The 67,143-nt window shown below is 50.2% G+C and overlaps 5 protein-coding genes across 5 annotated transcripts in view; all 5 read left to right on the top strand.

The window, feature by feature from the left end:
- Window positions 1–32, top strand: part of LOC147648009 (serine/threonine-protein kinase PAK 3-like) — a 5,870-nt gene extending 5,838 nt beyond the window's left edge. Inside the window, exon 11 of the mRNA XM_086867996.1 lies at window positions 1–32. This exon is cut by the window's left edge and continues 369 nt beyond it. The gene's annotated coding sequence lies outside the window, so the exon portion shown is untranslated.
- A 16,593-nt stretch (window positions 33–16,625) lies between these two features.
- On the top strand, window positions 16,626–22,518 carry LOC147648008 (serine/threonine-protein kinase PAK 3-like). The gene is made up of 11 exons (XM_086868258.1): window positions 16,626–16,880; window positions 17,807–17,844; window positions 18,287–18,482; window positions 18,746–18,809; window positions 19,438–19,486; window positions 19,800–19,912; window positions 20,173–20,290; window positions 21,045–21,144; window positions 21,432–21,628; window positions 21,724–21,861; window positions 22,119–22,518. Exons 1-11 carry the CDS (start codon window positions 16,802–16,804, stop codon window positions 22,218–22,220), a joined length of 1,194 nt encoding a protein of 397 aa, XP_086724384.1. The 5' UTR covers window positions 16,626–16,801; the 3' UTR covers window positions 22,221–22,518.
- An 8,039-nt stretch (window positions 22,519–30,557) lies between these two features.
- LOC111940929 (serine/threonine-protein kinase PAK 3-like) lies at window positions 30,558–36,449 on the top strand. Its single transcript, XM_086868434.1, has 11 exons — window positions 30,558–30,807; window positions 31,734–31,771; window positions 32,214–32,409; window positions 32,673–32,736; window positions 33,365–33,413; window positions 33,727–33,839; window positions 34,100–34,217; window positions 34,972–35,071; window positions 35,359–35,555; window positions 35,651–35,788; window positions 36,046–36,449. The coding sequence occupies exons 1-11, from the start codon at window positions 30,729–30,731 to the stop codon at window positions 36,145–36,147; spliced, it is 1,194 nt and encodes a 397-aa protein (XP_086724560.1). The 5' UTR covers window positions 30,558–30,728; the 3' UTR covers window positions 36,148–36,449.
- Window positions 36,450–44,451: 8,002 nt separating this feature from the next.
- Window positions 44,452–50,340, top strand: LOC147648007 (serine/threonine-protein kinase PAK 3-like). The gene is made up of 11 exons (XM_086869758.1): window positions 44,452–44,706; window positions 45,629–45,666; window positions 46,109–46,304; window positions 46,568–46,631; window positions 47,260–47,308; window positions 47,622–47,734; window positions 47,995–48,112; window positions 48,867–48,966; window positions 49,254–49,450; window positions 49,546–49,683; window positions 49,941–50,340. The coding sequence occupies exons 1-11, from the start codon at window positions 44,628–44,630 to the stop codon at window positions 50,040–50,042; spliced, it is 1,194 nt and encodes a 397-aa protein (XP_086725884.1). The 5' UTR covers window positions 44,452–44,627; the 3' UTR covers window positions 50,043–50,340.
- An 8,028-nt stretch (window positions 50,341–58,368) lies between these two features.
- On the top strand, window positions 58,369–64,219 carry LOC147648006 (serine/threonine-protein kinase PAK 3-like). Its single transcript, XM_086869757.1, has 11 exons — window positions 58,369–58,601; window positions 59,524–59,561; window positions 60,004–60,199; window positions 60,462–60,525; window positions 61,154–61,202; window positions 61,516–61,628; window positions 61,889–62,006; window positions 62,755–62,854; window positions 63,132–63,328; window positions 63,424–63,561; window positions 63,819–64,219. The coding sequence occupies exons 1-11, from the start codon at window positions 58,523–58,525 to the stop codon at window positions 63,918–63,920; spliced, it is 1,194 nt and encodes a 397-aa protein (XP_086725883.1). The 5' UTR covers window positions 58,369–58,522; the 3' UTR covers window positions 63,921–64,219.
- The last annotated feature ends 2,924 nt before the right edge of the window (window positions 64,220–67,143 follow it).

The raw sequence follows: 67,143 nt of genomic DNA, 5'->3' as shown, positions 1-67,143 counted from the left end.
TGTTTTCCTTGGAATAAATTGTTATTAACAGAGGTATCTCTGAGCTTTCTTTTCTGGAAATGGATGTATTTTCCTAGTTCTATATAAGCTGCGAGAGGAAAAGCTGTTGTGCCGTGGAACTGGGTCATACCTGTGTCACAAGCAGTCAGCATGAAGAGGTCACTTGGAGTACAGAATGATGAAGATGTAGAATTAGAGGATACTTTGTTTCATACATTTATTTCAACCGGCCTGGCAAGAAAACTCTCGAATATGCAGAGTGTTGGGTGGCTCCCTTCCCTTCCATGGTGTAGCTGAGCTGGACAGTCCCTGTCAGCGGCCCAAAGAATAGGCTGAGGTGAACAGGTTTGCGAACCTGAACTGGGGAATGCCCATGGGCTGGTGAGAGACACTCCCAGGTAATGTACATCAGGTAATGAAGTCACATTCAGGACAACACCAGGAGGCAGATGTGCAGTCCTTCTTGGTGGCCTCTGGTTCTGAAGATGTGAGGGTGATCTGCACGAATTTCGATTTTGTTCCCACTCTCTTCTCAATATGTCACCAGTGGCATATAATGGCATTCTCCTAGTGACATCTGGCCCTTCCTCCCTGCTCCTCATTTCCTCCCTTTTCACCCCACACACACTCCAGGGACCCTCTGGGCCAACCTCATGCCCTACAGGTGTGGGCTGCCGCCAAGGCCTACAGCATGGTTCCCACTCTGCTGCATGCTTGGCCTCTTCCCACACCTTGGCCCAGCTGCTGTTGCCGCCTGTTGGATAGCACACAACGTGTCACACCTATCAGTGACCAGTTGGACGGAGGAGCTCATCAAACAGGTCCCCACTACCCACAGCTCACCCCCCAGCACTTTCCCCACCAAGCTCTCACTCCATTTGGACTCTGTGTGCTCAGACACCCACAGCCAGGGGCTGCTTATGGACTGGATGCTCCTTGAGTGGTGCCCACATGCCCAATTGCCACACCTCTCCACTCCTCTTTTAAGTTAATTTGCAAGTGTTTTTCCTCTTCACACAGTAGCAATGTATCTGTTGATCTGCATTGGCTGTCATCTTTTAAGCTTCATCACTGTCATGGGTGACTTTACCTTTAAGATAGCTCTGGGAGCTATGGAATTTGAAGCTGCTGGTGGCTGATGGAAGTCTTTTCTCCTGACCAATTATCAGTCATTTCTAAGAATTGACAGCAGTTTTGACCATTGAAAAGCGAGATCAATTTGTGAACACCACCTGAAGATTTAAAGCCAGAGCTCTCTAGTTCTCTTTGGGTTTCTGGCTTCTGACAAGGTAACGAGGCTCTGTCTCGGCCTCCTCCCCCCGTCCAGGCCGGACAAGGCCGCAGAGGGCGGGGGGGGGGGAGAAACAGAGCCGGCCAGCCTGGCTTAGTTTTCAGTTTCTGCTGCTGAACTGAAACCTCACACCATGAACACTCGCAGCTTTTCCAAGACTTTAATTCTTTTACTACCTGGATAAAATGTACAGATTACTCCTTTCTCCCGGAGCAACAGAGAGAGAGAGAGAGACAATCAACATGAAGAAGACAGTGAAGAACAGAGTTAAGTTTTAGATGGGGAAGAGAGAATAAGGAGATGCTTTGTAAGCTGAAATATTTTTATGTTAAAGTTATGGAGATGGACAATAGTGTTTTGAAAAGACTCCTTTTATTCATGAAAGACTATATGGGGAGGAATGGAGTGTTCAAAGTGTGGATTTTGAGCAAAAGGGAGAGTAATTGTAATACAGTGAGGTGCTGGAACAGAGTGAAGTGAAGATTTGAGGCCTTGAGGGCAATGAGAAAACTGTTTTCCAGAGAAGCTCACCGAGACAGATGAAGAGAACTTTTGCCTTTGAATAACTCATCCTTAAAAAATGACATCCCTAGACTCACTGACCCATACACACCTCAGAGTTATGTGAAACGGGAGGAGTGAACTGATGGCAGGATTTCCGTGCAGCTGGCATCAGAAAAAAATGGAAAACTATAAGAAAAATAGTTTTCTCGCGAGAAACTCCATAGATTAGCAGAAGAAGACTTCTGTTTCTCTACAAAGGCTTATGAAAAGACTCTAGCAGGAATTGGGACTGTTTTAAACACCAAAGTTCCAAAGTTGTTTGTCTCTATGTTATCATGTGAACAAGGGAATGGTGGGTAGTGGGGGATAAAAGGGTTTCCTGGAGGTTTATTCTGGTGTTCTTATTCTTGTAGTTTTGTTAATAAGCTTTCTTTATTCCTTTTAAGTTTTAAGCCTGTTTTGCTCTTGTTCTAGTCCATATCTCACAGCAAGAAATAAGTAAGTTTTCTAGTAATTTTTCAGTTACTTCTTTAAAACCACGACCATCAGTTGTCTATAGATCTGTAAAAAAAGGCTCTCAACCCAAGGCAAATTCACGGTATTTTGTATTTTTCCTCTTCCGGAAAGGCAGAGGGTCTTGTCATCTTCTGTCAGCTAGACTTTGATTCCCATCCTGCCTCTGGCTCACAGCAGGATAAACATAGTTGATTAACTGCTAAGAAGATCTGCTAGCAAAGGTCACAGTCAGAGCTAAGCATGAGGCTTCTCTCCCTCCCCTGAATACACAACTTGGTGTCTAGGCCTGGTGATTTCCAGGAGCACCTAAGCCACTGCCAAAGAGAAAAGTCTCACTATTGCTGGTTTGGACATGGATTTTTTGTAGGATTTTGATCTGTATAGACAGTAATTTACAGGAACTGTATCTTTGATATGAAGTGCCTTCAAGCATCATTTCTAAGCATAATGAGCAATGAAGTCCAGATGCTAATGAGTCATGGTACAGAGTTTGAACTCTGTAACATTGTGGGACAATATCACAAGACATGTTATTTTTGCGTGCTTCAGGTGTTGAAAACTTAGGCTTCTTCTTGTCCACACTTTTCTTTCTCCCCTTCAGAAAGCTGCATGTCCAAATACTAATTTCTTTCTCAGTTTGGCCATATGGCTTTACTAAGATACAAGTTTTGTACTTTATAGTCAGCCACTGAAATAAGAAAGGAACACATTGAATGAAAATTCAAGTTCTGAAGAGTAGTGTATGTTGAGGTGGGTAAAGGGAGAAGAAGAGAAATTATTTTAAAATAAATTAAATTAAGAACAGAGCCCTCATCTAATATTCCAGGATCTGCATATGAGACTAACTCTCCTCCTTTCTTTGCTCACAGCCAAAAACATAGTTTGATTCTTTCATGTTATCAGCTACCCAGAGGAATACTGGAACTTTTCAGTGAATTTGCCAAGGCTTGCTCTACTTCCTTGAGGGGCCTTGTCTTCCTAAGAATGGGATACCTTTGCTAGTATCAATCTAGCAGCTGGAAAAATACTCTTTCTTCCTTGCTTTCCCTCTAGAAATTCCGTGCAGGTTTTACAAGGCAATCTCTAAGAATCTACCTCTTTGCTTTTACATTGAACACACCCAGCCCTAGATCATAAGGTGCCTATTGTTATTATCTTGGTGCTTCGGGAGTAGTGTTTGCTTTGTATCATTCTGATCTAAAGTGGAAGCCTTGAATTGAAGAAGGAGTTAAAAGCCTTTGTGCAAAGTAGGTGACTTGAAAGTGAGTGACTCCAAGTGGGTTAGTCACCCCAAATTCCCACTTTGCAGACACTCAGGCTCAGAAGTGGTTCCTTATTACCTGGTCATATTTTATCTAGTTATAAGAATTTATCTTAGTGTAAATTTTTACAGTATAGATACAAAGTCTCTATACTGTATATATAGATACAAAATCTGCTAGAGATCCATACTGAATTTCTATTTGTGTGATGTGTTTGACCTGTGATCCTACTGTTCAATGCTGACTGGAAAAACGGCACCTTTGCTCTTACCTGTCAGTGTAGAAAATCCTTTCTCATCTGTGTCCCAAGACATGGAGAATTGAACCTTAGCTGAAACTCAGCAAATTGAAAAGTACACAAATGACTTCTGTATTCAAATCCATGGACACCCCGTAAGTCCCCGGCTGATGGCTTGAGAGCCGGCGAGACCCCCGCCTAAGAAAGGAGGACTCGAGAGACCTGGCAGGAGGGCCCCGTTGAGAGTGCCTCGGGCATGGGGGAAAAACAGGGCTTACGGAGGTGGGGGAGCCGAGAGACCAGACGCTGGGACAAACATCTAAATCACACAAAAAAAAGTATTATAGATGGTTTTGGTTTTTTTATATACATGAGAAGGACCTTTATGGATGACATTAACATTATGGACGATTATGGACGGTATGGCTTTTCCTGTGGACTTTTTTTGTCTTCTCTGAAGTTTCTCATTTGTTTTTGGTGTATACCTCCCTGTATCTTCCCGTCTCCTATGTTTCTAAGGGCAGGACAAAGGGTGAAAAATGCCAAGATGGCTCAGGGTTGCTGCCGTCTCCCCGTCACCCCGGTGTCTCTCTGCCATCCCATCCCCTGTTTTCCTGAAGGCAGGCAAGGGACGGAGAACATTCAGAGTGATGCGGGTCTGCTGCCGTCTGCCCGCCGTTCCGTGTCCTCCTTCACCCCTGTCTTTCCATATTCCCTGTTCCCTCTCCGGGAAAGTCCGTCCCGGACCACCCCCCCTTCCTAAGATGCCACTGGCCACACGGTCTGGGATCCCTTGTTTCCCACCTTGCTCCTTCTTTTCTGGCCCTGAACCTTCCCTTCCCCCAGGAACTCCTGCTGCGGTCCCACCCCCTTCATCGGCTTCTCCATCCCTGGGGGCTGTGCCTTTTCCATTGTGGGCAACACCCCCTCTGGGGAAATCAAAACTGGAACCGGAGCTGGAAAGCCAGCGTTTCACCAAGAACATCTAAAGAGGCGACACCTACACCTTTGGAACCAGAGCCGAAGCTGGAGATCTAAGAACTCTGCTCCTCATGAGAGGAGATCTAAGAGCTGCACCATTCCTGAAAGAAAATCCCGAACTGCAAGAGACTGAACTAAAAAAACATTATATTTGTATTGAATACCATCACTGTTTACTGATGTTTAAGTGTTTTTAATTTTGTTTTTTTTGTTTGTTTGCTGAATGTGTTTTGTTATTGAGTATTAGTGTCCCACAAAGCAAATCGGGTGCTCTGGGAAGGAGGTGAGATTTTAGAGTGTAAGTTTTAGAAACATTTTAAGCTTCTAATTCAAATTTGAAAAAAAAAAAGAAAAAAGGAGCAGATGTGGCCACGTGCGTCGAGGAAAATAAAGAGGTACATTGTCCCACCCCAAACCCCTTGTGGGGAGAGGCCCAGGAGTTCTGATTAGGTTTGAGTCCCTGGGGGGTTTCTCCCTTGCTGTGTTTCTAGTGGTTCCTGACCCTGAAGGGTCTCTCACCCTCAAGGGTGGAGACCCTCAAGAGTTCTGTCCCTCAAAAACCCATGCTCAGCCTCTGTTCGGGGCTCTCTGTTCTGGATCTGAGTTTGTTCCCATACATGAATATGGGAATATATGAATGCCGAATAAATGGTTTCATGAACAAAGCCCCGTCTCGTTGGTGTTCCATTCTGGTCCCCAGAACCCTGCGGCTTCCCTGGATGAGATCCTTAAGTTGTGGACTGCAGGAATCCTGCTCAGTCAGGATTACCTGGAATTTCATCTTTCTGCTTGGAGATAGCCAATGGCCCCCCTTTGGTTGTGAAACAGTGGTTACCATGTGTGGCACATAGACATTTATGTGTCTACCCATCGTGAGTTTCCTGGCTTCTTGGATCAGCATCACAGTGGCTGCAACTGCCCAAAGGCATGAAGGCCATCCGGCACTCACGTTGTCAGGTTGTTTGGAGAAGCAGCCTACCGGCCCTTTCCAGCTTCCCAAACATTGGGTCAGCACTCCCAGTGCTACGTGTAGTCTTTCATGTACAAACAGCTGAAACTCTTTGGACAAACCAGGCAACCTTAATACCAAATCCGTTGTCAATGCTTCCTTCAGTTTGAGGAAGGCCTCCTTCTCTGGTCTGCCCCAGGTAATCAGCTGTGTCTTCTGGGCTTCATACAGGGGCTCTGCAATTAGTCCATAGTCCATGATCCACAGGCAGCACCGCTCTTGTCATCCCAAGGAAGACTCGCAGCTCAGGCAGGTTCTGGGGCTCTGGAATGGCACAAATAGCTTGAATACGATTAGTACCCAGCTTACATGGCCCTTGTGGTATTTCACATCCCAGGTAAATCACAGTCTGCTGGGCAATTTGTGCCTTCTCTTTAGATACCTTATATCCTCCCATTCCCAGCTGATTTAAAATTTCAATTGTTACCTCTATGCAGGTTGTCTTTTCCTCTGTAATTTTCAGTGTATCATCAACATACTGTAACAGCAGGTATTGTTCTCTCAGAACTTGCCCTTTTTCAATCCAAATCTCCAGATCTTTAGCCAGCTGGCTTCCAAATAGTGTTGGACTGTTCTTGTATCGTTGTGGGAGTCGTGTCCAGGTGAGCTGGGTTTTCCTTCCATTTTCTGGATTTTCCTGCTCAAAGGCAAACAGTTTCCTACTTTCTTTGTCAAGGGGTATGCAGAAAAAGGCATCTTTTAAATCAAGTACAGTAAACCGTTTATATTTCCCTTTCACAGATGTTAACAATGTGTAGGGATTATCTACCACTGGGTAAATACCTTTAGTTATTCCATTTATTGCTCTCAAATCCTGTACAAGTCTGTACTCGCCATTTGGTTTCTTCACTGGAAATAACGGTGTATTAAATTCTGATTCACATTCTTCTAAAATTTGGTACTTCAGAATTTTTCAATAATCTTTACTATTCCTTGCCATGCTTCTGGCTTTATGGGATACTGTTTAACCTGTACAGCTTTTGCTCCTTCTTTTCATTCTCCATGTACTGGTTGTGCCAATTTAGATTTTCCTGGTATGTCTGTTTCCCATTGTCGTGGTTTTAAACCACTAATTAAGAAAATTACTTACTTCTTGCTGTGAGATATGGATTAGAATAAGAGCAAAACAGGCATACAACTTAAAAGGGAAAAAAAAAAAAGACATTTTATTGACAAACTACAATAATAAGAACACCAGAATAAACTTCCAGAAAAACCTTTCCATCTCTTATCTACCCACTATTCACTTGTTCACATGACAACAGAGACAAAAACTCTGGAACTCTGATGGTTAAAACAGTCCCAATTCTTGCTAGTCTTTTTACTAATCTTTATAGAGAAACAGAAGTTTCTTCCTGTTAATTTATGGAGTTTCTCACAAGAAAACTATTTTTGTTATAGTTTTCTATTGCCCTAATGTTAGCTGCTCAGAGCTGCTATTATTAGAGTTCACTCCTCCCATTTTCACATCACTCTGAAGTGTGTATGGGCCATGCGTCTAGAGATAGCATTTTTAAGGATAAGTTATTCAAAGGCAAAAAAAGTCTTCTTCATCTGTTTCTGTGAGCTTCACCAGAAAACAGTTTTCTCATGGCCTCTCAGGGCTTCAAATCTCTCAACAGTTTTTTTCATGGCCTCTCAAGGCTTTTAATCTCCCAGTACTTCACTATACTACAATTACTCTTTACTCAAATTTACACTTTGAACACTATTCCTCTCTAGATCTTATATCATGAATTAAAGGAGTTCTTTTCAAGACTTCATTGTCCATCTCCATAGTTTTAACAGGGAGATATTTCAGCTTAATTAAAGCATCTTCTTAATTCTCTACCTCTTCTGAAGCTTCTTTTCTTTCCTGTCACTGGTAGTTTATAAAGTCTCTTTTCATGTTGATCTCTCTCTCTCTCTCTCTCTGGATAAAAAGATTAATCCGCAAGTCTCATCTGGGTAATGAAAGAGTTAACATCTTGCCTAGGCTTTTGTAGATGGTTCGGAGATCTCTGCCGAACAGGAGCTGGAGCCGTCTGCGATGGAAAGTTCCTCATGGCTGTTCTGGAGCGTGTAGTCTCTGCTCCAACCCGCTGCAAGTCCAGGGCCTCCTCCTTTCTTCACTGGGCAGTTTCTAGTGAATGTAGTTACAGCAAAACCTGCAGCCGAGCCAGAGATTGGCTCGGCCCGGGCTCGAGGAAAACCTTCCCCAGGCCCCCCCATCTCCCGGCCTGGAGACGGGGCAGGCCTGGCCCCATCCCCGCCCAACCGCATGGCCTGGGCAGGGACGGGAGGCCTGGAGCTCCACCACCCTCCACAGCCAGGAAACAAAGAGAACCCAGAGAGCTCTGCTTTTACATTTTAAGGTAGGGTTCACAAGTTGATCCCACTTTTCAATGGCCTAAACTGCTGTCAATTCCCAGCAATGACCGATAATTGGTCAGGAGAAAAGGCTCCAAGCACTTCCCAGCAACTCCAACTCCCTTAAAGGTAAAGTAACTCCATGACACCCATACAGAGGGAATTACTGCATCCTCTACTTCCCAAGAGATAGCAGGGACTGGTTTTATCTTTAATATTTGTCCTGTCTTTGAATCAGGCATTTTCATTAAAAGTTCCCCGTTCTCAAAAGTTATCACTGCCATCAAGTTTTGCAATAAATCTCATCCTAAAAGTGGAATTGGAGACTCAGGCATATATAAAAATTCATGTGTTGACACTTTGTTTCCAAAACACAAATCCAGGGGTTGCAGGAATGGTCGATTCTCCTCCTTCCCTGTGGCTCCCACTATTCTTGCTGTTTTGTCTCCAATTTGCCCTTTTACATCATTTAGCACAGAATATGTAGCCCCCATATCCACCTGAAATTTTACTTCTTTATCTCCCAATTGTATAGTTACTAAAGGTTCTGGTATTGGTTGTTGCTCCGATTCGTGTCAGCTGCTGTACTCCCCCAGCACCATTAAATTTGAAGCATCCTGATTCTGATTGAACTGATTGCCCTGGTTAAACCAATTCCGGCATTCATTTTTCCAGTGCCCCTCTTGTCTACAATAAGCACATTGATTTAACCCTAATCTTGGCAAAACCCATCCCCCTCGTCCTCTGCCAAGTCCTCCCCTCCCCAGTCCTCGACCACCTCTGCCACGTTCTCTGAAACCTGGATTCTCTCTTCCTTGGATCACTGCCAAAAGATTTTGCTGCTGCTTTTTACTAACTTCCTTTGCCCTCTTATTGTATACTTTCCAAGCCACTTCAAGTAATTTATTCAAATTCCTGAAGTCCTCTCCTTCTAACTTCTGCAATTTTCTCCTAATATCATCCTGCGACTGCCCAAGAAAAATGAACACAAGCTGAACATTCACTTGTTCTGTTTCTAGTTGAAGATCTGTAGACTTTCACGCTGCCTCCTTAAGCCTTTCCAAAAATGCAGCAGGGGATTCTTTCTTTTCCTCTCTTACCTCATACAATTTAGACCAATTCACAGCCTTAGCTATAGCATTCCCAACCTCTATCTGGAGCCACTCTTGATATCTCTTCAGCCTCCGCATGTCCCCAAAGGCACTGGGATCCCACCCTGGATCCTCGATCGGAAAGTTCTCATCCAAAGTCCCTGTCACCACCCCAATTCTGAGATCTTCTCTCACCTTCTCCTTGGCTGCTCTAAGCACCATCTCTTTCTCAACAGAGTCCATTCAATTATCCCATATTACTTGTACATCTTCCCAATCTTCATTCTGAGTTTTCATAATCATTTTTACCACCCTTGCTACTTGATCAGGATTTTCTCTCTAAGTTCCAGCTGATTGTTTCCAAATTATCAAGTCTGCGGGTGAAAAAGGAACATTCACAAACACTGGCCCCTCTACTCCTACTCCTTGTCCCAAGGGGACTATCACAGTCCGCCTTTGTCTGCCCAAATCTTCTCCCCTTCTACCCAGAACCGGAGCAAGCTGTGACCGAGTCCGATGGGACACCGGTGTTGTTGATTTATTATCATCATTATTATACCGCTACTGCTATCCCCCTGCCCAGCATTTTTCACATTCCTTTGTATCACAGTTAGATTTTGATCATCTCCTGGAGAAGAAAGATCAGGTGAAGGCAGTATATTGCTGTGTAAAAACTCTCTTGCGGTGAGAGACTTCTCCAGGATCAAACTGGAGAAGTCTCCAGTTCAAGTATAAGCAATTTATTATAAGGCTAAAAAGAAGGGAGACCTGTGTCAGCCACCAGCCTCGGCGCTCACGTGGTCAGGTTGGAGGGGTAGGTGAGAGCGTGGAGAGCAGGGAGGAGAGGTTGGAAAAGGGGAGGGAGGGCGTAAGAGCAACAGAGGGAATGAGGGAAAAACCAGGGTGGCTTATGAGAGAGGGGGATAAGAGGGGAAAATCCAAGAGGGTAAGAATAAGAGAAGGAAAGAATGGAAGAGGTAAGAGATGGGGAGAGAGGAGCTGTGAGAGGGGTAAAGGGGTAAGAGAGAAGAGCCAAGAGGTATGAGAGAGGTTAAGCAAGCAAAGTTCTTGTTACAATCCAATATATCTTTTTCTATAGTGAATATTCTAATTCTCAGTAACCAATCACTACGAGATACACCCACTAGAGATTTTACATACAGTGTTGCATTTTAGGCTCTACAAGCTTTACAAGTTCTTTCCTTGCTTCATGACCTTTGGACTTTCCATCAGGAGAAGGACATTGTTTTATCAACAGGATTCTCCTCTAGCTGGCTAGGCTATTTTCTTTGGTTATATAGTAACCAGTACTCTGTATCCTATGACTCAAAGCAGGCTTTCATTTCTACTTTGATTCTAACCTTCATATTTTCAGAATCTTCTGCCAAACAATCACATTCCTAAGGTTTCCCTGTTTCCCCCTCCCCAACAGCGGTAGAGGAGGATAAAGAGGGAAAGGTGAAGTGGGGTGAGGCGAGATAGGGTTAGGTGAAAGAGGATTGGGTGAAGTGGGGGCAGACAAAACAGAATCAGGTCCTGTTGGTTCTGCTGAAACCACTTGTAAATCAACAACCATCTCTCTCCCCCGACGCAAACTTTCTTCTAGTGCCAGGTGCTCTGAACAACTTTTTCCTTTTACACAAACCTCACATTTATCACTCACACATGCCTTAACTGCCATCAATCCACACTCAGCCTTCCATTCTGGCTTGTCTCGCAAATAGAAAAGCAAATCAACCTACAGAACTTAATCCCAATTTCCCTCTGACTTACAGAACAACATCAACTGTAAAATGGTGTTACACTGCAAAAATCCATTTCTCGGCCACTTCTCCCCACTGTCCAGGTCATATCCTGGCCACCTGATATTACAATAATCAATCAACTTTACGTAAATCTTGCCCAAAGTTACCCAGTTTCCAATGTGCCAATAAGCACCCCAGAGGAGAAGTACGTGGTATAGGGCCACTGCCACCTCAAATCCCTTTAAGCTTCTCCATGTTACAGTTACAATACAGCACACACCACTGATGCTGAATCTGCAAAGCTTTCGCACTTGTCTGACAGACGGCGCCTGGGCAATACCAGGAATTCCTCCAGCCCAACCGTGCGGAGATTTCACTGTGTCTTATCGGCAGGCACCAGAGCAGACTGAAAAGCACCCTACCTCTCTCAGAGGGACGCTGTGAGCGGCAGAGACGGTCACGGCTGATGGGCTCCCCGAGAATCCCTCGGTGCCGGCTGGAGCGTGATCGGGTCGTGAACTCGCTCAGCAGCACTCACAGGGTCCCATCTGGGTCACCAAAATGTCAGCGTTCAGGAACACACATAATCATGGTTTGATTATATGCAGGTGCTTTATTGAAGTGTGTGGGAACTAGGGGTATCAGCAACCCAAATCTAGCTCCATCGTCTTTGTCCAAAGTGCACATGTTTCTACAATTTCAGCTGTAGCTGTAATCACTATAACAAGCTTATCAATATTGCTTCATTATTAAATCTTCATTAACTTTATTGATATTGTTTCATGAGAGTTAGCTCATCCTTTTACGAACATGTATGAATCTTATCTCTGGGTGGGTATCTTGGAGACCCCAAGGACCAGCTCCCATTACCATAAACATTTCAGCTTGCTACACCATCCATAATACCAAGCATTCTTGTGGCCTACTTTTCCATGATTATAAGAAATATTTTCAGAAACATTTAACCCCATTGTAACAGGATCCCCATGGTAATGACACCCCTTGTGAGTGGGGTGGGCTCATCAGGACCACCAGGCCATCAACACCTCACCCCTCTGCCTTCGGATCCCCAAAACCATGTTATCCCTCCTTGTAGGGGATACTGAGGCAGGCTGGAACCACTGGGGAAATAAACACCAGGGACTCAGTGTAAGGGTTGCAAAGAAATCAAGTGTCCGTAAGTACAAGTGTCAATTAACCAATTTTGGTTAAGTTTAAGGCAGAAATCAGAGTTTTCAGCTGATAAACAGAGCAGGCCATTCACAAGTGCCGTTAAGGAAAAGAAACTCTACCAAGATTTTGACCTTGGTTTCTTGTGACTGGATGTGTCTCTCGGTGCCCTGGCCTGGTTTTCAGGGTGGTGTTAGAGCATAAGTTTACTGCCCTGCAGGTGACACATGAGGGCCATCAGGGGTCACCGAGTGTCCCCTCCAGCCACAGCCCCGTAGGGGACAATGCTGACCACGCCTCGTTACCCTTGACTTGCCCCATATGACTCTGCCCCTTTCCATGCCGTAACCACCCCCTCGGCTTCGGCTGCGCCTCCAAACACCCCGCACATCTCCCATTGGCCGGCGGTGTCCCCTCATGCCCACCGCCACCTCTCATTGGCCGTCAGCTAGTGATGGATGGTGTTTAGGCAGAGAGTCAGCCATCCCCTGCACTTTATGAGGAGCTGAGCAACGCAGAGGAAAATTTAATGTTTTGTCCTTTTCTTAGCTTAGCCGCATTTAGTTAGGACGCGAGAGCATAGCAAGCTTCAGTAATGTTTAGCTAAGAGCAGAGTTTTGTTGTTGTAGGGAAGCTCAGGAGTAGCCTTTTAGGAGAAAAGAGAGAATTGTCATAGTAAGAATGAAGCTATCAAAGCAAAAGCTGAGACTCAGTAGAAGCGGAGCATGCACGTGCTACGAGCTAACCCTAACCCTGAACAGGCCACCCAGAGGAGAGAATGATGAAGGTGAAGATGATGAAGGAGCCAGAAGAGGCTCTGTTTCTGCCCTGGATTTCAGCAAGACTGGCAATAAAAACCCAAAAGCCTCCAGAGCCCTGCCAGCTTCCTTTCCTTGCCACACCGCACCTAAGGCAGACGGTGCCTTCGGAGCTGTGCGCTCCGGCCGAGCTGTGGCCTTCGTGGCTCTGCGCTGCTTGCCAGCGGCCCAAGGCTCTCCCCCTCACACTGGGGCCCTGCCCCAGCCCAGCCCACCTGCCCTGTAGAGATGTTGTCCCCCGTGACCTGGTGTCCCCCAGGGCCAGCTGCAGCTGATGGCGGGGCAGCAGGAGGGAGCAGTCCCTGCTTGTCCCCCGCTCCAGGCCATCACTTGGCATGGGAGAGGAAAGGAGGGCTGAAATGGCACTAAGGCTTCCTAAGGCTTCCCTCCTGTAAACCTCTGGGGCACCAAAGCGCTCTACTCAAGGGGGTCTGGGGCCCTGCACATGCTTTTCCGTGCTGAGGTGTCCTTCTTCCTTCCCTCAGCGCTACAGCCCTACAGCTGCTTGATGTGAGCTGCCTGGGTATGGGAAAACAAATGGGGGACGCAGCAGAGAGCACACTTGAGCTTCTGTTCTGGCCTTGCAGAGCTACAGCCCATGGCATAGGCACCCGTGGATGGGAAGGGAAGAGCTGGGCAAAGAACAGCATGTTCTCTATCAAGGCACAAGCTTTCAAAGTATCAAGGTGTTTAAAACCATGTGGTTTTGGAACACAAATGATTCTGTGAGTGGTGGGAAATTTGTTGCTTCGGGCTCTCACTACTTAGGGCTCTGTCGTGCTTTTAAACCAATAACTAAGAAAATTACTTATTTCTTGCTGTGAGATATGGATTAGAACAAGAGCAAAACAGGCATAAAACTTAAAAGGGAAAAAAAAAAGGTTTATTGACAAACTACAATAATAAGAACACCAGAATAAACTTCCAGAAAAACCTTTTCATCCCCTATCTACCCACTATTCCCTTGTTCACATGATAACAGAGACAAAAAACTTGGAAATTTGGTGGTTAAAACAGTCCCAATTCTTGCTACAGTCTTTTTACCAGCCTTTGTAGGGAAACAGAAGTTTCTTCCTGTTAATTTATGGAGTTTCTCACAAGAAAACTATTTTTGTTATAGTTTTCCATTGCCCTAATGTCAGCTGCCCACAGCTGCTGTTATCAGAGCCCACTCCTCCCATTTTCACATCACTCTGAGGTGTGTATGGGCCATGAGTCTAGGGATGGCATTTTAAGGATGTTATTCAAAGGCAAAAAAGACTTCTTCATCTGTTTCTGTGAGCTTCACTAGAAAACAGTTTTCTCATTGCCTCTCAAGGCTTCAAATCTCCCAGCACTTCACTATACCATAATTACTCTACTTTTTACTCAAATTTACACTTTGAACACTTTATTCCTCCCTAGATACTGTATCATGAATTAAAGGAGTTCTTTTCAGGACTTCATTGTCCACCTCCATAGTTTTAACAGAAAGATATTTCAGCTTAGTTAAAGCATCTGCTTAATTCTCTACCTCTTCTGAAGCTTCTTTTCTTTCTTGTCACTGGTAGTTTATAAAGTCTCTTTTCATGTTGATCACTCTCTCTCTCTCTCTCTGGATAAAAAGATTAATCCGCAAGTCTCATCTGGGTAATAAGAGTTAAAATCTTGCCCAGGCTTTTGTAGGTGGTTTAGTGATCTCTGCCGAACAGGAGCTGGAGCCGTCTGCGATGGAAGGTTCTTCATAGCTGCTCTGGAGAGTGTGGTCGCTGTCTCTGCTTGCTGCAGGTCCAGAGCCTCTCTCCTTATTCACTCGGCAGTTTCTAGTGAATTTAGTTACAGCAAAACCTGCAGCCGAGCCAGAGATGGGCCCAGCCCGGCCCGACCAGAGCCCGGGGAAAACCTTCCACAGGCCCCATCTCCCGGCCGTGAGGCACAGCAGAACGGGCCCAGTCCCCCGCCGGCCGCATGGCCTGGGCAAGGAACGGGAAGCCGGGAGCTCTGCCACCCTTCACAGCCAGGAAAACAAAGAGAACCAAGGGAGTTCTGGTTTTACACTTTAAGGTAGGGTTCACAAGTTGATCCCACTTTTCAATGGCCTAAACTGCTGTCAATTCTCAGCAATGACCGATAATTGGTCAGGAGAAAAGACTCCAGGCAGTTCCCAGCAACTCCAACTCCCTTAAAGGTAAAGTAACTCCATGACAGGCTCTCACTGCTTGGGGCTGCAATGGGACATCATCTGAACCTTGAAATCAAGAGATGACTTCAAGGACTTCATGAAACCACTTCAACCTCTTTTCTGCTTGCACTTCCAATCAACCTTGGACTTCTTCTTGCTTGGCCTCGCATTTCTTTTGGCCAAAGCTTCCTGCTTAGGCTACTTTTTGCTGCCCTCCTTTAGAGTCCCGTCTCTCGGTCAGCGCAGCACCTAGAAACTGGGGCCAAAGAGATGCTTTCAAATGGAGGATCCATTTCTTCTGGCGAACTACTGCAGATTTGCAGCACTAGAATTGCAGGGTAGAGCCGAGCCATTCAGCAATTGCTGAAAGTTTCAAATGCCCCCCTCAGCATGCCAAGTGTGAAGAGCCCAGTGGAAAGCTCCTCCAAGACACTGTGCTGCCCATGTGTCTGGGCAAACATCTGTGAGGGTGGGGATTTGGACCGTTCAAAAGGGGCCTTCTTTGGGCTCCACATCTGCGTGGCATTGCAGAGCGGTGGCTGCTACCCGAGCTCCAACACAACAAAACTGAGGCAGCCCGAGAATCAGCAGACAGCTCCTCTGGGTGTTCTCTGGCCTTCATTTGCCAGAGAAACGGCACGAGGGACGAGAGGAGCTTGGTGTCAGGAGATAAGCCAACACCTCCCTGCCACAAAGGGAGCTCAGGCTCCCAGCACAGTCACAGCAAAGGTCAGCAGGCACCTTCGTGCTCAAGAAGCAGCTGCCCACTGCAATACTGCTGGAAATTCATTTGCTTTACTTCTTTTGTCCCCCACGTGTCATGGAAGAAGTTCGGTGTCGATGTTGGACACAGAATGATTCCCACAAACACAGCTCAATGGGTGATAGAAAAAGAGACATTTATTCTGTGTTTCAGTATTTACAGATCCTCGACAATGACCAGGGCTTGGATAGTTAGGTTACTGCCTTCCCAACCACACTGGTCATGAGAAATATCTATTAAAAGACATATCATTAATGGAATGGATGAACATCTATGTTTATAGTTACTATCCTCAGAAAGTGGCTAAAAACTGTGAAAACAAGATCAGAGGGTTTAATTCTCAGAGCAAAAGTTCGGCTTTTGAGAAGCAACTAAGAGGCCAGCCGGAAGAAGCACACTTGCTCTTCGTCATAGCCTTGGGGCCCAGAAGTGGGGTTTGCTTTGCTTTCTTGACATCCTTCTTCCTTCCCAGGCCTCTCCTTGGGCTAGGGAGCTGCAGGATGGCTGCATTTGCTGAGCTGCCCCAGCAAGCCTGGAGCACTGCGGCACGCCCTGTAAGGATTTCTTTGGCTGCTTTATGACTGAGGGCAATTTCCCAGGCTCCTCTTTTGCCTCGGCTGGACACAAGATTGGGTTGCCGGGCACAACGACAGCAGCAAAGCCAGAGCAGCTGCTATTGTGAGGTCAAGGGAGCGCTGCCACGTCACAGTGCAGTCAGCGCGGCGTTGTCCCGGTGCGCGCAAGGCCCCGTTGTTCCAGGGCAGCTCTTGCGCTCGCTGCCTCGCTGCAGGAGGACCCTTGTGAGCAAGGAGTTCTCAGCAGACGGGCTGCACCCCGAGAGGAGTCTTGCTATTTCCCTTGGGTGCCATTGCGCATTGTGCAAACCCACACAGCACTGCTAAAATGATCGAGCAAGTCTGTGCCGTGGTTTGCAGTGTTTTCTCCGTGGCATATTCTGGCTACTTCCTGGCTCACCTGACAGGTAAGGAAAGCTCACTCCTGGAGGGAACATCTCCTTGCCTTGTGCTTCACTCTGCTCCTTATGCCCATGGAGGGAGCCAGTATAGCTGGCAACAAAATTGCCATGAAGATGCCAGCTTTCCTTTGCTAAAGCTCCTGCCAGGGGCATCAGCTGCAAAGGGGGTGTCTGTACTCGCTGCAGGGCGGAGAGTATTTGCATTGGAACCTGCTGCAGCCGTGCTCTCTCCACGGGAGAGCGCGTGGCAGCGCAGTCTGTCATTTCCTCAGCTTGCTGCTTCAAGCTGCAAATTGCAGACTCGAAGGAGAGATGCTCAGTAGGACCTGTAAAAACTCCGGGATTCTCTCCAGGGCTGAGGGAAAGCGTCTTTTGCTCCAACTCCTGCCGTGAGAAGCCTTGGCTGTGTGGCTTGAGCCTTTCTGGTGTGCCAAAGAGAGCGATTGCCTTGGCCACTAAGCGCAAACTCCAAAGCCAGTTAGGCTTTGCTGCTGAAGCCGGGAGCTGTTCCCGGGCTGCTCGAGCAGAGGGCTGCCACAGCTGAGGGGCCCTTTGGGGCCGCTTGGCTGAGCTAGTGTCTTCAGCCAATGCATGGGAATCCCTGCATGCAATTGATGTGAAAAGCTGCTTGTGCTTCTGGGCAGAACAGAAGCTCTGGCTGTTAATGAACAACTGGCATTTCCATGCCTCTCTTTCTATTTCTCCCCTGGCAAAAGACATCCAAATGTAGACAGAGCATAGTACGGTGTCCTTGTCCTTCGCTTGCTTGCTTGCTTGCTTGCTTGCTGTGGGACAGAGCTCTTGGTCCCCTCAGATGGGAGGGATGTTGGGGAAGGGAAATGCTCTCTGTTGGGACTGACTTGTCTGGTGGGAGTCGCCAGCACAGGCGCTTCTCTGAGGGCCTCTGCTTCCTTTCCCCTTGCTGGCTGCAGGTCACTTCACCCGTGGATGGAGACAAGCGTGTCCTTTGGTGAGTGAGTGGCAAAGGAGCCTCTGACCTTGCTGGCGTGTAAGAATTGTGCAGCAAGCTGTGAGCTTGGCCTGTTGCACTGGAGTGGAGAGCGGCAGGCGGGGAGGCTGAAGGAAAGCCCAGCTGCCTGTTGGCATCAGCGGGAGCAAAGGCAGCACTGGCTCTTTCCTAATTTTCCCATTAAGAGCCTTTCAAGAGAGGAAAGCCAAGTGTGGCAGCCCAAAAGGTGTCTTGCTGACTGTAGCCGGGGTGCAAGATGAAATGCATGGCAAGATGGAGGAGCACCCAATTCAGCCATCTCCATAGGCTTTGGATGGCTCAGAATGCCATTTGTATCAAAGTCTAGGATTTCCCCTTAGTCCAGGTGCTTGGGCAGCTGAAGAGCAAGCAGCTCCTGAAGGATTGGCTGCTGCCAGTGTGTCTCACTGCTGTCTGTCTGCAGGGCTCAAGGGCAGGGTCGGCACCTCCTCTGGCTCCCTCTCTTGTGGAGGAAGAGGCTGAAGAGGAGCAAGAGCACATCAAGCCCCCAGCTGCTGTCCCTCCACGGCCCCAAAAGGCTCCCGCAGCTGCCGGCACTGGGTCCGGCAGCCCCGCCCAGCCGGCCGAGACGAGAGAGGAGCAGAGGCTGATGAGACTGAGTACGTCTGCTGCATTTCTGGCGGGTTAGAGTAGAATGCTGCTGTTCTTTCAGGCAGATGGGATTGGCTTGCCTCTGCCTGAGCTGCCTTCTGCGGCAAAGACACAGGCAGCGATTGTTTCTGCTTGAGCACAAGGCTGGCACTTAGCCAGTGGCTCGGCCCCAGGGAGCTCTCAAGCTGCCGACTGGCAGTGGGGGCTGCATTTTGGATGGTCTGGGAAGCGGCGTCTCTGCAGTGCGCCTTGCACTGCTTCTGTCTTTCAGGGAGCGTTGTGAGCCCGGGTGAGCCAAGGAGCAAATACACGGCCCTTGAAGAACTTGGACGAGGGTAAGCGTGACAAGGTCTGCTCCTTGTACAACAGCGTGGGCCAGGGCTTTCGCTGCTGCCATATCCAGCGCCAAGTCCAAACACGGTCCAGCGCTGGCTTTTCCTCCTGCCACCTCTCACGACTGCTGAGTCAAGAGCAAGCAGATGGCATCATCCAAGACAACCTGGTGCTGGCAGTGTCTTGCTTGTGGCAAGGAGCAGGAGCTGGAGGATCTGCTGGCCCTGCAAGCTTGATGGGCCAGCAGAGCACCTTGCCAAACAAGAGCTGCCAGATAATAGTTCTCAAAGACAGTGTTTCCAAAGTCTGTCTTGTCCACTTTATACACCCACACACACACACAGACACACAGGCTTAAGAGCCCCACTTTCTTGTGCGTTTGCTTCGGAAGCAAGTGCGTGTGTGCCTTGGAGATTTGCAGCAGCTCTTGGTCTTCATGTTAGACCCGAGTGTTCTCTTGGACACCCTGAAGGTCCCAGGGCGGCTGGGCTGATGTGCTCTTGGCTGAAGAGACACTGCAGCCAGGCTCTTTGGAAAGAGTGCAGCAGGCAGCGTGGGGAGATCCCCTGCCTAGGCTGGCTTTCAATGCCAGGGACTAAAGGGCTTTTTCTGCTGCCCTTTTCTTTCTAGGGGCTTTGGAGCTGTTTATAGAGCCCTGGACGCCAGCACAGGCAAACAGGTAAAGGGTCAGCAGCCCCGGCGAATTGTGCAGCTCCGGAGTGCTTCCCCCGCTGCTGGAAACCGTGGCTGGAGCTTTGGCCGGCCGCTCCGTCTCTGCAGCAGAGGCTGCTCGTCAGAAGCACAGACTGGGCTCAGTGTGCAGAATGCTGCATTTGGGACGGGCTTTGGTGCTTGTCTTAAGCTCTGCTGTCTAGTAACAAGGCAGTTTGGTAGAGCTCGGCTGCGTCGTTGCACAAGCACTCGCTCCGTGTTCCTTGTGATCTGCTGCAAGGAGCAACTGGTCAAGTGAGCTGTCCTCTATTTCCTTTTAGGTGGCCATCAAGAAAATGATGTTGGAAGAGGAGGATTGCGAGGAGCTGGCTGTCAATGAAATCGTGGCCATGAGGGACAACAGGAATCCCAATATTGTCATCTACTTAGACAGGTTGGGCTGTTGGCATGTCAGCGTTCCTTCAGATAGTGCAAGGCAGAAATGAGCAAGCCCTTTGGTCAGGGGCACAAAGCAGAGCTGCTTGTGCTTTCTCTAGTCGTGTCCAGCACATGGGAGAAGGTTGCCCTTGGTGTGCAAGAATCTCTTCCGGCACATGTAGCTTGGAGAGCAGTGGCAAAAGCCTGGCTCAGGCCCTCGGGTGACTGAGCTGTGCCCGTTGCTCTCTCTCCATGCCGTGCTTTTTCTTCTTGCAGCTACCTGGTCAACGAGGAACTCTGGCTGGCGATGGAGTTCATGGACGGCGGCACGCTGTTCGATGTGCTCAGGGCAGTGTACCTGGAGGAAGGACAGATAGGCGCTGTCTGTCGGGAGGTGAGGGATGGCGCCTGTGCCGGCCCTGGCCTGCACAGGATGGTCCTTGTCAGCCGGTGGGGAAGAAGAGCAGAGGTTTCTTGCTCACACCTTTGTTTTGGTGCTGCTGTCACGACACCAGGAGAAGAGCGAGCATCTGAAGGGAACTGCCTGCCGTTGTCCCCGCACTTGTCCAGGCTCTCTTCTCACTCTCTTACGTGGCGTCTGTCCTCTGACGCTCGTGCTCGCTCACTCACTTGCTTTCACTTGTTTCCTCTTGGCACCTCTGCCTCTCTGCGTTTGCCTGGAGCGTGTCTGTCTGTCCTGAGCCCCTTGCTGCTCCAAGGCAGCGTGCTGCTGGATGAATTTCTAAAGGGATTAGAAGGGATGTGCTGAGCTTCAAAGGACAGCACTGCAGCCCAGATGGCACTGGATTCTGCAACAGGTCTATCGTGCTGCTTCCTCCTCTGCTGCCGCAGCTCTGCCAATAAAATCTTTGCCATGCCACTGGTCCAGTCAAAGATACAGCCAAAAGTCCCGTGCTTCCTACCAAAGGCAGGAGGGGCTCTTGGAAGCTCAGATGCCTTTGCTTCAGAAAACAGAAAACACTTGTAAGAGTGCTGAAGCAGCAAACTCTTCCTCTTGCTGACAGCATGATGCTGTGCTCACAAATTCCCTGAGAAAGCTGTCAATCTCCTCCAGCCCTTTCCTTTCTTGTGGCATGAAATCTGGTGGCCTGAACTTTTTCCCTTTGCCTCCCTCCTTTCTCTCTCAGTGCCTGCAAGGTCTGCATTTCCTTCATTCCCGCCGAGTCATCCACAGAGACATCAAGAGCAGCAACGTTCTTATGGGCACCGACGGATCGGTCAAATTGGGTGGGTATGGCCGGTCAGGCGCAGCGTAGCCAGCATGTGCTGTGGGGCTGCTTTTGGGGTGACTGCCAGTCGCCCAGAAGCGCTGCTTGGCCAGCAGGGGCATGCTGAGGGCAGTTCTCAAGTGAAGTTTCTCATTTCCCGGGCTGCAGACGTGTGGAAGCAGAGCACCACAGCTTTTCCAGCCCGGAAAAAGATCGAGCATGGCCTTGTCAGGCTTGGAATGGGCAATGCTTGTGGCTGGTTTGCCAGCGGTCGCTGTCTTTGACAGGCTTTGTCTTTCTCCTCAGCTGACTTTGGTCTCTGTGCTCGGCTCAGCCCTGAGTGCAGCAGCTGCCACTCCAGCGTCGGCACTCCCAGCTGGATGGCACCAGAAGTGGTGAGAGGAGAAGCCTACGGCCCCAAAGTGGACATCTGGTCCCTGGGCATCACGGGGCTGGAGATGGTGGAAGGGGAAGCTCCTTACCAGAGGGAGCCCAAGTTCAGGGTAAGCTGCAGCTTCCCAAGGGGGCTGTGTGTGGAGAGAGCTGTTGTGCGTAGGAAAGGAGCAGCTTGAGCTTTGTCCCCTTGCCTTTCTCGTAGGTTTTTGAACTGATCGAAAGGAACGGGCCCCCAAAACTGCAAAAGCCCAGGCACCACTCGGCTCTCCTGCGCGACTTTCTGCGCTGCTGCCTGCAGGCGGACCAAGACAGGCGCTGGTCTGCCCAGGAGCTCCTGCAGGTAAGCAAAAGGGAAGCGGCAAGAAGCCCTGGGAGCTGAGGACAGCCGCAGGAAGGGATGAAGGGGACTGTGGGCCACGTGGGCCTGGCTGAGCCAGGTGAGCGGCGCAGGAAGGCGCAGGGGCAGAGGCTGCTCTGGCTCCTCTTGCTGTGTCTTGCTGCTAGCCCAGGAATCGTGCTCGAGTGCCAGAGGCTGAAGAGAAATCTATCATCTTGGAAAGTAAGGCTCCCTTTCCTGTTTGTTTTCTCTCTGGGCAGCATCCATTTGTGACCTCAGGCCAGCCTGCCTCCAGCCTGGCTGCTCTGATCCTCTCAGCCAAGCAAGCGCAGGAAGACCGGAGAGGAGAGGCTTGCGCCTGAGGAAGCCTTTGTGCCGCGCCAGCCACAAGGAGTTCAAAGGGGATGGATGGTGTTTGGACAGAGAGTCAGCCATCCATTCAGTTTTTTAAGGAGGTGTTCATTTGTTTGGAAGTTTTTGTTGCATGGAATTTGTCCATTTAGCTGTTTTTAGTTCATACCTCCGTTTTTCGTTTTTTTTTTTCTCAAATGCTTAGTTTATAATTTAGGGAAAATAGGGAGCAACTTCTTAGAGCTATAGATTTTAGAAAATGGAGATAGTGGAAGATTGTTTTCCTTGGAATAAATTGTTATTAACAGAGGTATCTCTGAGCTTTCTTTTCTGGAAATGGATGTATTTTCCTAGTTGTATATAAGCTGCGAGAGGAAAAGCTGTTATGCCATGGGACTGGGTCATACCTGTGTCACAAGCAGTCCGCATGAAGAGGTCACTTGGAGTACAGAATGATGAAGATGTAGAATTAGAGGATACTTTGTTTCATACATTTATTTCAACCGGCCTGGCAAGAAAACTCTCAAATATGCAGAGTGTTGGGTGGCTCCCTTCCCTTCCATGGTGTAGTAGCTGAGCTGGACAGTCCCTGTCAGCGGCCCAAAGAATAGGCTGAGGTGAACAGGTTTGCGAACCTGAACTGGGGAATGCCCATGGGCTGGTGAGAGACACTCCCAGGTAATGTACATCAGGTAATGAAGTCACATTCAGGACAACACCAGGAGGCAGATGTGCAGTCCTTCTTGGTGGCCTCTGGTTCTGAAGATGTGAGGGTGATCTGCACGAATTACGATTTTGTTCCCACTCTCTTCTCAATATGTCACCAGTGGCATATAATGGCATTCTCCTAGTGACATCTGGCCCTTCCTCCCTGCTCCTCATTTCCTCCCTTTTCACCCCACACACACTCCAGGGACCCTCTGGGCCAACCTCATGCCCTACAGGTGTGGGCTGCCGCCAAGGCCTACAGCATGGTTCCCACTCTGCTGCATGCTTGGCCTCTTCCCACATCTTGGCCCAGCTGCTGTTGCCGCCTGTTGGATAGCACACAACGTGCCACACCTATCAGTGACCAGTTGGACGGAGGAGCTCATCAAACAGGTCCCCACTACCCACAGCTCACCCCCCAGCACTTTCCCCACCAAGCTCTCACTCCATTTGGACTCTGTGTGCTCAGACACCCACAGCCAGGGGCTGCTTATGGACTGGATGCTCCTTGAGTGGTGCCCATATGCCCAATTGCCACACCTCCCCACTCCTCTTACCTCTAAGGCTGTCTCCGCCTTCTAAACACAATTTGGCTTAGTCTAATGGCTTCTTCTGCTTCACTTCATGGAAGCAGGATATGCTTTTGATTGTCTTTATTCTAGAACTAATAAAAATAAGTTGAAGTATTCCAATATTTTGCCATTTAAAATTTGAAGCGACTGAAAAAAGTAGAGAAGCTTTCCGTGCAGCTTTGAAGTGAATCTGCAAGTCTCTTTCCTCTTCACACAGTAGAAGTGTATCTGTTGATTTGCCTTGGCTGTCATCTTTTAAGTTTCATCACTGTCATGGGTGACTTTACCTTTAAGATAGCTCTGGGAGCTATGGAAGTTGAAGCTGCTGGTGGCTGATGGAAGTCTTTTCTCCTGACCAATTATCAGTCATTTCTAAGAATTGACAGCAGTTTTGGCCATTGAAAAGTGAGATCAACTTTTGAACACCACCTGAAGATTTAAAGCCAGAGCTCTCTAGTTCTCTTTGGGTTTCTGGCTTCTGACAAGGTAACGAGGCTCTGTCTCGGCCTCCTCCCCCCGTCCAGGCCGGACAAGGCCGCAGAGGGTGGGGGGGGGAGAAACAGAGCCGGCCAGCCTGGCTTAGTTTTCAGTTTCTGCTGCTGAACTGAAACCTCACACCATGAACACTCGCAGCTTTTCCAAGACTTTAATTCTTTTACTACCTGGATAAAACGTACAGATTACTCCTTTTTGAGAGAGAGAGAGAGAGAGAGAGAGAGAGAGAGAGAGAGAGAGAGAGAGAATCAACATGAAGAAGACAATGAAGAAAAGAGTTAAGTTTTAGATGGGGAAGAGAGAATAAGGAGATGCTTTGTAAGCTGAAATATTTTTCTGTTAAAGTTATGGAGATGGACAATAGTGTTTTGAAAAGACTCCTTTAATTCATGACAGACTATATTGGGAGGAATGGAGTGTTCAAAGTGTGGATTTTGAGCAAAAGGGAGAGTAATTGTAATACAGTGAGGTGCTGGAACAGAGTGAAGTGAAGATTTGAGGCCTTGAGGGCAATGAGAAAACTGTTTTCCAGAGAAGCTCACCGAGACAGATGAAGAGAACTTTTGCCTTTGAATAACTCATCCTTAAAAAATGACATCCCTAGACTCACTGACCCATACACACCTCAGAGTGATGTGAAATGGGAAGAGTGAACTGGTGGCAGGATTTCCGTGCAGCTGGCATCAGAAAAAATGGAAAACTATAACAGAAAAATAGTTTTCTTGTGAGAAACTCCACAGATTAGCAGAAGAAGACTTCTGTTTTTCTACAAAGGCTGATGAAAAGACTCTAGCAGGAATTGGGACTGTTTTAAACACCAAAGTTCCAAAGTTGTTTGTCTCTATGTTGTCATGTGAACAAGGGAATGGTGGGTAGTGGGGGATAAAAGGGTTTTCTGGAGGTTTATTCTGGTGTTCTTATTCTTGTAGTTTTGTTAATAAACTTCCTTTATTCCTTTTAAGTTTTGAGCCTGTTTTGCTCTTGTTCTAATCCATATCTCACAGCAAGAAGTAAGTAACGCCAGCAGGAACGAGGTCAGTGTACCAAGTCAGCACAGCCAGCACACCTGCAAACAATCACTTGGCAAACATCCACCTCAAGCAGGCCAGAGCCCCTGTACCGAGTCCCTGGTGATATTCAGGGTCTTTCCTTGCGGCAGTCGTGAGACAAATGGGAGAATCTTCGGACCGTCTCTTACACAGGGCTGCGGGCGATGGCTTCCCTGTGGGGTGTGGTGGCTTCCCCAAGAACAAATGGGTGGAAGCAAGGGCAAATGTTGGCCCCCTGGCTGCTGTTCCTGCCTGCTGGGGTAGCAGAAGAATGGCTCTGGGACCCCCATGGGACCCTCTGTCCTGGGCATGCTGGGCCTGGCAGGACCTCTGGGACACTTGGGGTGGCTGTGGGACCCCCACAACCAGGATCCTGTCTTTTCCTATTTGTCTCCTGAACTTTGCAGCACCCACAGGTTTGGGACACTTGATTCCTGAGGGGAGCTTGAGCTCAGTAGGACTCCCAGAACTATGGCAACCCCCGGTTTGGGGGTCAGGCCACGGGGGACACAGGACATCAGGACACTCGGGAGCATTAACCTCCTGTCATGGAGTTACTTTACCTTTAAGGAAGTTGGAGTTGCTGGGAACTGCCTGGAGTCTTTGCTCCTGACCAATTATCGGTCATTGCTGAGAACTGACAGCAGTTTAGGCCATTGAAAAGTGAGATCAACTTGTGAACCCTACCTTAAAGTGTAAAACCAGAACTCTCTTGGTTCTCTTTGTTTTCCTGGCTGTGAAGGGTGGCAGAGCTCCAGGCCTCCCGTTCCCTGCCCAGGCCATGCGGTTGGGCGGGGACGGGAGCCGGGCCTGCTCTGTCTCCCGGCCGGGAGATGGGGAGGGCCTGGGGAAGGCTTTCCCCAAGCCCGGGCTGGGCCCATCTCTGGCTCGGCTGCAGGTTTTGCTGTAACTAAATTCACTAGAAACTGCCCAGTGAAGAAGGAGAGAGGCTCTGGACCTGCAGCAAGCAGAGACAGCCACCACACTCTGCAGAGCAGCTATGAAGAACCTTCCATCGCAGACGGCTCCAGCTCCTGTTCGGCAGAGATCACCGTACCATCTACAAAAGCCTGGGCAAGATTTTAACTCTTTTATTACTCAGATGAGACTTGCGGATTAATCTTTTTATCCAGAGAGAGAGAGAGAGAGAGATCAACATGAAAAGAGACTTTATAAACTACCAGTGACAGGAAAGAAAAGAAGCTTCAGAAGAGGTAGAGAATTAAGCAGATGCTTTAATTAAGCTGAAATATCTCTCTGTTAAAACTATGGAGATGGACAATGAAGTCCTGAAAAGAACTCCTTTAATTCATGATACAGTATCTAGGGAGGAATAAAGTGTTCAAAGTGTAAATTTTGAGTAAAAAGTAGAGTAATTATGGTATAGTGAAGTGCTGAGAGATTTGAAGCCTTGAGAGGCAATGAGAAAACTGTTTTTTCGTGAAGCTCACAGAAACAGATGAAGAAGACTTTTTTTGCCTTTGAATAACTTATCCTTAAAAATGCTATCCCTAGGCTCATGGCTCATACACACTTCAGAGTGATGTGAAAATGGGAGGAGTGGGCTCTAATAATAGCAGCTCTGGGCAGCTGACATTAGGGCAATGGAAAACTATAACAAAAATAGTTTTCTTGTGAGAAACTCCATAAATTAACAGGAAGAAACTTCTGTTTCTCTCCAGAGACTGGTGAAAAGACTGTAGCAAGAATTGGGACTGTTTTAACCATCAAAGTTCCAAAGTTTTTGTCTCTGTTATCATGTGAACAAAAAAATAGTGGGTAGATAGAAGATGAAAAGGTTTTTCTGGAAGTTCATTGTGGTGTTCTTATTATTGTAGTTTGTCAATAATTTTTTTTTTTTTTTTCCTTTTAAGTTTTATGCCTGTTTTGCTCTTCTTCTAATCCATATCTCACAGCAAGAAATAAGTAATTTTCTTAGTTTAAAACTACGACACCTCCCCAAATTCTGAGTCCCTCCTGTAGTGATTACACCCCCTCTCCATGGGATCCCCATGGTAATGACACCCCTTGTGAGTGGGGTGGGCTCATCAGGACCGCCAGGCCATCAACACCTCACCCCTCTGCCTTCGGATCCCCAAAATCATGTTATCCCTCCTTGTAGGGGATAGTGAGGCAGGCTGGAAACACAGAGGGAATAAACACCAGGGATTCAATGTAAAAAGTGCAAAGAAATCAAGTGTCCATACGCACAAGTGGCAATGAACTGATTTGGGTTAAGTTTAAGACAGAAATCAGAGTTTTCAGCTGGTAAACAGAGCAGACCCTTCACAAGCGCCTCGAAGGAAAAGTAACTCGACCAAGATTTCCGCCTGAGTTTCTTATGACTGGATGTGTCTCTCAGCACCTTGGCCTGGTTTTCAGGGTGGTGTTAGAGCATAAGTTTACTGCCCTGCAGGTGACACATGAGGGCCATCAGGGGTCACCGAGTGTCCCCTCCAGTCACAGCCCTGCGGGGGACACAACACGTGTGGAGACAACGCTCACCACGCCCCCTTCCCCTTGACTCGCCCCATGTGACTCTGCCCCTTTCCACGCCCTACCCGCCTCCTCGGCTTTGGCTCCGCCCCCAAGGTGCACATCTCTCATTGGCCGCTGGCGTCCCCTTGCGCCCACCACAACCTCTATTGGCTGGCAGCTAGGGATGGATGGTGTTTAGGCAGAGAGTCAGCCATCCGCTGCTCTTTATGAGGAGCTGAGCCACGCTCAGCTAAGGTTTTGTCCTTTTCTTACCTTAGCTGCTTTTAGTGAGGACGCTAGAGCATAGCAAGCTTCAATAATGTTTAGATAAGAGTAGAGTTTTGTTGTTGTAGGGAAGCTCAGGAGTAGCCTTTTAGGAGAAAAGAGAGAATTGTCATAGTAAGAATGAAGCTATCAAAGCAAAAGCTGGGACTCAGTAGAAGCGGAGCATGCACGTGCTACGAGCTGTCAGCCTGAACAGGCCACCCAGAGGAGAGAATGATGAAGGTGAAGATGATGAAGTAGCCAGAAGAGGCTCTGTTTCTGCCCTGGATTTCAGCAAGACTGGCAATAAAAACCCAAAAGCCTCCAGAGCTCTGCCAGCTTCCTTTCCTTGCCACACCGCACCTAAGGCAGAGAGTGCCTTCGGAGCTGTGCGTTCCGGCCGAGCTGTGGCCTTCGTGGCTCTGCGCTGCTTGCCAGCGGCCCAAGGCTCTCCCCCTCACACTGGGGCCCTGCCCCAGCCCAGCCCACCTGCCCTGTAGAGATGTTGTCCCCCGTGACCTGGTGTCCCCCAGGGCCAGCTGCAGCTGATGGCGGGGCAGCAGGAGGGAGCAGTCCCTGCTTGTCCCCAGCTCCAGGCCATCGCTTGGCATGGGAGAGGAAAGGAGGGCTGCAATGGCACTAAGGCTTCCTAAGGCTTCCCTCCTGTAAACCTCTGGGGCACCAAAGCGCTCTACTCAAGGGGGTCTGGGGCCCTGCACATGCTTTTCCGTGCTGAGGTGTCCTTCTTCCTTCCCTCAGCCCTACAGCCCTTCAGCCCTACAGCTGCTTGATGTGAGCTGCCTGGGTATGGGAAAACAAATGGGGGACGCAACAGAGAGCACACTTGAGCTTCTGTTCTGGCCTTGCAGAGCTACAGCCCATGGCATAGGCACCCGTTGATGAGAAGGGAAGAGCTGGGCAAAGAACAGCATGTTCTCTATCAAGGCACAAGCTTTCAAAGTATCAATGTGTTTAAAACCATGTGGTTTTGGAACACAAATGATTCTGTAAGGGATGGGAAATTTGTTGCTTGGGGTTCTCACTACTTAGGGCTCTCACTGCTTGGGGCTGCAATGGGACATCATCTGAACCTTGAAATCAAGAGATGACTTCAGTGACTTCAAGCACTTCAAGAAACCACTTCAACCTCTTTTCTGCTTGCACTTCCAATCAACCTCGGACTTCTTTTTGCTCGGCCTTGCATTTCCTTTAGCCAAAGCTTCCTGCTTAAGCTACTTTTAGCTGCCCTCCTTTAGAGTCCCGTCTCTCGGTCAGTGCAGCACCTAGAAACTGGGGCCAAAGAGATGCTTTCAAATGGAGGATCCGTTTCTTCTGGCGAACTACTGCAGATTTGCAGCACTAGAATTGCAGGGTAGAGCCGAGCCATTCAGCAATTGCTGAAAGTTTCAAATGCCACCCTCAGCATGCCAAGTGTGAAGAGCCCAGTGGAAAGCTCCTCCAAGACACTGTGCTGCCCCCCAGCAGCAGGGCATGTGTCTGGGCTGAGTCAGCAGGAAAGTAAGCTAAGCCTCGTATCATCATTCCACCGGGAACAGAGTTGATTTCCAGAGACTTGCATTGCATTCCCTTTTTCCCCCTCTCCCAGCCAGTCCATGCAGCTGCACCCTGCGTTTAACTCGGGCCTTTGCCAGAGAAGGGAACGACGGCATCTCCTTTGCTTTGGGCTGTGGCCATCCAAATGTCTGCAAGGAATCTTGCAGGGAGCATGGAGCCTGGGCAAACATCTGTGAGGGTGGGGATTTGGACCGTTCAAAAGGGGCCTTCTTTGGGCTCCACATCTGCGTGGCATTGCAGAGCGGTGGCTGCTACCCGAGCTCCAACACAACAAAACTGAGGCAGCCCGAGAATCAGCAGACAGCTCCTCTGGGTGTTCTCTGCCCTTCATTTGCCAGAGAAATGGCACGAGGGAGGAGAGGAGCTTGGTGTCAGGAGATAAGCCAACACCTCCCTGCCACAAAGGGAGCTCGGGCTCCCAGCGCAGTCACAGCAAAGGTCAGCAGGCACCTACATGCTCAAGAAGCAGCTGCGCACTGCAATACTGCTGGAAATTCATTTGCTTTGCTTCTTTTGTCCCCCACGTGTCATGGAAGAAGTTCGGTGTCGCTGTTGGACACAGAATGATTCCCACAAACACAGCTCAATGTGTGATAGAAAAAGAGAGAGATTTATTCCGTTGTTTCAGTATTTAGTGATCCTCGACAACGACCAGGGCTTGGATAGGTAGGTTACTGCCTTCCCAACCACACTGGTCGTGAGAAATATCTATTACAAGGCATACCTTTAATGGAATGGATGAACATCTATGTTTATAGATAATATCCTCAGAAAGTGGGTAAAAACTATGAAAACAAGATCAGAGGGTTTAATTCTCAGAGCAAAAGTTCGGCTTTTGAGAAGCAACTAAGAGGCCAGCCGGAAGAAGCACACTTGCTCTTCGTCATAGCCTTGGGGCCCAGAAGTGGGGTTTGCTTTGCTTTCTTGACATCCTTCTTCCTTCCCAGGCCTCTCCTTGGGCTAGGGAGCTGCAGGATGGCTGCATTTGCTGAGCTGCCCCAGCAAGCCTGGAGCACTGCAGCACGCCCTGTAAGGATTTCTTTGGCTGCTTTATGACTGAGGGCAATTTCCCAGGCTCCTCTTTTGCCTCGGCTGGACACAAGATTGGGTTGCTGGGCACAACGACGGCAGCAAAGCCAGAGCTGCTGCTATTGTGAGGTCAAGGGAGCGCTGCCACGTCACAGTGCCGTCAGCGCGGCGTTGTCCCGGTGCGCGCAAGGCCCCGTTGTTCCAGGGCAGCTCTTGCGCTCGCTGGCTCGCTGCAGGAGGACCCTTGTGAGCAAGGAGTTCTCAGCAGACGGGCTGCACCCCGAGAGGAGTCTTGCTATTTCCCTTGGGTGCCATTGCGCATTGTGCAAACCCGCACAGCACTGCTAAAATGATCGAGCAAGTCTGTGCCGTGGTTTGCAGTGTTTTCTCCGTGGCATATTCTGGCTACTTCCTGGCTCACCTGACAGGTAAGGAAAGCTCACTCCTGGGGGGAACATCTCCTTGCCTTGTGCTTCACTCTGCTCATTATGCCCATGGAGGGAGCCAGTATAGCTGGCAACAAAATTGCCATGAAGATGCCAGCTTTCCTTTGCTAAAGCTCCTGCCAGGGGCATCAGCTGCAAAGGGGGTGTCTGTACTCGCTGCAGGGTGGAGAGTATTTGCATTGGAACCTGCTGCGGCCGTGCTCTCTCCACGGGAGAGCGCGTGGCAGCGCAGTCTATCATTTCCTCAGCTTGCTGCTTCAAGCTGCAAATTGCAGACTCGAAGGAGAGATGCTCAGTAGGACCTGTAAAAACTCCGGGATTCTCTCCAGGGCTGAGGGAAATCGTCGTTTGCTCCAGCTCCTGCCGTGAGAAGCCTTGGCTGTGTGGCTTGAGCCTTTCTGGTGTGCCAAAGAGAGCGATTGCCTTGGCCACCAAGCGCAAACTCCAAAGCCAGTTAGGCTTTGCTGCTGAAGCCGGGAGCTGTTCCCGGGCTGCTCGAGCAGAGGGCTGCCACAGCTGAGGGGCCCTTTGGGGCCGCTTGGCTGAGCTAGTGTCTTCAGCCAATGCATGGGAATCCCTGCATGCAACTGATGTGAAAAGCTGCTTGTGCTTCTGGGCAGAACAGAAGCTCTGGCTGTTAATGAACAACTGGCATTTCCATGCCTCTCTTTCTATTTCTCCCCTGACAAAAGACATCCAAATGTAGACAGAGCATAGTACGGTGTCCTTGTCCTTCGCTTGCTTGCTTGCTTGCTTGCTTGCTGTGGGACAGAGCTCTTGGTCCCCTCAGATGGGAGGGATGTTGGGGAAGGGAAATGCTCTCTGTTGGGACTGACTTGTCTGGTGGGAGTCGCCAGCACAGGCGCTTCTCTGAGGGCCTCTGCTTCCTTTCCCCTTGCTGGCTGCAGGTCACTTCACCCGTGGATGGAGACAAGCGTGTCCTTTGGTGAGTGAGTGGCAAAGGAGCCTCTGACCTTGCTGGCGTGTAAGAATTGTGCAGCAAGCTGTGAGCTTGGCCTGTTGCACTGGAGTGGAGAGCGGCAGGCGGGGAGGCTGAAGGAAAGCCCAGCTGCCTGTTGGCATCAGCGGGAGCAAAGGCAGCACTGGCTCTTTCCTAGTTTTCCCTTTAAGAGCCTTCCAAGAGAGGAAAGCCAAGTGTGGCAGCCCAAAAGGTGTCTTGCTGATTGTAGCCGGGGTGCAAGATGAAATGCATGGCAAGATGGAGGAGCACCCAATTCAGCCATCTCCATAGGCTTTGGATGGCTCAGAATGCCATTTGTATCAAAGTCTAGGATTTCCCCTTAGTCCAGGTGCTTGGGCAGCTGAAGAGCAAGCAGCTCCTGAAGGATTGGCTGCTGCCAGTGTGTCTCACTGCTGTCTGTCTGCAGGGCTCAAGGGCAGGGTCGGCACCTCCTCTGGCTCCCTCTCTTGTGGAGGAAGAGGCTGAAGAGGAGCAAGAGCACATCAAGCCCCCAGCTGCTGTCCCTCCACGGCCCCAAAAGGCTCCCGCAGCTGCCGGCACTGGGTCCGGCAGCCCCGCCCAGCCGGCCGAGACGAGAGAGGAGCAGAGGCTGATGAGACTGAGTACGTCTGCTGCATTTCTGGCGGGTTAGAGTAGAATGCTGCTGTTCTTTCAGGCAGATGGGATTGGCTTGCCTCTGCCTGAGCTGCCTTCTGCGGCAAAGACACAGGCAGCGATTGTTTCTGCTTGAGCACAAGGCTGGCACTTAGCCAGTGGCTCGGCCCCAGGGAGCTCTCAAGCTGCCGACTGGCAGTGGGGGCTGCATTTTGGATGGTCTGGGAAGCGGCGTCTCTGCAGTGCGCCTTGCACTGCTTCTGTCTTTCAGGGAGCGTTGTGAGCCCGGGTGAGCCAAGGAGCAAATACACGGCCCTTGAAGAACTTGGACGAGGGTAAGCGTGACAAGGTCTGCTCCTTGTACAACAGCGTGGGCCAGGGCTTTCACTGCTGCCATATCCAGCGCCAAGTCCAAACACGGTCCAGCGCTGGCTTTTCCTCCTGCCACCTCTCACGACTGCCGAGTCAAGAGCAAGCAGATGGCATCATCCAAGACAACTTGGTGCTGGCAGTGTCTTGCTTGTGGCAAGGAGCAGGAGCTGGAGGATCTGCTGGCCCTGCAAGCTTGATGGGCCAGCAGAGCACCTTGCCAAACAAGAGCTGCCAGATAATAGTTCTCAAAGACAGTGTTTCCAAAGTCTGTCTTGTCCACTTTATACACGCACACACACACACAGACACACAGCCTTAAGAGCCCCACTTTCTTGTGCGTTTGCTTTGGAAGCAAGTGCGTGTGTGCCTTGGAGATTTGCAGCAGCTCTTGGTCTTCATGTTAGACCCGAGTGTTCTCTTGGACACCCTGAAGGTCCCAGGGCGGCTGGGCTGATGTGCTCTTGGCTGAAGAGACACTGCAGCCAGGCTCTTTGGAAAGAGTGCAGCAGGCAGCGTGGGGAGATCCCCTGCCTAGACTGGCTTTCAATGCCAGGGACTAAAGGGCTTTTTCTGCTGCCCTTTTCTTTCTAGGGGCTTTGGAGCTGTTTATAGAGCCCTGGACGCCAGCACAGGCAAACAGGTAAAGGGTCAGCAGCCCCGGCGGATTGTGCAGCTCCGGAGTGCTTCCCCCGCTGCTGGCAACCGTGGCTGGAGCCTTGGCCGGCCGCTCCGTCTCTGCAGCAGAGGCTGCTCATCAGAAGCACAGACTGGGCTCAGTGTGCAGAATGCTGCATTTGGGACGGGCTTTGGTGCTTGTCTTAAGCTCTGCTGTCTAGAAACAAAGCAGTTTGGCAGAGCTTGGCTGCGTCGTTGCACAAGCACTCACTCCGTGTTCCTTGTGATCTGCTGCAAGGAGCAACTGGTCAAGTGAGCTGTCCTCTATGTCCTTTTAGGTGGCCATCAAGAAAATGATGTTGGAAGAGGAGGATTGCGAGGAGCTGGCTGTCAATGAAATCGTGGCCATGAGGGACAACAGGAATCCCAATATTGTCATCTACTTAGACAGGTTGGGCTGTTGGCATGTCAGCGTTCCTTCAGATAGTGCAAGGCAGAAATGAGCAAGCCCTTTGGTCAGGGGCACAAAGCAGAGCTGCTTGTGCTTTCTCTAGTCGTGTCCAGCACATGGGAGAAGGTTGCCCTTGGTGTGCAAGAATCTCTTCTGGCACATGTAGCTTGGAGAGCAGTGGCAAAAGCCTGGCTCAGGCCCTCGGGTGACTGAGCTGTGCCCGTTGCTCTCTCTCCATGCCGTGCTTTTTCTTCTTGCAGCTACCTGGTCAACGAGGAACTCTGGCTGGCGATGGAGTTCATGGACGGCGGCACGCTGTTCGATGTGCTCAGGGCAGTGTACCTGGAGGAAGGACAGATAGGCGCTGTCTGTCGGGAGGTGAGGGATGGCGCCTGTGCCGGCCCTGGCCTGCACAGGATGGTCCTTGTCAGCCGGTGGGGAAGAAGAGCAGACGTTTCTTGCTCACACCTTTGTTTTGGTGCTGCTGTCACGACACCAGGAGAAGAGCGAGCATCTGAAGGGAACTGCCTGCCGTTGTCCCCGCACTTGTCCAGGCTCTCTTCTCACTCTCTTATGTGGCGTCTGTCCTCTGACACTCGTGCTCGCTCACTCGCTTGCTTTCACTTGTTTCCTCTTGGCACCTCTGCCTCTCTGCGTTTGCCTGGAGCGTGTCTGTCTCTCCTGAGCCCCTTGCTGCTCCAAGGCAGCGTGCTGCTGGCTGAATTTCTAAAGGGATTAGAAGGGATGTGCTGAGCTTCAAAGGATAGCACTGCAGCCCCGATGGCACTGGATTCTGCAACAGGTCTATCGTGCTGCTTCCTCCTCTGCTGCCGCAGCTCTGCCAATAAAATCTTTGCCATGCCACTGGTCCAGTCAAAGATACAGCCAAAAGTCCCGTGCTTCCTACCAAAGGCAGGAGGGGCTCTTGGAAGCTCAGATGCCTTTGCTTCAGAAGACAGAAAACACTTGTAAGAGTGCTGAAGCAGCAAACTCTTCCTCTTGCTGACAGCATGATGCTGTGCTCACAAATTCCCTGAGAAAGCTGTCAATCTCCTCCAGCCCTTTCCTTTCTTGTGGCATGAAATCGGGTGGCCTGAACTTTTTCCCTTTGCCTCCCTCCTTTCTCTCTCAGTGCCTGCAAGGTCTGCATTTCCTTCATTCCCGCCGAGTCATCCACAGAGACATCAAGAGCAGCAACGTTCTTATGGGCACCGACGGATCGGTCAAATTGGGTGGGTATGGCCGGTCAGGCGCAGCGTAGCCAGCATGTGCTGTGGGGCTGCTTTTGGGGTGACTGCCAGTCACCCAGAAGCGCTGCTTGGCCAGCAGGGGCATGCTGAGGGCAGTTCTCAAGTGAAGTTTCTCATTTCCCGGGCTGCAGACGTGCGGAAGCAGAGCACCGCAGCTTTTCCAGCCCGGAAAAAGATCGAGCATGGCCTTGTCAGGCTTGGAATGGGCAATGCTTGTGGCTGGTTTGCCAGCGGTCGCTGTCTTTGACAGGCTTTGTCTTTCTCCTCAGCTGACTTTGGTCTCTGTGCTCGGCTCAGCCCTGAGTGCAGCAGCTGCCACTCCAGCGTCGGCACTCCCAGCTGGATGGCACCAGAAGTGGTGAGAGGAGAAGCCTACGGCCCCAAAGTGGACATCTGGTCCCTGGGCATCACGGGGCTGGAGATGGTGGAAGGGGAAGCTCCTTACCAGAGGGAGCCCAAGTTCAGGGTAAGCTGCAGCTTCCCAAGGGGGCTGTGTGTGGAGAGAGCTGTTGTGCGTAGGAAAGGAGCAGCTTGAGCTTTGTCCCCTTGCCTTTCTCGTAGGTTTTTGAACTGATCGAAAGGAACGGGCCCCCAAAACTGCAAAAGCCCAGGCACCACTCGGCTCTCCTGCGCGACTTTCTGCGCTGCTGCCTGCAGGCGGACCAAGACAGGCGCTGGTCTGCCCAGGAGCTCCTGCAGGTAAGCAAAAGGGAAGCGGCAAGAAGCCCTGGGAGCTGAGGACAGCCGCAGGAAGGGATGAAGGGGACTGTGGGCCACGTGGGCCTGGCTGAGCCAGGTGAGCGGCGCAGGAAGGCGCAGGGGCAGAGGCTGCTCTGGCTCCTCTTGCTGTGTCTTGCTGCTAGCCCAGGAATGGTGCTCGAGTGCCAGAGGCTGAAGAGAAATCTGTCATCTTGGAAAGTAAGGCTCCCTTTCCTGTTTGTTTTCTCTCTGGGCAGCATCCGTTTGTGACCTCAGGCCAGCCTGCCTCCAGCCTGGCTGCTCTGATCCTCTCAGCCAAGCAAGCGCAGGAAGACCGGAGAGGAGAGGCTTGCGCCTGAGGAAGCCTTTGTGCCGCGCCAGCCACAAGGAGTTCAAAGGGGATGGATGGTGTTTGGACAGAGAGTCAGCCATCCATTCAGTTTTTTAAGGAGGTGTTCATTTGTTTGGAAGTTTTTGTTGCATGGAATTTGTCCATTTAGCTGTTTTTAGTTCATACCTCCGTTTTTCGTTTTTTTTTTTCTCAAATGCTTAGTTTATAATTTAGGGAAAATAGGGAGCAACTTCTTAGAGCTATAGATTTTAGAAAATGGAGATAGTGGAAGATTGTTTTCCTTGGAATAAATTGTTATTAACAGAGGTATCTCTGAGCTTTCTTTTCTGGAAATGGATGTATTTTCCTAGTTGTATATAAGCTGTGAGAGGAAAAGCTGTTATGCCATGGAACTGGGTCATACCTGTGTCACAAGCAGTGAGGATGAAGAGGTCACTTGGAGTACAGAATGATGAAGATGTAGAATTAGAGGATACTTTGTTTCATACATTTATTTCAACCGGCCTGGCAAGAAAACTCTCAAATATGCAGAGTGTTGGGTGGCTCCCTTCCCTTCCATGGTGTAGTAGCTGAGCTGGACAGTCCCTGTCAGAGGCCCAAAGAATAGGCTGAGGTGAACAGGTTTGCGAACCTGAACTGGGGAATGCCCATGGGCTGGTGAGAGACACTCCCAGGTAATGTACATCAGGTAATGAAGTCACATTCAGGACAACACCAGGAGGCAGATGTGCAGTCCTTCTTGGTGGCCTCTGGTTCTGAAGATGTGAGGGTGATCTGCACGAATTACGATTTTGTTCCCACTCTCTTCTCAATATGTCACCAGTGGCATATAATGGCATTCTCCTAGTGACATCTGGCCCTTCCTCCCTGCTCCTCATTTCCTCCCTTTTCACCCCACACACACTCCAGGGACCCTCTGGGCCAACCTCATGCCCTACAGGTGTGGGCTGCCGCCAAGGCCTACAGCATGGTTCCCACTCTGCTGCATGCTTGGCCTCTTTCCACACCTTGGCCCAGCTGCTGTTGCCGCCTGTTGGATAGCACACAACGTGTCACAACTATCAGCGACCAGTTGGACAGAGGAGCTCATCAAACAGGTCCCCACTACCCACAGCTCACCCCCCAGCACTTTCCCCACCAAGCTCTCACTCCATTTGGACTCTGTGTGCTCAGACACCCACAGCCAGGGGCTGCTTATGGACTGGATGCTCCTTGAGTGGTGCCCACATGCCCAATTGCCACACCTCTCCACTCCTCTTACCTCTAAGGCTGTCTCCGCCTTCTAAACACAATTTGGCTTAGTCTAATGGCTTCTTCTGCTTCACTTCATGGAAGCAGCATATGCTTTTGATTGTCTTTATTCTAGAACTAATAAAAATAAGTTGAAGTATTCCAATATTTTGCCATTTAAAATTTGAAGCAACTGAAAAAAGTAGAGAAGCTTTCCGTGCAGCTTTGAAGTGAATCTGCAAGTCTCTTTCCTCTTCACACAGTAGCAGTGTATCTGTTGATTTGCCTTGGCTGTCATCTTTTAAGTTTCATCACTGTCATGGGTGACTTTACCTTTAAGATAGCTCTGGGAGCTATGGAAGTTGAAGCTGCTGGTGGCTGATGGAAGTCTTTTCTCCTGACCAATTATCAGTCATTTCTAAGAATTGACAGCAGTTTTGGCCATTGAAAAGTGAGATCAACTTTTGAACACCACCTGAAGATTTAAAGCCAGAGCTCTCTAGTTCTCTTTGGGTTTCTGGCTTCTGACAAGGTAACGAGGCTCTGTCTCGGCCTCCTCCCCCCGTCCAGGCCGGACAAGGCCGCAGAGGGCGGGGGGGGGAGAAACAGAGCCGGCCAGCCTGGCTTAGTTTTCAGTTTCTGCTGCTGAACTGAAACCTCACACCATGAACACTCGCAGCTTTTCCAAGACTTTAATTCTTTTACTACCTGGATAAAACGTACAGATTACTCCTTTTTTCAAGAGAGAGAGAGAGAGAGAATCAACATGAAGAAGACAATGAAGAAAAGAGTTAAGTTTTAGATGGGGAAGAGAGAATAAGGAGATGCTTTGTAAGCTGAAATATTTTTCTGTTAAAGTTATGGAGATGGACAATTGTGTTTTGAAAAGACTCCTTTTATTCATGAAAGACTATATTGGGAGGAATGGAGTGTTCAAAGTGTGGATTTTGAGCAAAAGGGAGAGTAATTGTAATACAGTGAGGTGCTGGAACAGAGTGAAGTGAAGATTTGAGGCCTTGAGGGCAATGAGAAAACTGTTTTCCAGAGAAGCTCACCGAGACAGATGAAGAGAACTTTTGCCTTTGAATAACTCATCCTTAAAAAATGACATCCCTAGACTCACTGACCCATACACACCTCAGAGTGATGTGAAATGGGAAGAGTGAACTGGTGGCAGGATTTCCGTGCAGCTGGCATCAGAAAAAATGGAAAACTATAACAGAAAAATAGTTTTCTTGTGAGAAACTCCACAGATTAGCAGAAGAAGACTTCTGTTTTTCTACAAAGGCTGATGAAAAGACTCTAGCAGGAATTGGGACTGTTTTAAACACCAAAGTTCCAAAGTTGTTTGTCTCTATGTTGTCATGTGAACAAGGGAATGGTGGGTAGTGGGGGATAAAAGGGTTTTCTGGAGGTTTATTCTGGTGTTCTTATTCTTGTAGTTTTGTTAATAAACTTCCTTTATTCCTTTTAAGTTTTGAGCCTGTTTTGCTCTTGTTCTAATCCATATCTCACAGCAAGAAGTAAGTAACGCCAGCAGGAATGAGGTCAGTGTACCAAGTCAGCACAGCCAGCACACCTGCAAACAATCACTTGGCAAACATCCACCTCAAGCAGGCCAGAGCCCCTGTACCGAGTCCCTGGTGATATTCAGGGTCTTTCCTTGCGGCAGTCGTGAGACAAATGGGAGAATCTTCGGACCGTCTCTTACACAGGGCTGCGGGCGATGGCTTCCCTGTGGGGTGTGGTGGCTTCCCCAAGAACAAATGGGTGGAAGCAAGGGCAAATGTTGACCCCCTGGCTGCTGTTCCTGCCTGCTGGGGTAGCAGAAGAATGGCTCTGGGACCCCCATGGGACCCTCTGTCCTGGGCATGCTGGGCCTGGCAGGACCTCTGGGACACTTGGGGTGGCTGTGGGACCCCCACAACCAGGATCCTGTCTTTTCCTATTTGTCTCCTGAACTTTGCAGCACCCACAGGTTTGGGACACTTGATTCCTGAGGGGAGCTTGAGCTCAGTAGGACTCCCAGAACTATGGCAACCCCCGGTTTGGGGGTCAGGCCACGGGGGACACAGGACATCAGGACACTCGGGAGCATTAACCTCCTGTCATGGAGTTACTTTACCTTTAAGGAAGTTGGAGTTGCTGGGAACTGCCTGGAGTCTTTGCTCCTGACCAATTATCGGTCATTGCTGAGAACTGACAGCAGTTTAGGCCATTGAAAAGTGAGATCAACTTGTGAACCCTACCTTAAAGTGTAAAACCAGAACTCTCTTGGTTCTCTTTGTTTTCCTGGCTGTGAAGGGTGGCAGAGCTCCAGGCCTCCCGTTCCCTGCCCAGGCCATGCGGTTGGGCGGGGACGGGAGCCGGGCCTGCTCTGTCTCCCGGCCGGGAGATGGGGAGGGCCTGGGGAAGGCTTTCCCCAAGCCCGGGCTGGGCCCATCTCTGGCTCGGCTGCAGGTTTTGCTGTAACTAAATTCACTAGAAACTGCCGAGTGAAGAAGGAGAGAGGCTCTGGACCTGCAGCATGCAGAGACAGCGACCACACTCTTCAGAGCAGCTATGAAGAACCTTCCATCGCAGACGGCTCCAGCTCCTGTTCGGCAGAGATCCCCAAACCATCTACAAAAGCCTGGGCAAGATTTTAACTCTTTTATTACTCAGATGAGACTTGCGGATTAATCTTTTTATCCAGAGAGAGAGAGAGAGAGAGATCAACATGAAAAGAGACTTTATAAACTACCAGTGACAGGAAAGAAAAGAAGCTTCAGAAGAGGTAGAGAATTAAGCAGATGCTTTAATTAAGCTGAAATATCTCTCTGTTAAAACTATGGAGATGGACAATGAAGTCCTGAAAAGAACTCCTTTAATTCATGATACAGTATCTAGGGAGGAATAAAGTGTTCAAAGTGTAAATTTTGAGTAAAAAGTAGAGTAATTATGGTATAGTGAAGTGCTGGGAGATTTGAAGCCTTGAGAGGCAATGAGAAAACTGTTTTTTCGTGAAGCTCACAGAAACAGATGAAGAAGACTTTTTTTGCCTTTGAATAACTTATCCTTAAAAATGCTATCTCTAGACTCATGGCTCATACACACTTCAGAGTGAGGTGAAAATGGGAGGAGTGGGCTCTAATAATAGCAGCTCTGGGCAGCTGACATTAGGGCAATGGAAAACTATAACAAAAATAGTTTTCTTGTGAGAAACTCCATAAATTAACAGGAAGAAACTTCTGTTTCTCTCCAGAGACTGGTGAAAAGACTGTAGCAAGAATTGGGACTGTTTTAACCATCAAAGTTCCAAAGTTTTTGTCTCTGTTATCATGTGAACAAAAAAATAGTGGGTAGATAGAAGATGAAAAGGTTTTTCTGGAAGTTCATTGTGGTGTTCTTATTATTGTAGTTTGTCAATAAATTATTTTTTTTTTTTCCTTTTAAGTTTTATGCCTGTTTTGCTCTTCTTCTAATCCATATCTCACAGCAAGAAATAAGTAATTTTCTTAGTTTAAAACTACGACACCTCCCCAAATTCTGAGTCCCTCCTGTAGTGATTACACCCCCTCTCCATGGGATCCCCATGGTAATGACACCCCTTGTGAGTGGGGTGGGCTCATCAGGACCGCCAGGCCATCAACACCTCACCCCTCTGCCTTCGGATCCCCAAAATCATGTTATCCCTCCTTGTAGGGGATAGTGAGGCAGGCTGGAAACACAGAGGGAATAAACACCAGGGATTCAATGTAAAAAGTGCAAAGAAATCAAGTGTCCATACGCACAAGTGGCAATGAACTGATTTGGGTTAAGTTTAAGACAGAAATCAGAGTTTTCAGCTGGTAAACAGAGCAGACCCTTCACAAGCGCCTCGAAGGAAAAGTAACTCGACCAAGATTTCCGCCTGAGTTTCTTATGACTGGATGTGTCTCTCAGCACCTTGGCCTGGTTTTCAGGGTGGTGTTAGAGCGTAAGTTTACTGCCCTGCAGGTGACACATGAGGGCCATCAGGGGTCACCGAGTGTCCCCTCCAGTCACAGCCCTGCGGGGGACACAACACGTGTGGAGACAACGCTCACCACGCCCCCTTCCCCTTGACTCGCCCCATGTGACTCTGCCCCTTTCCACGCCCTACCCGCCTCCTCGGCTTTGGCTCCGCCCCCAAGGTGCACATCTCTCATTGGCCGCTGGCGTCCCCTTGCGCCCACCACAACCTCTATTGGCTGGCAGCTAGGGATGGATGGTGTTTAGGCAGAGAGTCAGCCATCCGCTGCTCTTTATGAGGAGCTGAGCCACGCTCAGCTAAGGTTTTGTCCGTTTCTTACCTTAGCTGCTTTTAGTGAGGACGCTAGAGCATAGCAAGCTTCAATAATGTTTAGATAAGAGTAGAGTTTTGTTGTTGTAGGGAAGCTCAGGAGTAGCCTTTTAGGAGAAAAGAGAGAATTGTCATAGTGAGAATGAAGCTATCAAAGCAAAAGCTGGGACTCAGTAGAAGCGGAGCATGCACGTGCTACGAGCTGTCAGCCTGAACAGGCCACCCAGAGGAGAGAATGATGAAGGTGAAGATGATGAAGTAGCCAGAAGAGGCTCTGTTTCTGCCCTGGATTTCAGCAAGACTGGCAATAAAAACCCAAAACCCTCCAGAGCTCTGCCAGCTTCCTTTCCTTGCCACACCGCACCTAAGGCAGACGGTGCCTTCGGAGCTGTGCGCTCCGGCCGAGCTGTGGCCTTCGTGGCTTTGTGCTGCTTGCCAGCGGCCCAAGGCTCTCCCCCTCACACTGGGGCCCTGCCCCAGCCCAGCCCACCTGCCCTGTAGAGATGTTGTCCCCCGTGACCTGGTGTCCCCCAGGGCCAGCTGCAGCTGATGGCGGGGCAGCAGGAGGGAGCAGTCCCTGCTTGTCCCCCGCTCCAGGCCATCACTTGGCATGGGAGAGGAAAGGAGGGCTGAAATGGCACTAAGGCTTCCTAAGGCTTCCCTCCTGTAAACCTCTGGGGCACCAAAGCGCTCTACTCAAGGGGGTCTGGGGCCCTGCACATGCTTTTCCGTGCTGAGGTGTCCTTCTTCCTTCCCTCAGCCCTACAGCCCTTCAGCCCTACAGCTGCTTGATGTGAGCTGCCTGGGTATGGGAAAACAAATGGGGGACGCAACAGAGAGCACACTTGAGCTTCTGTCCTGGCCTTGCAGAGCTACAGCCCATGGCATAGGCACCCGTTGATGAGAAGGGAAGAGCTGGGCAAAGAACAGCATGTTCTCTATCAAGGCACAAGCTTTCAAAGTATCAATGTGTTTAAAACCATGTGGTTTTGGAACACAAATGATTCTGTAAGGGATGGGAAATTTGTTGCTTGGGGTTCTCACTACTTAGGGCTCTCACTGCTTGGGGCTGCAATGGGACATCATCTGAACCTTGAAATCAAGAGATGACTTCAGTGACTTCAAGCACTTCAAGAAACCACTTCAACCTCTTTTCTGCTTGCACTTCCAATCAACCTCGGACTTCTTTTTGCTCGGCCTTGCATTTCCTTTAGCCAAAGCTTCCTGCTTAAGCTACTTTTAGCTGCCCTCCTTTAGAGTCCCGTCTCTCGGTCAGCGCAGCACCTAGAAACTGGGGCCAAAGAGATGCTTTCAAATGGAGGATCCATTTCTTCTGGCGAACTACTGCAGATTTGCAGCACTAGAATTGCAGGGTAGAGCCGAGCCATTCAGCAATTGCTGAAAGTTTCAAATGCCCCCCTCAGCATGCCAAGTGTGAAGAGCCCAGTGGAAAGCTCCTCCAAGACACTGTGCTGCCCCCCAGCAGCAGGGCATGTGTCTGGGCTGAGTCAGCAGGAAAGTAAGCTAAGCCTCGGATCATCATTCCACCGGGAGCAGAGTTGATTTCCAGAGACTTGCATTGCATTCCCTTTTTCCCCCTCTCCCAGCCAGTCCATGCAGCTGCACCCTGCGTTTAACTCGGGCCTTTGCCAGAGAAGGGAACGACGGCATCTCCTTTGCTTTGGGCTGTGGCCATCCAAATGTCTGCAAGGAATCTTGCAGGGAGCATGGAGCCTGGGCAAACATCTGTGAGGGTGGGGATTTGGACCGTTCAAAAGGGGCCTTCTTTGGGCTCCACATCTGCGTGGCATTGCAGAGCGGTGGCTGCTACCCGAGCTCCAACACAACAAAACTGAGGCAGCCCAAGAATCAGCCGACAGCTCCTCTGGGTGTTCTCTGCCCTTCATTTGCCAGAGAAATGGCACGAGGGAGGAGAGGAGCTTGGTGTCAGGAGATAAGCCAACACCTCCCTGCCACAAATGGAGCTCAGGCTCCCAGCGCAGTCACAGCAAAGGTCAGCAGGCACCTTCGTGCTCAAGAAGCAGCTGCGCACTGCAATACTGCTGGAAATTCATTTGCTTTGCTTCTTTTGTCCCCCACGTGTCATGGAAGAAGTTCGGTGTCGCTGTTGGACACAGAATGATTCCCACAAACACAGCTCAATGTGTGATAAAAAAAGAAAGAGATTTATTCTGTTGTTTCAGTATTTAGTGATCCTCGACAACGACCAGGGCTTGGATAGGTAGGTTACTGCCTTCCCAACCACACTGGTCGTGAGAAATATCTATTACAAGGCATATCTTTAATGGAATGGATGAACATCTATGTTTATAGATAATATCCTCAGAAAGTGGGTAAAAACTATGAAAACAAGATCAGAGGGTTTAATTCTCAGAGCAAAAGTTTGGCTTTTGAGAAGCAACTAAGAGGCCAGCCGGAAGAAGCACACTTGCTCTTCGTCATAGCCTTGGGGCCCAGAAGTGGGGTTTGCTTTGCTTTCTTGACATCCTTCTTCCTTCCCAGGCCTCTCCTTGGGCTAGGGAGCTGCAGGATGGCTGCATTTGCTGAGCTGCCCCAGCAAGCCTGGAGCACTGCAGCACGCCCTGTAAGGATTTCTTTGGCTGCTTTATGACTGAGGGCAATTTCCCAGGCTCCTCTTTTGCCTCGGCTGGACACAAGATTGGGTTGCTGGGCACAACGACGGCAGCAAAGCCAGAGCTGCTGCTATTGTGAGGTCAAGGGAGCGCTGCCACGTCACAGTGCCGTCAGCGCGGCGTTGTCCCGGTGCGCGCAAGGCCCCGTTGTTCCAGGGCAGCTCTTGCGCTCGCTGCCTCGCTGCAGGAGGACCCTTGTGAGCAAGGAGTTCTCAGCAGACGGCCTGCACCCCGAGAGGAGTCTTGCTATTTCCCTTGGGTGCCATTGCGCATTGTGCAAACTCACACAGCACTGCTAAAATGATCGAGCAAGTCTGTGCCGTGGTTTGCAGTGTTTTCTCCGTGGCATATTCTGGCTACTTCCTGGCTCACCTGACAGGTAAGGAAAGCTCACTCCTGGAGGGAACATCTCCTTGCCTTGTGCTTCACTCTGCTCCTTATGCCCATGGAGGGAGCCAGTATAGCTGGCAACAAAATTGCCATGAAGATGCCAGCTTTCCTTTGCTAAAGCTCCTGCCAGGGGCATCGGCTGCGAAGGGGGTGTCTGTACTCGCTGCAGGGTGGAGAGTATTTGCATTGGAACCTGCTGCGGCCGTGCTCTCTCCACGGGAGAGCGCGTGGCAGCGCAGTCTGTCATTTCCTCAGCTTGCTGCTTCAAGCTGCAAATTGCAAACTCGAAGGAGAAATGCTCAGTAGGACCTGTAAAAACTCCGGGATTCTCTCCAGGGCTGAGGGAAAGCGTCTTTTGCTCCAACTCCTGCCGTGAGAAGCCTTGGCTGTGTGGCTTGAGCCTTTCTGGTGTGCCAAAGAGAGCGATTGCCTTGGCCACCAAGCGCAAACTCCAAAGCCAGTTAGGCTTTGCTGCTGAAGCCGGGAGCTGTTCCCGGGCTGCTCGAGCAGAGGGCTGCCACAGCTGAGGGGCCCTTTGGGGCCGCTTGGCTGAGCTAGTGTCTTCAGCCAATGCATGGGAATCCCTGCATGCAACTGATGTGAAAAGCTGCTTGTGCTTCTGGGCAGAACAGAAGCTCTGGCTGTTAATGAACAACTGGCATTTCCATGCCTCTCTTTCTATTTCTCCCCTGACAAAAGACATCCAAATGTAGACAGAGCATAGTACGGTGTCCTTGTCCTTCGCTTGCTTGCTTGCTTGCTTGCTGTGGGACAGAGCTCTTGGTCCCCTCAGATGGGAGGGATGTTGGGGAAGGGAAATGCTCTCTGTTGGGACTGACTTGTCTGGTGGGAGTCGCCAGCACAGGCGCTTCTCTGAGGGCCTCTGCTTCCTTTCCCCTTGCTGGCTGCAGGTCACTTCACCCGTGGATGGAGACAAGCGTGTCCTTTGGTGAGTGAGTGGCAAAGGAGCCTCTGACCTTGCTGGCGTGTAAGAATTGTGCAGCAAGCTGTGAGCTTGGCCTGTTGCACTGGAGTGGAGAGCGGCAGGCGGGGAGGCTGAAGGAAAGCCCAGCTGCCTGTTGGCATCAGCGGGAGCAAAGGCAGCACTGGCTCTTTCCTAGTTTTCCCTTTAAGAGCCTTCCAAGAGAGGAAAGCCAAGTGTGGCAGCCCAAAAGGTGTCTTGCTGATTGTAGCCGGGGTGCAAGATGAAATGCATGGCAAGATGGAGGAGCACCCAATTCAGCCATCTCCATAGGCTTTGGATGGCTCAGAATGCCATTTGTATCAAAGTCTAGGATTTCCCCTTAGTCCAGGTGCTTGGGCAGCTGAAGAGCAAGCAGCTCCTGAAGGATTGGCTGCTGCCAGTGTGTCTCACTGCTGTCTGTCTGCAGGGCTCAAGGGCAGGGTCGGCACCTCCTCTGGCTCCCTCTCTTGTGGAGGAAGAGGCTGAAGAGGAGCAAGAGCACATCAAGCCCCCAGCTGCTGTCCCTCCACGGCCCCAAAAGGCTCCCGCAGCTGCCGGCACTGGGTCCGGCAGCCCCGCCCAGCCGGCCGAGACGAGAGAGGAGCAGAGGCTGATGAGACTGAGTACGTCTGCTGCATTTCTGGCGGGTTAGAGTAGAATGCTGCTGTTCTTTCAGGCAGATGGGATTGGCTTGCCTCTGCCTGAGCTGCCTTCTGCGGCAAAGACACAGGCAGCGATTGTTTCTGCTTGAGCACAAGGCTGGCACTTAGCCAGTGGCTCGGCCCCAGGGAGCTCTCAAGCTGCCGACTGGCAGTGGGGGCTGCATTTTGGATGGTCTGGGAAGCGGCGTCTCTGCAGTGCGCCTTGCACTGCTTCTGTCTTTCAGGGAGCGTTGTGAGCCCGGGTGAGCCAAGGAGCAAATACACGGCCCTTGAAGAACTTGGACGAGGGTAAGCGTGACAAGGTCTGCTCCTTGTACAACAGCGTGGGCCAGGGCTTTCGCTGCTGCCATATCCAGCGCCAAGTCCAAACACGGTCCAGCGCTGGCTTTTCCTCCTGCCACCTCTCACGACTGCTGAGTCAAGAGCAAGCAGATGGCATCATCCAAGACAACCTGGTGCTGGCAGTGTCTTGCTTGTGGCAAGGAGCAGGAGCTGGAGGATCTGCTGGCCCTGCAAGCTTGATGGGCCAGCAGAGCACCTTGCCAAACAAGAGCTGCCAGATAATAGTTCTCAAAGACAGTGTTTCCAAAGTCTGTCTTGTCCACTTTATACACCCACACACACACACAGACACACAGGCTTAAGAGCCCCACTTTCTTGTGCGTTTGCTTCGGAAGCAAGTGCGTGTGTGCCTTGGAGATTTGCAGCAGCTCTTGGTCTTCATGTTAGACCCGAGTGTTCTCTTGGACACCCTGAAGGTCCCAGGGCGGCTGGGCTGATGTGCTCTTGGCTGAAGAGACACTGCAGCCAGGCTCTTTGGAAAGAGTGCAGCAGGCAGCGTGGGGAGATCCCCTGCCTAGGCTGGCTTTCAATGCCAGGGACTAAAGGGCTTTTTCTGCTGCCCTTTTCTTTCTAGGGGCTTTGGAGCTGTTTATAGAGCCCTGGACGCCAGCACAGGCAAACAGGTAAAGGGTCAGCAGCCCCGGCGAATTGTGCAGCTCCGGAGTGCTTCCCCCGCTGCTGGAAACCGTGGCTGGAGCTTTGGCCGGCCGCTCCGTCTCTGCAGCAGAGGCTGCTCGTCAGAAGCACAGACTGGGCTCAGTGTGCAGAATGCTGCATTTGGGACGGGCTTTGGTGCTTGTCTTAAGCTCTGCTGTCTAGTAACAAGGCAGTTTGGTAGAGCTCGGCTGCGTCGTTGCACAAGCACTCGCTCCGTGTTCCTTGTGATCTGCTGCAAGGAGCAACTGGTCAAGTGAGCTGTCCTCTATTTCCTTTTAGGTGGCCATCAAGAAAATGATGTTGGAAGAGGAGGATTGCGAGGAGCTGGCTGTCAATGAAATCGTGGCCATGAGGGACAACAGGAATCCCAATATTGTCATCTACTTAGACAGGTTGGGCTGTTGGCATGTCAGCGTTCCTTCAGATAGTGCAAGGCAGAAATGAGCAAGCCCTTTGGTCAGGGGCACAAAGCAGAGCTGCTTGTGCTTTCTCTAGTCGTGTCCAGCACATGGGAGAAGGTTGCCCTTGGTGTGCAAGAATCTCTTCCGGCACATGTAGCTTGGAGAGCAGTGGCAAAAGCCTGGCTCAGGCCCTCGGGTGACTGAGCTGTGCCCGTTGCTCTCTCTCCATGCCGTGCTTTTTCTTCTTGCAGCTACCTGGTCAACGAGGAACTCTGGCTGGCGATGGAGTTCATGGACGGCGGCACGCTGTTCGATGTGCTCAGGGCAGTGTACCTGGAGGAAGGACAGATAGGCGCTGTCTGTCGGGAGGTGAGGGATGGCGCCTGTGCCGGCCCTGGCCTGCACAGGATGGTCCTTGTCAGCCGGTGGGGAAGAAGAGCAGAGGTTTCTTGCTCACACCTTTGTTTTGGTGCTGCTGTCACGACACCAGGAGAAGAGCGAGCATCTGAAGGGAACTGCCTGCCGTTGTCCCCGCACTTGTCCAGGCTCTCTTCTCACTCTCTTACGTGGCGTCTGTCCTCTGACGCTCGTGCTCGCTCACTCACTTGCTTTCACTTGTTTCCTCTTGGCACCTCTGCCTCTCTGCGTTTGCCTGGAGCGTGTCTGTCTGTCCTGAGCCCCTTGCTGCTCCAAGGCAGCGTGCTGCTGGATGAATTTCTAAAGGGATTAGAAGGGATGTGCTGAGCTTCAAAGGACAGCACTGCAGCCCAGATGGCACTGGATTCTGCAACAGGTCTATCGTGCTGCTTCCTCCTCTGCTGCCGCAGCTCTGCCAATAAAATCTTTGCCATGCCACTGGTCCAGTCAAAGATACAGCCAAAAGTCCCGTGCTTCCTACCAAAGGCAGGAGGGGCTCTTGGAAGCTCAGATGCCTTTGCTTCAGAAAACAGAAAACACTTGTAAGAGTGCTGAAGCAGCAAACTCTTCCTCTTGCTGACAGCATGATGCTGTGCTCACAAATTCCCTGAGAAAGCTGTCAATCTCCTCCAGCCCTTTCCTTTCTTGTGGCATGAAATCTGGTGGCCTGAACTTTTTCCCTTTGCCTCCCTCCTTTCTCTCTCAGTGCCTGCAAGGTCTGCATTTCCTTCATTCCCGCCGAGTCATCCACAGAGACATCAAGAGCAGCAACGTTCTTATGGGCACCGACGGATCGGTCAAATTGGGTGGGTATGGCCGGTCAGGCGCAGCGTAGCCAGCATGTGCTGTGGGGCTGCTTTTGGGGTGACTGCCAGTCGCCCAGAAGCGCTGCTTGGCCAGCAGGGGCATGCTGAGGGCAGTTCTCAAGTGAAGTTTCTCATTTCCCGGGCTGCAGACGTGTGGAAGCAGAGCACCACAGCTTTTCCAGCCCGGAAAAAGATCGAGCATGGCCTTGTCAGGCTTGGAATGGGCAATGCTTGTGGCTGGTTTGCCAGCGGTCGCTGTCTTTGACAGGCTTTGTCTTTCTCCTCAGCTGACTTTGGTCTCTGTGCTCGGCTCAGCCCTGAGTGCAGCAGCTGCCACTCCAGCGTCGGCACTCCCAGCTGGATGGCACCAGAAGTGGTGAGAGGAGAAGCCTACGGCCCCAAAGTGGACATCTGGTCCCTGGGCATCACGGGGCTGGAGATGGTGGAAGGGGAAGCTCCTTACCAGAGGGAGCCCAAGTTCAGGGTAAGCTGCAGCTTCCCAAGGGGGCTGTGTGTGGAGAGAGCTGTTGTGCGTAGGAAAGGAGCAGCTTGAGCTTTGTCCCCTTGCCTTTCTCGTAGGTTTTTGAACTGATCGAAAGGAACGGGCCCCCAAAACTGCAAAAGCCCAGGCACCACTCGGCTCTCCTGCGCGACTTTCTGCGCTGCTGCCTGCAGGCGGACCAAGACAGGCGCTGGTCTGCCCAGGAGCTCCTGCAGGTAAGCAAAAGGGAAGCGGCAAGAAGCCCTGGGAGCTGAGGACAGCCGCAGGAAGGGATGAAGGGGACTGTGGGCCACGTGGGCCTGGCTGAGCCAGGTGAGCGGCGCAGGAAGGCGCAGGGGCAGAGGCTGCTCTGGCTCCTCTTGCTGTGTCTTGCTGCTAGCCCAGGAATCGTGCTCGAGTGCCAGAGGCTGAAGAGAAATCTATCATCTTGGAAAGTAAGGCTCCCTTTCCTGTTTGTTTTCTCTCTGGGCAGCATCCATTTGTGACCTCAGGCCAGCCTGCCTCCAGCCTGGCTGCTCTGATCCTCTCAGCCAAGCAAGCGCAGGAAGACCGGAGAGGAGAGGCTTGCGCCTGAGGAAGCCTTTGTGCCGCGCCAGCCACAAGGAGTTCAAAGGGGATGGATGGTGTTTGGACAGAGAGTCAGCCATCCATTCAGTTTTTTAAGGAGGTGTTCATTTGTTTGGAAGTTTTTGTTGCATGGAATTTGTCCATTTAGCTGTTTTTAGTTCATACCTCCGTTTTTCGTTTTTTTTTTTCTCAAATGCTTAGTTTATAATTTAGGGAAAATAGGGAGCAACTTCTTAGAGCTATAGATTTTAGAAAATGGAGATAGTGGAAGATTGTTTTCCTTGGAATAAATTGTTATTAACAGAGGTATCTCTGAGCTTTCTTTTCTGGAAATGGATGTATTTTCCTAGTTGTATATAAGCTGCGAGAGGAAAAGCTGTTATGCCATGGGACTGGGTCATACCTGTGTCACAAGCAGTCCGCATGAAGAGGTCACTTGGAGTACAGAATGATGAAGATGTAGAATTAGAGGATACTTTGTTTCATACATTTATTTCAACCGGCCTGGCAAGAAAACTCTCAAATATGCAGAGTGTTGGGTGGCTCCCTTCCCTTCCATGGTGTAGTAGCTGAGCTGGACAGTCCCTGTCAGCGGCCCAAAGAATAGGCTGAGGTGAACAGGTTTGCGAACCTGAACTGGGGAATGCCCATGGGCTGGTGAGAGACACTCCCAGGTAATGTACATCAGGTAATGAAGTCACATTCAGGACAACACCAGGAGGCAGATGTGCAGTCCTTCTTGGTGGCCTCTGGTTCTGAAGATGTGAGGGTGATCTGCACGAATTACGATTTTGTTCCCACTCTCTTCTCAATATGTCACCAGTGGCATATAATGGCATTCTCCTAGTGACATCTGGCCCTTCCTCCCTGCTCCTCATTTCCTCCCTTTTCACCCCACACACACTCCAGGGACCCTCTGGGCCAACCTCATGCCCTACAGGTGTGGGCTGCCGCCAAGGCCTACAGCATGGTTCCCACTCTGCTGCATGCTTGGCCTCTTTCCACACCTTGGCCCAGCTGCTGTTGCCGCCTGTTGGATAGCACACAACGTGTCACAACTATCAGCGACCAGTTGGACAGAGGAGCTCATCAAACAGGTCCCCACTACCCACAGCTCACCCCCCAGCACTTTCCCCACCAAGCTCTCACTCCATTTGGACTCTGTGTGCTCAGACACCCACAGCCAGGGGCTGCTTATGGACTGGATGCTCCTTGAGTGGTGCCCACATGCCCAATTGCCACACCTCTCCACTCCTCTTACCTCTAAGGCTGTCTCCGCCTTCTAAACACAATTTGGCTTAGTCTAATGGCTTCTTCTGCTTCACTTCATGGAAGCAGCATATGCTTTTGATTGTCTTTATTCTAGAACTAATAAAAATAAGTTGAAGTATTCCAATATTTTGCCATTTAAAATTTGAAGCAACTGAAAAAAGTAGAGAAGCTTTCCGTGCAGCTTTGAAGTGAATCTGCAAGTCTCTTTCCTCTTCACACAGTAGCAGTGTATCTGTTGATTTGCCTTGGCTGTCATCTTTTAAGTTTCATCACTGTCATGGGTGACTTTACCTTTAAGATAGCTCTGGGAGCTATGGAAGTTGAAGCTGCTGGTGGCTGATGGAAGTCTTTTCTCCTGACCAATTATCAGTCATTTCTAAGAATTGACAGCAGTTTTGGCCATTGAAAAGTGAGATCAACTTTTGAACACCACCTGAAGATTTAAAGCCAGAGCTCTCTAGTTCTCTTTGGGTTTCTGGCTTCTGACAAGGTAACGAGGCTCTGTCTCGGCCTCCTCCCCCCGTCCAGGCCGGACAAGGCCGCAGAGGGCGGGGGGGGGAGAAACAGAGCCGGCCAGCCTGGCTTAGTTTTCAGTTTCTGCTGCTGAACTGAAACCTCACACCATGAACACTCGCAGCTTTTCCAAGACTTTAATTCTTTTACTACCTGGATAAAACGTACAGATTACTCCTTTTTTCAAGAGAGAGAGAGAGAGAGAATCAACATGAAGAAGACAATGAAGAAAAGAGTTAAGTTTTAGATGGGGAAGAGAGAATAAGGAGATGCTTTGTAAGCTGAAATATTTTTCTGTTAAAGTTATGGAGATGGACAATTGTGTTTTGAAAAGACTCCTTTTATTCATGAAAGACTATATGGGGAGGAATGGAGTGTTCAAAGTGTGGATTTTGAGCAAAAGGGAGAGTAATTGTAATACAGTGAGGTGCTGGAACAGAGTGAAGTGAAGATTTGAGGCCTTGAGGGCAATGAGAAAACTGTTTTCCAGAGAAGCTCACCGAGACAGATGAAGAGAACTTTTGCCTTTGAATAACTCATCCTTAAAAAATGACATCCCTAGACTCACTGACCCATACACACCTCAGAGTGATGTGAAATGGGAAGAGTGAACTGGTGGCAGGATTTCCGTGCAGCTGGCATCAGAAAAAATGGAAAACTATAACAGAAAAATAGTTTTCTTGTGAGAAACTCCACAGATTAGCAGAAGAAGACTTCTGTTTTTCTACAAAGGCTGATGAAAAGACTCTAGCAGGAATTGGGACTGTTTTAAACACCAAAGTTCCAAAGTTGTTTGTCTCTATGTTGTCATGTGAACAAGGGAATGGTGGGTAGTGGGGGATAAAAGGGTTTTCTGGAGGTTTATTCTGGTGTTCTTATTCTTGTAGTTTTGTTAATAAACTTCCTTTATTCCTTTTAAGTTTTGAGCCTGTTTTGCTCTTGTTCTAATCCATATCTCACAGCAAGAAGTAAGTAACGCCAGCAGGAATGAGGTCAGTGTACCAAGTCAGCACAGCCAGCACACCTGCAAACAATCACTTGGCAAACATCCACCTCAAGCAGGCCAGAGCCCCTGTACCGAGTCCCTGGTGATATTCAGGGTCTTTCCTTGCGGCAGTCGTGAGACAAATGGGAGAATCTTCGGACCGTCTCTTACACAGGGCTGCGGGCGATGGCTTCCCTGTGGGGTGTGGTGGCTTCCCCAAGAACAAATGGGTGGAAGCAAGGGCAAATGTTGACCCCCTGGCTGCTGTTCCTGCCTGCTGGGGTAGCAGAAGAATGGCTCTGGGACCCCCATGGGACCCTCTGTCCTGGGCATGCTGGGCCTGGCAGGACCTCTGGGACACTTGGGGTGGCTGTGGGACCCCCACAACCAGGATCCTGTCTTTTCCTATTTGTCTCCTGAACTTTGCAGCACCCACAGGTTTGGGACACTTGATTCCTGAGGGGAGCTTGAGCTCAGTAGGACTCCCAGAACTATGGCAACCCCCGGTTTGGGGGTCAGGCCACGGGGGACACAGGACATCAGGACACTCGGGAGCATTAACCTCCTGTCATGGAGTTACTTTACCTTTAAGGAAGTTGGAGTTGCTGGGAACTGCCTGGAGTCTTTGCTCCTGACCAATTATCGGTCATTGCTGAGAACTGACAGCAGTTTAGGCCATTGAAAAGTGAGATCAACTTGTGAACCCTACCTTAAAGTGTAAAACCAGAACTCTCTTGGTTCTCTTTGTTTTCCTGGCTGTGAAGGGTGGCAGAGCTCCAGGCCTCCCGTTCCCTGCCCAGGCCATGCGGTTGGGCGGGGACGGGAGCCGGGCCTGCTCTGTCTCCCGGCCGGGAGATGGGGAGGGCCTGGGGAAGGCTTTCCCCAAGCCCGGGCTGGGCCCATCTCTGGCTCGGCTGCAGGTTTTGCTGTAACTAAATTCACTAGAAACTGCCGAGTGAAGAAGGAGAGAGGCTCTGGACCTGCAGCATGCAGAGACAGCGACCACACTCTTCAGAGCAGCTATGAAGAACCTTCCATCGCAGACGGCTCCAGCTCCTGTTCGGCAGAGATCCCCAAACCATCTACAAAAGCCTGGGCAAGATTTTAACTCTTTTATTACTCAGATGAGACTTGCGGATTAATCTTTTTATCCAGAGAGAGAGAGAGAGAGAGATCAACATGAAAAGAGACTTTATAAACTACCAGTGACAGGAAAGAAAAGAAGCTTCAGAAGAGGTAGAGAATTAAGCAGATGCTTTAATTAAGCTGAAATATCTCTCTGTTAAAACTATGGAGATGGACAATGAAGTCCTGAAAAGAACTCCTTTAATTCATGATACAGTATCTAGGGAGGAATAAAGTGTTCAAAGTGTAAATTTTGAGTAAAAAGTAGAGTAATTATGGTATAGTGAAGTGCTGGGAGATTTGAAGCCTTGAGAGGCAATGAGAAAACTGTTTTTTCGTGAAGCTCACAGAAACAGATGAAGAAGACTTTTTTTGCCTTTGAATAACTTATCCTTAAAAATGCTATCTCTAGACTCATGGCTCATACACACTTCAGAGTGAGGTGAAAATGGGAGGAGTGGGCTCTAATAATAGCAGCTCTGGGCAGCTGACATTAGGGCAATGGAAAACTATAACAAAAATAGTTTTCTTGTGAGAAACTCCATAAATTAACAGGAAGAAACTTCTGTTTCTCTCCAGAGACTGGTGAAAAGACTGTAGCAAGAATTGGGACTGTTTTAACCATCAAAGTTCCAAAGTTTTTGTCTCTGTTATCATGTGAACAAAAAAATAGTGGGTAGATAGAAGATGAAAAGGTTTTTCTGGAAGTTCATTGTGGTGTTCTTATTATTGTAGTTTGTCAATAAATTATTTTTTTTTTTTCCTTTTAAGTTTTATGCCTGTTTTGCTCTTCTTCTAATCCATATCTCACAGCAAGAAATAAGTAATTTTCTTAGTTTAAAACTACGACACCTCCCCAAATTCTGAGTCCCTCCTGTAGTGATTACACCCCCTCTCCATGGGATCCCCATGGTAATGACACCCCTTGTGAGTGGGGTGGGCTCATCAGGACCGCCAGGCCATCAACACCTCACCCCTCTGCCTTCGGATCCCCAAAATCATGTTATCCCTCCTTGTAGGGGATAGTGAGGCAGGCTGGAAACACAGAGGGAATAAACACCAGGGATTCAATGTAAAAAGTGCAAAGAAATCAAGTGTCCATACGCACAAGTGGCAATGAACTGATTTGGGTTAAGTTTAAGACAGAAATCAGAGTTTTCAGCTGGTAAACAGAGCAGACCCTTCACAAGCGCCTCGAAGGAAAAGTAACTCGACCAAGATTTCCGCCTGAGTTTCTTATGACTGGATGTGTCTCTCAGCACCTTGGCCTGGTTTTCAGGGTGGTGTTAGAGCGTAAGTTTACTGCCCTGCAGGTGACACATGAGGGCCATCAGGGGTCACCGAGTGTCCCCTCCAGTCACAGCCCTGCGGGGGACACAACACGTGTGGAGACAACGCTCACCACGCCCCCTTCCCCTTGACTCGCCCCATGTGACTCTGCCCCTTTCCACGCCCTACCCGCCTCCTCGGCTTTGGCTCCGCCCCCAAGGTGCACATCTCTCATTGGCCGCTGGCGTCCCCTTGCGCCCACCACAACCTCTATTGGCTGGCAGCTAGGGATGGATGGTGTTTAGGCAGAGAGTCAGCCATCCGCTGCTCTTTATGAGGAGCTGAGCCACGCTCAGCTAAGGTTTTGTCCGTTTCTTACCTTAGCTGCTTTTAGTGAGGACGCTAGAGCATAGCAAGCTTCAATAATGTTTAGATAAGAGTAGAGTTTTGTTGTTGTAGGGAAGCTCAGGAGTAGCCTTTTAGGAGAAAAGAGAGAATTGTCATAGTGAGAATGAAGCTATCAAAGCAAAAGCTGGGACTCAGTAGAAGCGGAGCATGCACGTGCTACGAGCTGTCAGCCTGAACAGGCCACCCAGAGGAGAGAATGATGAAGGTGAAGATGATGAAGTAGCCAGAAGAGGCTCTGTTTCTGCCCTGGATTTCAGCAAGACTGGCAATAAAAACCCAAAACCCTCCAGAGCTCTGCCAGCTTCCTTTCCTTGCCACACCGCACCTAAGGCAGACGGTGCCTTCGGAGCTGTGCGCTCCGGCCGAGCTGTGGCCTTCGTGGCTTTGTGCTGCTTGCCAGCGGCCCAAGGCTCTCCCCCTCACACTGGGGCCCTGCCCCAGCCCAGCCCACCTGCCCTGTAGAGATGTTGTCCCCCGTGACCTGGTGTCCCCCAGGGCCAGCTGCAGCTGATGGCGGGGCAGCAGGAGGGAGCAGTCCCTGCTTGTCCCCCGCTCCAGGCCATCACTTGGCATGGGAGAGGAAAGGAGGGCTGAAATGGCACTAAGGCTTCCTAAGGCTTCCCTCCTGTAAACCTCTGGGGCACCAAAGCACTCTACTCAAGGGGGTCTGGGGCCCTGCACATGCTTTTCCGTGCTGAGGTGTCCTTCTTCCTTCCCTCAGCCCTACAGCCCTTCAGCCCTACAGCTGCTTGATGTGAGCTGCCTGGGTATGGGAAAACAAATGGGGGACGCAACAGAGAGCACACTTGAGCTTCTGTCCTGGCCTTGCAGAGCTACAGCCCATGGCATAGGCACCCGTTGATGAGAAGGGAAGAGCTGGGCAAAGAACAGCATGTTCTCTATCAAGGCACAAGCTTTCAAAGTATCAATGTGTTTAAAACCATGTGGTTTTGGAACACAAATGATTCTGTAAGGGATGGGAAATTTGTTGCTTGGGGTTCTCACTACTTAGGGCTCTCACTGCTTGGGGCTGCAATGGGACATCATCTGAACCTTGAAATCAAGAGATGACTTCAGTGACTTCAAGCACTTCAAGAAACCACTTCAACCTCTTTTCTGCTTGCACTTCCAATCAACCTCGGACTTCTTTTTGCTCGGCCTTGCATTTCCTTTAGCCAAAGCTTCCTGCTTAAGCTACTTTTAGCTGCCCTCCTTTAGAGTCCCGTCTCTCGGTCAGCGCAGCACCTAGAAACTGGGGCCAAAGAGATGCTTTCAAATGGAGGATCCATTTCTTCTGGCGAACTACTGCAGATTTGCAGCACTAGAATTGCAGGGTAGAGCCGAGCCATTCAGCAATTGCTGAAAGTTTCAAATGCCCCCCTCAGCATGCCAAGTGTGAAGAGCCCAGTGGAAAGCTCCTCCAAGACACTGTGCTGCCCCCCAGCAGCAGGGCATGTGTCTGGGCTGAGTCAGCAGGAAAGTAAGCTAAGCCTCGGATCATCATTCCACCGGGAGCAGAGTTGATTTCCAGAGACTTGCATTGCATTCCCTTTTTCCCCCTCTCCCAGCCAGTCCATGCAGCTGCACCCTGCGTTTAACTCGGGCCTTTGCCAGAGAAGGGAACGACGGCATCTCCTTTGCTTTGGGCTGTGGCCATCCAAATGTCTGCAAGGAATCTTGCAGGGAGCATGGAGCCTGGGCAAACATCTGTGAGGGTGGGGATTTGGACCGTTCAAAAGGGGCCTTCTTTGGGCTCCACATCTGCGTGGCATTGCAGAGCGGTGGCTGCTACCCGAGCTCCAACACAACAAAACTGAGGCAGCCCAAGAATCAGCCGACAGCTCCTCTGGGTGTTCTCTGCCCTTCATTTGCCAGAGAAATGGCACGAGGGAGGAGAGGAGCTTGGTGTCAGGAGATAAGCCAACAACTCCCTGCCACAAATGGAGCTCAGGCTCCCAGCGCAGTCACAGCAAAGGTCAGCAGGCACCTTCGTGCTCAAGAAGCAGCTGCGCACTGCAATACTGCTGGAAATTCATTTGCTTTGCTTCTTTTGTCCCCCACGTGTCATGGAAGAAGTTCGGTGTCGCTGTTGGACACAGAATGATTCCCACAAACACAGCTCAATGTGTGATAAAAAAAGAAAGAGATTTATTCTGTTGTTTCAGTATTTAGTGATCCTCGACAACGACCAGGGCTTGGATAGGTAGGTTACTGCCTTCCCAACCACACTGGTCGTGAGAAATATCTATTACAAGGCATATCTTTAATGGAATGGATGAACATCTATGTTTATAGATAATATCCTCAGAAAGTGGGTAAAAACTATGAAAACAAGATCAGAGGGTTTAATTCTCAGAGCAAAAGTTTGGCTTTTGAGAAGCAACTAAGAGGCCAGCCGGAAGAAGCACACTTGCTCTTCGTCATAGCCTTGGGGCCCAGAAGTGGGGTTTGCTTTGCTTTCTTGACATCCTTCTTCCTTCCCAGGCCTCTCCTTGGGCTAGGGAGCTGCAGGATGGCTGCATTTGCTGAGCTGCCCCAGCAAGCCTGGAGCACTGCAGCACGCCCTGTAAGGATTTCTTTGGCTGCTTTATGACTGAGGGCAATTTCCCAGGCTCCTCTTTTGCCTCGGCTGGACACAAGATTGGGTTGCTGGGCACAACGACGGCAGCAAAGCCAGAGCTGCTGCTATTGTGAGGTCAAGGGAGCGCTGCCACGTCACAGTGCCGTCAGCGCGGCGTTGTCCCGGTGCGCGCAAGGCCCCGTTGTTCCAGGGCAGCTCTTGCGCTCGCTGCCTCGCTGCAGGAGGACCCTTGTGAGCAAGGAGTTCTCAGCAGACGGCCTGCACCCCGAGAGGAGTCTTGCTATTTCCCTTGGGTGCCATTGCGCATTGTGCAAACCCACACAGCACTGCTAAAATGATCGAGCAAGTCTGTGCCGTGGTTTGCAGTGTTTTCTCCGTGGCATATTCTGGCTACTTCCTGGCTCACCTGACAGGTAAGGAAAGCTCACTCCTGGGGGGAACATCTCCTTGCCTTGTGCTTCACTCTGCTCCTTATGCCCATGGAGGGAGCCAGTATAGCTGGCAACAAAATTGCCATGAAGATGCCAGCTTTCCTTTGCTAAAGCTCCTGCCAGGGGCATCGGCTGCGAAGGGGGTGTCTGTACTCGCTGCAGGGTGGAGAGTATTTGCATTGGAACCTGCTGCGGCCGTGCTCTCTCCACGGGAGAGCGCGTGGCAGCGCAGTCTGTCATTTCCTCAGCTTGCTGCTTCAAGCTGCAAATTGCAAACTCGAAGGAGAAATGCTCAGTAGGACCTGTAAAAACTCCGGGATTCTCTCCAGGGCTGAGGGAAAGCGTCTTTTGCTCCAACTCCTGCCGTGAGAAGCCTTGGCTGTGTGGCTTGAGCCTTTCTGGTGTGCCAAAGAGAGCGATTGCCTTGGCCACCAAGCGCAAACTCCAAAGCCAGTTAGGCTTTGCTGCTGAAGCCGGGAGCTGTTCCCGGGCTGCTCGAGCAGAGGGCTGCCACAGCTGAGGGGCCCTTTGGGGCCGCTTGGCTGAGCTAGTGTCTTCAGCCAATGCATGGGAATCCCTGCATGCAACTGATGTGAAAAGCTGCTTGTGCTTCTGGGCAGAACAGAAGCTCTGGCTGTTAATGAACAACTGGCATTTCCATGCCTCTCTTTCTATTTCTCCCCTGACAAAAGACATCCAAATGTAGACAGAGCATAGTACGGTGTCCTTGTCCTTCGCTTGCTTGCTTGCTTGCTTGCTGTGGGACAGAGCTCTTGGTCCCCTCAGATGGGAGGGATGTTGGGGAAGGGAAATGCTCTCTGTTGGGACTGACTTGTCTGGTGGGAGTCGCCAGCACAGGCGCTTCTCTGAGGGCCTCTGCTTCCTTTCCCCTTGCTGGCTGCAGGTCACTTCACCCGTGGATGGAGACAAGCGTGTCCTTTGGTGAGTGAGTGGCAAAGGAGCCTCTGACCTTGCTGGCGTGTAAGAATTGTGCAGCAAGCTGTGAGCTTGGCCTGTTGCACTGGAGTGGAGAGCGGCAGGCGGGGAGGCTGAAGGAAAGCCCAGCTGCCTGTTGGCATCAGCGGGAGCAAAGGCAGCACTGGCTCTTTCCTAGTTTTCCCTTTAAGAGCCTTCCAAGAGAGGAAAGCCAAGTGTGGCAGCCCAAAAGGTGTCTTGCTGATTGTAGCCGGGGTGCAAGATGAAATGCATGGCAAGATGGAGGAGCACCCAATTCAGCCATCTCCATAGGCTTTGGATGGCTCAGAATGCCATTTGTATCAAAGTCTAGGATTTCCCCTTAGTCCAGGTGCTTGGGCAGCTGAAGAGCAAGCAGCTCCTGAAGGATTGGCTGCTGCCAGTGTGTCTCACTGCTGTCTGTCTGCAGGGCTCAAGGGCAGGGTCGGCACCTCCTCTGGCTCCCTCTCTTGTGGAGGAAGAGGCTGAAGAGGAGCAAGAGCACATCAAGCCCCCAGCTGCTGTCCCTCCACGGCCCCAAAAGGCTCCCGCAGCTGCCGGCACTGGGTCCGGCAGCCCCGCCCAGCCGGCCGAGACGAGAGAGGAGCAGAGGCTGATGAGACTGAGTACGTCTGCTGCATTTCTGGCGGGTTAGAGTAGAATGCTGCTGTTCTTTCAGGCAGATGGGATTGGCTTGCCTCTGCCTGAGCTGCCTTCTGCGGCAAAGACACAGGCAGCGATTGTTTCTGCTTGAGCACAAGGCTGGCACTTAGCCAGTGGCTCGGCCCCAGGGAGCTCTCAAGCTGCCGACTGGCAGTGGGGCTGCATTTTGGATGGTCTGGGAAGCGGCGTCTCTGCAGTGCGCCTTGCACTGCTTCTGTCTTTCAGGGAGCGTTGTGAGCCCGGGTGAGCCAAGGAGCAAATACACGGCCCTTGAAGAACTTGGACGAGGGTAAGCGTGACAAGGTCTGCTCCTTGTACAACAGCGTGGGCCAGGGCTTTCGCTGCTGCCATATCCAGCGCCAAGTCCAAACACGGTCCAGCGCTGGCTTTTCCTCCTGCCACCTCTCACGACTGCTGAGTCAAGAGCAAGCAGATGGCATCATCCAAGACAACCTGGTGCTGGCAGTGTCTTGCTTGTGGCAAGGAGCAGGAGCTGGAGGATCTGCTGGCCCTGCAAGCTTGATGGGCCAGCAGAGCACCTTGCCAAACAAGAGCTGCCAGATAATAGTTCTCAAAGACAGTGTTTCCAAAGTCTGTCTTGTCCACTTTATACACCCACACACGCACACAGACACACAGGCTTAAGAGCCCCACTTTTTTGTGCGTTTGCTTCGGAAGCAAGTGCGTGTGTGCCTTGGAGATTTGCAGCAGCTCTTGGTCTTCATGTTAGACCCGAGTGTTCTCTTGGACACCCTGAAGGTCCCAGGGCAGCTGGGCTGATGTGCTCTTGGCTGAAGAGACACTGCAGCCAGGCTCTTTGGAAAGAGTGCAGCAGGCAGCGTGGGGAGATCCCCTGCCTAGGCTGGCTTTCAATGCCAGGGACTAAAGGGCTTTTTCTGCTGCCCTTTTCTTTCTAGGGGCTTTGGAGCTGTTTATAGAGCCCTGGACGCCAGCACAGGCAAACAGGTAAAGGGTCAGCAGCCCCGGCGAATTGTGCAGCTCCGGAGTGCTTCCCCCGCTGCTGGAAACCGTGGCTGGAGCTTTGGCCGGCCGCTCCGTCTCTGCAGCAGAGGCTGCTCGTCAGAAGCACAGATTGGGTTCAGTGTGCAGAATGCTGCATTGGGGATGGGCTTTGGTGCTTGTCTTAAGCTCTGCTGTCTAGTAACAAGGCAGTTTGGTAGAGCTCGGCTGCGTCGTTGCACAAGCACTCACTCCGTGTTCCTTGTGATCTGCTGCAAGGAGCAACTGCTCAAGTGAGCTGTCCTCTATGTCCTTTTAGGTGGCTATCAAGAAAATGACACTGCAAGAGGAGGATTGCGAGGAGCTGGCTGTCAATGAAATCGTGGCCATGAGGGACAACAGGAATCCCAATATTGTCATCTACTTAGACAGGTTGGGCTGTTGGCATGTCAGCGTTCCTTCAGATAGTGCAAGGCAGAAATGAGCAAGCCCTTTGGTCAGGGGCACAAAGCAGAGCTGCTTGTGCTTTCTCTAGTCGTGTCCAGCACATGGGAGAAGGTTGCCCTTGGTGTGCAAGAATCTCTTCCGGCACATGTAGCTTGGAGAGCAGTGGCAAAAGCCTGGCTCAGGCCCTCGGGTGACTGAGCTGTGCCCGTTGCTCTCTCTCCATGCCGTGCTTTTTCTTCTTGCAGCTACCTGGTCAACGAGGAACTCTGGCTGGCGATGGAGTTCATGGACGGCGGCACGCTGTTTGATGTGCTCAGGGCAGTGTACCTGGAGGAAGGACAGATAGGCGCTGTCTGTCGGGAGGTGAGGGATGGCGCCTGTGCCGGCCCTGGCCTGCACAGGATGGTCCTTGTCAGCCGGTGGGGAAGAAGAGCAGAGGTTTCTTGCTCACACCTTTGTTTTGGTGCTGCTGTCACGATACCAGGAGAAGAGCGAGCATCTGAAGGGAACTGCCTGCCGTTGTCCCCGCACTTGTCCAGGCTCTCTTCTCACTCTCTTACGTGGCGTCTGTCCTCTGACGCTCGTGCTCGCTCACTCGCTTGCTTTCACTTGTTTCCTCTTGGCACCTCTGCCTCTCTGCGTTTGCCTGGAGCGTGTCTGTCTGTCCTGAGCCCCTTGCTGCTCCAAGGCAGTGTGCTGCTGGCTGAATTTCTAGCTAAAGGGATGTGCTGAGCTTCAAAGGATAGCACTGCAGCCCAGATGGCACTGGATTCTGCAACAGGTCTATCGTGCTGCTTCCTCCTCTGCTGCCGCAGCTCTGCCAATAAAATCTTTGCCATGCCACTGGTCCAGTCAAAGATACAGCCAAAAGTCCCGTGCTTCCTACCAAAGGCAGGAGGGGCTCTTGGAAGCTCAGATGCCTTTGCTTCAGAAGACAGAAAACACTTGTAAGAGTGCTGAAGCAGCAAACTATTCCTCTTGCTGACAGCATGATGCTGTGCTCACAAATTCCCTGAGAAAGCTGTCAATCTCCTCCAGCCCTTTCCTTTCTTGTGGCATGAAATCTGGTGGCCTGAACTTTTTCCCTTTGCCTCCCTCCTTTCTCTCTCAGTGCCTGCAAGGTCTGCATTTCCTTCATTCCCGCCGAGTCATCCACAGGGACATCAAGAGCAGCAACGTTCTTATGGGCACCGACGGATCGGTCAAATTGGGTGGGTATGGCCGGTCAGGCGCAGCGTAGCCAGTATGTGCTGTGGGGCTGCTTTTGGGGTGACTGCCAGTCGCCCAGAAGCGCTGCTTGGCCAGCAGGGGCATGCTGAGGGCAGTTCTGAAGTGAAGTTTCAGATTTCCCCGGCTGCAGCCAGAGCACCACAGCTTTTCCAGCCAGGAAAAAGATCGAGCATGGCCTTGTCAGGCTTGGAATGGGCAATGCTTGTGGCTGGTTTGCCAGCGGTCGCTGTCTTTGACAGGCTTTGTCTTTCTCCTCAGCTGACTTTGGTCTCTGTGCTCGGCTCAGCCCTGAGTGCAGCAGCTGCCACTCCAGCGTCGGCACTCCCAGCTGGATGGCACCAGAAGTGGTGAGAGGAGAAGCCTACGGCCCCAAAGTGGACATCTGGTCCCTGGGCATCACGGGGCTGGAGATGGTGGAAGGGGAAGCTCCTTACCAGAGGGAGCCCAAGTTCAGGGTAAGCTGCAGCTTCCCAAGGGGGCTGTGTGTGGAGAGAGCTGTTGTGCGTAGGAAAGGAGCAGCTTGAGCTTTGTCCCCTTGCCTTTCTCGTAGGTTTTTGAACTGATCGAAAGGAACGGGCCCCCAAAACTGCAAAAGCCCAGGCACCACTCGGCTCTCCTGCGCGACTTTCTGCGCTGCTGCCTGCAGGCGGACCAAGACAGGCGCTGGTCTGCCCAGGAGCTCCTGCAGGTAAGCAAAAGGGAAGCGGCAAGAAGCCCTGGGAGCTGACGACAGCCGCAGGAAGGGATGAAGGGGACTGTGGGCCACGTGGGCCTGGCTGAGCCAGGTGAGCGGCGCAGGAAGGCGCAGGGGCAGAGGCTGCTCTGGCTCCTCTTGCTGTGTCTTGCTGCTAGCCCAGGAATGGTGCTTGAGTGCCAGAGGCTGAAGAGAAATCTGTCATCTTGGAAAGTAAGGCTCCCTTTCCTGTTTGTTTTCTCTCTGAGCAGCACCCGTTTGTGACCTCAGGCCAGCCTGCCTCCAGCCTGGCTGCTCTGATCCTCTCAGCCAAGCAAGCGCAGGAAGACCGGAGAGGAGAGGCTTGCGCCTGAGGAAGCCTTTGTGCCGCGCCAGCCACAAGGAGTTCAAAGGGGATGGATGGTGTTTGGACAGAGAGTCAGCCATCCATTCAGTTTTTTAAGGAGGTGTTCATTTGTTTGGAAGTTTTTGTTGTATGGAATTTGTCCATTTAGCTGTTTTTAGTTCATACCTCCGTTTTTCGTTTTTTTTTTTTCTCAAATGCTTAGTTTATAATTTAGGGAAAATAGGGAGCAACTTCTTAGAGCTATAGATTTTAGAAAATGGAGATAGTGGAAGATTGTTTTCCTTGGAATAAATTGTTATTAACAGAGGTATCTCTGAGCTTTCTTTTCTGGAAATGGATGTATTTTCCTAGTTCTATATAAGCTGCGAGAGGAAAAGCTGTTGTGCCGTGGAACTGGGTCATACCTGTGTCACAAGCAGTCAGCATGAAGAGGTCACTTGGAGTACAGAATGATGAAGATGTAGAATTAGAGGATACTTTGTTTCATACATTTATTTCAACCGGCCTGGCAAGAAAACTCTCGAATATGCAGAGTGTTGGGTGGCTCCCTTCCCTTCCATGGTGTAGCTGAGCTGGACAGTCCCTGTCAGCGGCCCAAAGAATAGGCTGAGGTGAACAGGTTTGCGAACCTGAACTGGGGAATGCCCATGGGCTGGTGAGAGACACTCCCAGGTAATGTACATCAGGTAATGAAGTCACATTCAGGACAACACCAGGAGGCAGATGTGCAGTCCTTCTTGGTGGCCTCTGGTTCTGAAGATGTGAGGGTGATCTGCACGAATTTCGATTTTGTTCCCACTCTCTTCTCAATATGTCACCAGTGGCATATAATGGCATTCTCCTAGTGACATCTGGCCCTTCCTCCCTGCTCCTCATTTCCTCCCTTTTCACCCCACACACACTCCAGGGACCCTCTGGGCCAACCTCATGCCCTACAGGTGTGGGCTGCCGCCAAGGCCTACAGCATGGTTCCCACTCTGCTGCATGCTTGGCCTCTTCCCACACCTTGGCCCAGCTGCTGTTGCCGCCTGTTGGATAGCACACAACGTGTCACACCTATCAGTGACCAGTTGGACGGAGGAGCTCATCAAACAGGTCCCCACTACCCACAGCTCACCCCCCAGCACTTTCCCCACCAAGCTCTCACTCCATTTGGACTCTGTGTGCTCAGACACCTACAGCCAGGGGCTGCTTATGGACTGGATGCTCCTTGAGTGGTGCCCACATGCCCAATTGCCACACCTCTCCACTCCTCTTTTAAGTTAATTTGCAAGTGTTTTTCCTCTTCACACAGTAGCAATGTATCTGTTGATCTGCATTGGCTGTCATCTTTTAAGCTTCATCACTGTCATGGGTGACTTTACCTTTAAGATAGCTCTGGGAGCTATGGAATTTGAAGCTGCTGGTGGCTGATGGAAGTCTTTTCTCCTGACCAATTATCAGTCATTTCTAAGAATTGACAGCAGTTTTGACCATTGAAAAGCGAGATCAATTTGTGAACACCACCTGAAGATTTAAAGCCAGAGCTCTCTAGTTCTCTTTGGGTTTCTGGCTTCTGACAAGGTAACGAGGCTCTGTCTCGGCCTCCTCCCCCCGTCCAGGCCGGACAAGGCCGCAGAGGGCGGGGGGGGGAGAAACAGAGCCGGCCAGCCTGGCTTAGTTTTCAGTTTCTGCTGCTGGACTGAAACCTCACAACATGAACACTCGCAGCTTTTCCAAGACTTTAATTCTTTTACTACCTGGATAAAATGTACAGATTACTCCTTTCTCCCGGAGCAACAGAGAGAGAGAGAGAGACAATCAACATGAAGAAGACAGTGAAGAACAGAGTTAAGTTTTAGATGGGGAAGAGAGAATAAGGAGATGCTTTGTAAGCTGAAATATTTTTATGTTAAAGTTATGGAGATGGACAATAGTGTTTTGAAAAGACTCCTTTTATTCATGAAAGACTATATGGGGAGGAATGGAGTGTTCAAAGTGTGGATTTTGAGCAAAAGGGAGAGTAATTGTAATACAGTGAGGTGCTGGAACAGAGTGAAGTGAAGATTTGAGGCCTTGAGGGCAATGAGAAAACTGTTTTCCAGAGAAGCTCACCGAGACAGATGAAGAGAACTTTTGCCTTTGAATAACTCATCCTTAAAAAATGACATCCCTAGACTCACTGACCCATACACACCTCAGAGTTATGTGAAACGGGAGGAGTGAACTGATGGCAGGATTTCCGTGCAGCTGGCATCAGAAAAAAATGGAAAACTATAAGAAAAATAGTTTTCTCGCGAGAAACTCCATAGATTAGCAGAAGAAGACTTCTGTTTCTCTACAAAGGCTTATGAAAAGACTCTAGCAGGAATTGGGACTGTTTTAAACACCAAAGTTCCAAAGTTGTTTGTCTCTATGTTGTCATGTGAACAAGGGAATGGTGGGTAGTGGGGGATAAAAGGGTTTCCTGGAGGTTTATTCTGGTGTTCTTATTCTTGTAGTTTTGTTAATAAGCTTTCTTTATTCCTTTTAAGTTTTAAGCCTGTTTTGCTCTTGTTCTAGTCCATATCTCACAGCAAGAAATAAGTAAGTTTTCTAGTAATTTTTCCGTTACTTCTTTAAAACCACGACCATCAGTTGTCTATAGATCTGTAAAAAAAGGCTCTCAACCCAAGGCAAATTCACGGTATTTTGTATTTTTCCTCTTCCGGAAAGGCAGAGGGTCTTGTCATCTTCTGTCAGCTAGACTTTGATTCCCATCCTGCCTCTGGCTCACAGCAGGATAAACATAGTTGATTAACTGCTAAGAAGATCTGCTAGCAAAGGTCACAGTCAGAGCTAAGCATGAGGCTTCTCTCCCTCCCCTGAATACACAACTTGGTGTCTAGGCCTGGTGATTTCCAGGAGCACCTAAGCCACTGCCAAAGAGAAAAGTCTCACTATTGCTGGTTTGGACATGGATTTTTTGTAGGATTTTGATCTGTATAGACAGTAATTTACAGGAACTGTATCTTTGATATGAAGTGCCTTCAAGCATCATTTCTAAGCATAATGAGCAATGAAGTCCAGATGCTAATGAGTCATGGTACAGAGTTTGAACTCTGTAACATTGTGGGACAATATCACAAGACATGTTATTTTTGCGTGCTTCAGGTGTTGAAAACTTAGGCTTCTTCTTGTCCACACTTTTCTTTCTCCCCTTCAGAAAGCTGCATGTCCAAATACTAATTTCTTTCTCAGTTTGGCCATAT

Source organism: Cyanistes caeruleus, chromosome Z (assembly GCF_971803275.1).
Source record: "Cyanistes caeruleus chromosome Z, bCyaCae1.hap1.1, whole genome shotgun sequence".
Lineage (NCBI taxonomy): Eukaryota > Metazoa > Chordata > Aves > Passeriformes > Paridae > Cyanistes > Cyanistes caeruleus.
The sequence above is the reverse complement of the archived record's forward strand: the minus strand, read 5'-3'. Positions and strand labels throughout refer to the sequence as shown.

Coding starts and splice junctions, on each gene's coding strand:
- LOC147648007 (XM_086869758.1), top strand. CDS start 44,628: ATGATCGAGCAAGTCTGTGCCGTGGTTTGCAGTGTTTTCTCCGTGGCA. Junction 44,707..45,628: donor CTTCCTGGCTCACCTGACAG/GTAAGGAAAGCT, acceptor TGCTGGCTGCAG/GTCACTTCACCCGTGGATGG. Junction 49,684..49,940: donor CTGCCCAGGAGCTCCTGCAG/GTAAGCAAAAGG, acceptor CTCTCTGGGCAG/CATCCATTTGTGACCTCAGG.
- LOC147648008 (XM_086868258.1), top strand. CDS start 16,802: ATGATCGAGCAAGTCTGTGCCGTGGTTTGCAGTGTTTTCTCCGTGGCA. Junction 16,881..17,806: donor CTTCCTGGCTCACCTGACAG/GTAAGGAAAGCT, acceptor TGCTGGCTGCAG/GTCACTTCACCCGTGGATGG. Junction 17,845..18,286: donor GGAGACAAGCGTGTCCTTTG/GTGAGTGAGTGG, acceptor GTCTGTCTGCAG/GGCTCAAGGGCAGGGTCGGC.
- LOC147648006 (XM_086869757.1), top strand. CDS start 58,523: ATGATCGAGCAAGTCTGTGCCGTGGTTTGCAGTGTTTTCTCCGTGGCA. Junction 62,855..63,131: donor CGACGGATCGGTCAAATTGG/GTGGGTATGGCC, acceptor CTTTCTCCTCAG/CTGACTTTGGTCTCTGTGCT. Junction 63,329..63,423: donor AGAGGGAGCCCAAGTTCAGG/GTAAGCTGCAGC, acceptor CCTTTCTCGTAG/GTTTTTGAACTGATCGAAAG.
- LOC111940929 (XM_086868434.1), top strand. CDS start 30,729: ATGATCGAGCAAGTCTGTGCCGTGGTTTGCAGTGTTTTCTCCGTGGCA. Junction 31,772..32,213: donor GGAGACAAGCGTGTCCTTTG/GTGAGTGAGTGG, acceptor GTCTGTCTGCAG/GGCTCAAGGGCAGGGTCGGC. Junction 32,410..32,672: donor GCAGAGGCTGATGAGACTGA/GTACGTCTGCTG, acceptor TCTGTCTTTCAG/GGAGCGTTGTGAGCCCGGGT.